Genomic DNA, 72089 nt, shown 5'->3' on the forward strand with positions numbered 1-72089 from the left:
GCAACTCAATTAAATCAATTAAATATGTCTGCAAATACATCAACAAGGGGTCAGATCAGGCAGTTTTTACTATTGAAGGACGGGATGAGGTGACTCAATACATGCATGGGAGATATTTGCAGCAGTGAGGCTGCGTGGAAAATATTTGGATTTCCCATACATGATAGATATCCTTTGGTAATGCATTTAGAGGTACATTTGGAAAATGGACAAAGAGTTTACTTCAATGAAGAAAATGTACAAGACCAAATACAAAACCCAAGGAATTCTACACTAATGGCTTTTTTTGAACTTTGTACATTAGACACATTTGCAAAAACATTATTATATTGTGAAATTCCAAGATACTACAGGTGGGAAACTACCGGTAAGAAATTCAAACGAAGGATAAGAGGAGAACCAGTGAATGGACATCCAGGAATTGTAAGTAGTGATGCATTGGGCAGGGTGTACACAGTTCACCCTAATAATGCCGAATGTTATTGTGTTAGGTTACTTCTGCATAACATCCGAGGACCGACATTTTTTACCGATTTAAAGACAGTTGATGGAGTAATCTGCGCAACATTTAGAGAAGCCTGTTTTAAATTGGGACTTTTAGAGGATGATAAAAGCTGGGACGACGCATTGACCGAAGCTGGGATTTTCAATATGCCATCAAAGATTAGATATTTATTACATTGATGTTGGCATATTGTAATATATCAAATCCTCTACAACTGTGGGAGAAGCATAAAGAAATAATGTGTGAAGATATATTAAAGAGGGATGCAAAATCAGGTTTTGACGAGGACATTTTTAATGAAGGATTACTAATTATTAATAGATCACTCGAATCAGTCATTGGGAAAAATATATGTGAGTACGGGTTTAGCGTTAACAGTCAAAATATTACAAATAATTTGGAATATGACAAATATAATTTAGAAGAACTACAAAAAATACTTAATGAAAGGGAACCGAATTTATTGGAAGGTCAATTAAGAATCTACAATGAAATAAACAGAAAGATTGAAGAAAATGATGGTAAAATATTCTTCATAGATGCACCGGGAGGTACAGGTAAAACATATCTATTAAATTTATTATTGGCAAAGGCGAGATGCAATAATAAAATAGCTATAGCAGTTGCTTCTACAGGTATTGCGGCTACGCTTTTAGATGGTGGACGAACAGCACATTCAATGTTCAAACTACCATTAAATCTAGCAAAGGATATGGAGCCAGTTTGTAATATTAAAGGAAATTCACTTATTGGGACTATTATACGTGATTGTAATCTAATAGTATGGGATGAGTGTACAATGGTAAGTAAAAGAGCATTTGAAGCAGTTGACAGAACTTTTCGCGACATCAAACATTCAGATTCACCTTTTGGTGGATCGGTGTTAGTATTAGCAGGTGATTTTAGACAGACACTGCCTATTATTCAAAGAGGAACACCAGCAGATGAACTTAATGCATGTTTGAAATCATCGTATTTGTGGACCTTGGTAAAAAAAATAAGTCTAAATGTAAATATTCGTGCACAAAAGTCAGAAACAAATTCATTCGCTAAGGTACTTTTAAATGTAGGGAATGGAACACTCGAAACAAATTCAGAAGATTTTAAGGTATCACTACCTCCAGAGTTATGCATAAATGTAAACAGACCAGAAGAATTATTAACCTCAGTTTATCCAAATCTAGAGGAAAATTACACATGCTTTGACTGGCTTAGGGAAAGAGCAATACTAGCACCACTAAATGACGAAGTACATAATATTAATTTAGATTTGCTCATTAAATTACCAGGAATGGAACGTATTTATAAATCTGTAGATGTAATTATGGATCAAGAAACAGCATGTGAATATCCTGTGGAATTTCTAAATTCTTTAGAACCGTCAGGGATGCCTCATCATACTTTAAAATTAAAGGTAGGAGCGCCAGTTGTTCTATTACGAAATCTAGAATCTCCAAGGTTATGTAATGGTACAAGATTAGTAATAACAAATTTAATGTCTAATATTATAGAAGCAACGATATTAACGGGGAAAAATAAAGGAGAAGATGTTTATATTCCAAAAATTCCAATAATTTCGGATGAATTACCATTTAGATTTAAGAGACTACAATTTCCATTGAAGTTGAGTTTCGCAATGACAATCAACAAATCACAGGGACAAACCCTTAAGTAGTAGGTTTATTTTTAGCAAGTGAATGTTTTTCACATGGACAATTGTATGTAGGTTGTTCTAGGGTAGGTGAACGAGAAAACCTATTCATATACACCAAAGATTGTCGTACAAGCAATATAGTGTATCAACAAGCATTACAATAATAAGATCTATATAATATTTGATAATTTTATACTATAACAATCAATTTTTATTATATAGACGAGTGCTTTTCACATGGCCAGCTGTATGTGGGATGCTCAAGGGTAGGTAGAAGAGAAAATTTATATTGCCAAGGATGGACGGACTGCAAACATCGTTTATCCACAGGCCTTAGAATAAGGTTATATCAAAGCAGGTCGCATTTATATATCTAAATAAATTTATAGTTATTTAAGGAAACTGCGAGCGTAGCGAGCAGGGCCTCCGCAGGAGCTAGCTCGCAGTGAGCAAAGCGAACTGCTGAGCTAGTTTATACATAAATTTGTTTTAATTTCATTAGGTTCCAAAACAAATTTTATAGCTTTCCAAACGATAGCTAGAGTCTTATTAACATGGTCTCGTAGGGCAGGGGTTGTCTCATCAACTCATTCTCCGCGGCCGGATTACAAAAAATTTTAGGATACGCGGGCCAGCTATTATTGTGATGTTTTAACAAAATTTTTACTACGATTTTTAATTTATAATTTTAATTAAAAATCAATTTAACCACACATTTATTAATTTTTATAAATTAAATATCTTCCAGAAACTAATTTTAAAATTATTAACAACACATTTATAATTTTTATAATTAAAATATGGTTCCAGAAACTTGACATCTTTTTTTCTTCATAATAGCGTCAATATCTGGAGTGAAATCCTGAGTTACCGTCAATCTTAGAATCTCATTTAGATAAGTGTGGGTGAGCCTTGATCGAAATTTTGTTTTGTTTATTGTTCATTAAAGAGAAAAGTCGTAACATAGATATGTACTCCAAACATTGACAAGATTTTCGCAGCTAAGGCTGTTAAGTTGGGATACTTCCGCAAGAGATGTTTATAAAAGGTGTCCAAGCCCACCATGGTATATTTATTCTTCAGATCTGAGTCACATTTCTAATCAATTTCTTCTCTTTTCTAATTTTTCTCATCAAATTATTGTATTCATGAGCATGGTGGGTTTGGTAATGTCGTCGAAAGTTATATTCTTTGACAACTGAAATTTCTTGTCTACAGACCAAACAAGTAGGTTTCCGATTTAAATCGGCAAAGAAATATTCCAGTTTCCACTTTTTTGAAAAGTGCATTCTGTATCAACTTTGCGTTTTGTTGGAAAAGGCATCAGCACAAAACAAGAAAAACAATTAGAATAATAGTACGCTCTAATTCTTTCTCGATCGCGTCGGCTTCCCGCACTTGAAGCTTTTAATTAATTAACTTGTAGTTATTGGTTGGTTTTCAAAAAAAAAATTAGAATAATATAAATCCAAAAAACAATTAATTATTTTTTAAGTACTAATTTTTTTATCTTTATTTATATTCTAGAATCTAGATTCTTGTATTTTTATTTGGTGTTAAATAATAATTTTAGATTTTAAATACATTTTTAAACTTTTACCGCGGGCCATTTGAGATCGTCCGCGGGCCGTATCTTTGACACCCCCGTCGTAGGGGATATCATTATTGATTTTCATAACTGTTGAACTAATTTGGACTTTGTCATGTTGTAACCATTTTCACTACTATTCTGATCACTGTAATATCTTAGGCGCACAAGAAACTTGCAATAATTGGAGTAATTTGTCTCCTATTGTCACCGTACGACGAGCTACGCAAGTCGTACTCACACGTAGAACATGATTCACACGTTCTATGCTAATTCCATATGCCAAGCTCTTCATATGATTGAATAATTTATCCCGGCGTGGATGGCCCGTATCCAGGTAACACATCCGAACATAATCAACCAGGCCCCTATGGGCAGCCTGTCCGTTACGTATTACTATAGCATGTTATTTTTTTTAACGAGACATCAGCACCGATTTTTTCTCACTATTTGAAAATTCGGTTTAAACGTGAATTTCACATACGATTCCTAAGATTACTTAACTTAAGATTATTTAACTTCTCGCAGAGAACCCGAATGTCGGTATTTTGAATTCTGACCCATTGCCAGACTGTAGAATCTGACAGAGAACCTGCGGATTATTGAATTTTCGAATCATTGAATCAAATTTGGCAAGAAAAAGTTTGAAAATTTATGATTTCAATTAAAAAAATTCGGATTATTGAAGTTTTTCCGATTATTGAAATTCGGATTAACGAGGGTTGACTGTAATATCATCCACAGTATAAACCAGTAGTTCTCAACCTTTAGAGAGCGCAGCAACCTAACGACATTTTATTTGGCTTACGGAACCCATTATAGTTTTTACCAATTGTCAGTATTTTATGTCACGGGTTGGATAATGCCACGTGTTAGAATCATCTCCTAGTTTTAAATCTTCAAATTCCCATTTCAGCCTCCTTTTCATTTTTTCTCCGGCATTAACATAGCTTTCATACACACTTTGTTAATTCAAACAATCGTCATTGTTTCAAAATAATTGGATCCAATTGGTTCCGATTGACTTAATTCCTCCACTTCATTTTCGTGAAATAGTAATAACGCTGATCTTATTTCTTCCCGGATTAGATTACTTCCCAGAATAAAAATTTCAAAAGGTGTCCTCTTGGTCGTTTCATTCTTTACTGTGTTATATTTATAAATGATTTCTTGATAAGAATTTTTATAGCTTCAAAAAACCCATTTGACGCACTAGTGGAACTAATCCATCTTTTGATCGATTGATTGAATCGAAGGCAACTTCTCTCTTCCAAAATGTTCCTTATATGTTCAATCTAAAATAATTATCTAACAATCACCTCAATAGGTTTTAGTTTAAGTTTTTTTTTCTTGGGAAAAAGGCGTAACCTCTGGTTTTTGTATTTTATGAAACTATCCCTCCGTTTTCAAAAATTAACTGTTGTGATAATTTTCTGTATTTTTTTAGATTTTTCAAATCGGTCGATAAAAAATACATTTGATTTCGGCAAGTTCATTTTTGATAGTTTTGCTTTTGATAGGTCAACTCTTAAATGTGCATTGTTTTCCTGTACTTCTGGCATATGGCCGTAAACCACCGATGACTCCATACTATGTCAGCGGTTGATCTTTCCAGTCTGAATCCGCTTTGACTTTGGACAATTATTGATCAATTGATTTTGATATACGATTCAATGTTATAATCGACAGGATTTTTCGCAACGTGGTCAAAAGCACGATTGGCCTGAGGTTTTCAATTGGACCTGCAAGTTTGCTAGATTTTTAAAGAGGAAGTAGAACTCCCATCGCGAGTTCAATTAGACAATGAGTACTGAATATCTCACTGATTATAAACGTTATCCTTTTTACAAGCTTGGTCAGTGCGTATTTCAAAAAATCTGCAAATATTATGTCGCGAGCGCAGCGAGCACGCGAGCGCGACGCGCACATTTATTATATTTAAAATGGACTTAGTTTTTTTCAAAAAGAAAAAAAGCCATCGAAGCGCTGATTTTTACGGGCGCTGGAGTCCGAAAGATTTGGAAAGGTAACAAAATATTTATGTCACACTAAATATGTAAAAACTTGTTTTATAAAGTTTTCTTTAAATTTTATAAATTAAAAAAATACACTGCCAAATAAATTTAATGGAAATTCTGATAATTTGATAAATATTTTAAATGATAGAAATTCGGAAAATCGTTAAAATAGCTTGACATGTATGAGTATATGGCTGACGTCTTATAAATCCAATAGTTTATCTAATCACCGAATAGTTAGACAAAAAATAATTAGACATGTTTTTATTTTTTTAAATACAAAAAAAATTTTTAGCCAACAAAAAAATCATATAATCTTTTTAAGTCTTTTGAGTGTATCTTTTTATGCATTCCTTCCCTGGTGCATATCATGACAAAATTATTAGATAACTTTTCAATTATTAGCCCGTTGGCTGAAGACTAAGCTATGATAATGGATTTGGACAGTCGTGAGTTCGATTCCGAAGGAGGACAGTTTTCATCCTGGGGCTAATTCTCGTTATTGTTCCCCTGCCCGTGAGGCAACGAGTACTTCTGGCACGACACAGTTGGAAATGGGGATCTCTTACCTTTCGGGCTTAGCGTGGCGTTATGGGGTCCACCATGTCAGTTGGAGAATTTCACTCGGATATGGCAACGCTCAGGAGGCACTTAATGCCTACCGAAAAAGGACCTTTAGCTCTCAGACCCTGGGACATCGTCGTCTCAGGCCGATCATGCGGGCAGGATCGAACCTTTCAGAAGGATCTCCCTCGTTTGGATCGGCGATCACGGGAATAACTATAATTAACTGGCTTTGCCCGTGTTTGGTCTTAAAAAAAAAAAAAAAATGATTTTTACAGGTGAAGAATATGGGCTCTCAAATTTTTCTAATCTGAGAGATGGATTTGTCCCATAATCTTTTTGAATTCTTGCCTTTGAAATAACAAAAAATAACGTATACAGTATCTCCTGCTTTCAAATCGTACTTAGAACGATGAACACCCATTCTTTTGTTCATTCGTTTGAAATAACGCGAGTCCAAATTAACCGGAACAAAATTAAAATCGAATGATTTTCTGGCTCTTCATTAGTAGTTACAACATCTAAAAATATTTTCTATCTTGAATCAAACTATCGTCTTCGTTGTCATCAACTTGAGCATCATGGACAACCGGATTAAAACCAAATATTCCATGATATCGCACATCTATATTATAGTTTTTATTTATAGCACCTGTCGAAGATGCGTTTTAAAATCATTGTGCCGACTTCTGGCTCATCATTAGTAGTTATAAAATCTAAAAAAAATTTTTTTGAATTAAACTATCGTCTCTGTTGTCATCAACTTGTGCATCATAGACAATTGGATTAAACCAGGTATTCCACGATATCGCATAAATGGTGTTTCATCTATATTATAGTTTTTATTTATAGCACCTGTCGAAGAATGTTTTGTCAGATTATACACATAAACCGCTTTCCTGATATGCTTAATCCAAGTTTTGTTCTGGTCTTCAAACACATCATTTTTGACAAAGATCTCGAAATTGTCTGATTAAACCGTTCTAAAAATCTCGAAATCGTCTGACTAAACCTATAATCCCCTGACTTTTAGGGTGATTAGGTCGTCCATGGATTTGTTTAACGTTATATTCCGCAAAAAGATTCGAAATGTGGGAATTTTTAAATTCCTTTCCATTGTCGGACTGAAAAAAATTCACAAGGTCCGTAGTCCATAAAAATTTCTTCAAGATTTTTCGCTACTTCTACACCTGATTTGTTTTTTAAATTGCGTGTAATAGCATATTTGCTATATACATCAATGACTGTTAATAGCCACGTATATGAGTCACTAGCTCGGCAGCTCGCTTCGCTCACCGCGACCTAGCTCCTGCGGAGGGCCTGTTTCATCAAACAACTATAAGTTTATGTAGATGTATAAAACTACCTGGTTTAATGTAACCCTATTCTATCGCCTGTTGATAAACGATGTTTGTCGTCCGTCCTTCCTTGGCATATATGAATAAATTTTCTCTTCTGCCTACCTCGAGCATCCCACATACAGCTGTCCATGTGAAAAGCACTCACTCTCTAAAAATAACCCAACTACCTTTAATGACTGTCCCTGGGCCTTGTTTATTGTCATTGCAAACTTTTTTTTTCATTTTTTGTGGTCTATTTTTTTTATATTTAATTTTTTCATTTTCCTTTGTAATTTCCTTTTTTTTCTTTTTTTATTTTTTTGTTTTTTACTGGCGGGAATGGGGCAGGGGGAGATGCGGCAGGCAGAAAGCGACACACAAAAAAGATTTAATTAATTACCTTATTAAGCTGACCGTTTTTTCTTCAGCTTCGTTTTTCCTCCTTCGGTTATCTATTTAAAAAATTATTTTTGAATAATAAAAAAGTTTAGGAAAAGAGGCATACCGAAAATAAATTCTATCTTTACGAAAAACTCAAGTAAATAGTTAATATTTTTACGCAAATTCTTCTGATTGCGCTGTCAATTGGTGGTAAATTGTGTTAATGGTTGTGCTAATGTGGTTTCAACTATCAAAGTGTTTTTCAAAATCTGTTAATTGCACACTCTATCAAGGTCGTGCGTCAATTGGTGGTAAATTGTGTTAATGATTGTGCTAATGTGGTTTCAACTATCAAAGTGGTTTTTCAAAATCTGTTAATTGCACACTCTATTCAAAGTCGTGCAATCTGTGATTGCACATTTGTCAAAGTCAAATATGATAATAGCTTTAATTTGATTCATGGTCGATAATGATATATGCATTTAATTTTAAAGAGAAAAACATAGGATGAATTGAATTTCTTTATTGCGAATAATTGGGAGTTCATCATTGTTAATATTCTCGCTGTCGTTTTCATCAAGGATATTCTTAATACGTGAGATTTTTGCCTTGAAGGTTTTAATGGACCTCATCATGAATGTCGAGGACATTCGCGTTGTTCATTTAACCAAAATGCAGAAAATTTTTTTTTAATTTTTTTGGGGGGAAGGTTTTAAGGACTTCATCATGTAAGTCGAGGACATTGTAGTTGTTCATTTTAACCAAAATGCAGAAAATTTTTTTTAATTTTTTTTGGGGGGAAGGTTTTAAGGACTTCATCATGTAAGTCGAGGACATTGTAGTTGTTCATTTTAACCAAAATGAAGAAAATTTTTTTTTAATTTTTTTGGGGGGGAAGGTTTTAAGGACTTCATCATGTAAGTCGAGGACATTGTAGTTGTTCATTTTAAACCCAAAATGCAGAATTTTTTTTTTTTTTTTTTTGGGGAAGGTTTTAAGGACTTCATCATGTAAGTCGAGGACATTGTAGTTGTTCATTTTAACCAAAATGAAGAAAATTTTTTTTTAATTTTTTTGGGGGGGAGGTTTTAAGGACTTCATCATGTAAGTCGAGGACATTGTAGTTGTTCATTTTAACCAAAATGCAGAAAATTTTTTTTTAATTTTTTTTTGGGGGGGAAGGTTTTAAGGACTTCATCATGTAAGTCGAGGACATTGTAGTTGTTCATTTTAACCAAAATGCAGAAAATTTTTTTTTAATTTTTTTTGGGGAGGAAGGTTTTAAGGACTTCATCATGTAAGTCGAGGACATTGTAGTTGTTCATTTTAACCAAAATGCAGAAAATTTTTTTTTAATTTTTTTTGGGGGGAAGGTTTTAAGGACTTCATCATGTAAGTCGAGGACATTGTAGTTGTTCATTTTAACCAAAATGCAGAAAATTTTTTTTTAATTTTTTTGGGGGGGAAGGTTTTAAGGACTTCATCATGTAAGTCGAGGACATTGTAGTTGTTCATTTTAACCAAAATGCAAAATGCAGAAAATTTTTTTTTAATTTTTTTTGGGGGGGAAGGTTTTAAGGACTTCATCATGTAAGTCGAGGACATTGTAGTTGTTCATTTTAACCAAAATGCAGAAAATTTTTTTTTTATTTTTTTGGGGGGAAGGTTTTAAGGACCTCATCATGTAAGTCGAGGACATCGTATTGCCAATTTGAAGTTGGTGTGCACACACAGACAGACAGACAGACAGACACACAGACAGACACACAGACAGACAGACAGACAGACAGACACACACCATACCATTTTATTATTAAGATTATTATTCTTAAATCTATTAAATAACTTCATTAAATGATGCCTTTTAAGATCTATTAAGTCCATTTGAAATCTTCTGTGGGGTCTGTCTGCAATAACATGAAATTCAGAATCCGATTGTTTAAGGGGTGTGGAAAAGCGGCAAACGTCACAGTTCGAAACAACTTCACGAATGATATCTCTTTTGATTATGAAAAATCGTTCTTGCATAGGTTCTCCAATGCGTTATGCCCACAATGATTGATTTTATGTAACTGTTCGGCAAGCATTCTCATTTGTTTAGTATCGTCCAACGAAATCACTAATTTGTTAATGTTTCCATGATTTGCTTACAAAATTCTGAAATCCTTCTCAGATATAGTCTGCTAACTACGATCTTCTGATTTCTGATTGCCAGGCCTCCTCCAAACGAATGGGAGTCAACCAATAGTCTCTTCTGCGATTGCTTGCACAAAATATAATCAACTAGCTCGGCAGCTCGCTTCGCTCACCGCGACCTAGCTCCTGCGGAGGGCCTGTTTCATCAAAACACTATAAGTTTATGTAGATGTATAAAACTACCTGGTTTAATGTAACCCTATTCTATCGCCTGTTGATAAACGATGTTTGTCGTCCGTCCTTCCTTGGCATATATGAATAAATTTTCTCTTCTGCCTACCCTCGAGCATCCCACATACAGCTGTCCATGTGAAAAGCACTCACTCTCTAAAAATAACCCAACTACCTTTATGACTGTCCGGGCCTTGTTTATTGTCATTGCAAAACTCATCCTCAAAGGAAATTGCAGCCTTTTAAATCTAAATGGTAATTCATCAGAAATTATCGGAATTCGTGGAATATAAACATCCTCACCTCAATACTTACCTGTTAATATCGTCGCCTCTATTACGTTAGCCATCTTTCTTCAGCTTCATTTTTCCTCCTTCGGTTATCTATTTAAAAAATTATTTTTGAATAATAAAAAATATTAGGAAAAAAGAGGCATACAGAAAATAAATTCTATCTTTACGAAAAACTTCTTTTCTTAAGGTCAATAAAAAAATTTAGGAAAAGAGGCATACCGAAAATAAATTCTATCTTCACGAAAAACTTAACTAAATAGCTAATATTTTTACGCAAATTCTTCTGATTGCGCTGTCAATTGGTAAGTTAAATGTGTTAATGATTGTGCTAATGTGGTTTCAACTATCAAAGTGTTTTTCAAAATCAGTTAATTGCACACTCTATTCAAGGTCGTGCGTCAATTGGTGGTGGTAATTGTGTTAATGATTGTGCTAATCTGGTTTCAACTATCAAAGTGGGTTTTCAAAATCTGTTAATTGCACACTCTATTCAAAGTCGTGCAATCTGTGATTGCACATTCTGTCAAAGTCAAATATGATAATAGCTTTAATTTTGATTCATGGTCGATAATGATATATGCATTTAATTTAAAGAGAAAAACATAGGATGAATTGAATTTCTTTATCGCGAATAATTGGGAGTTCATCATTGTTAATATTCTCGCTGTCGTTTTCATCAAGGATATTCTTAATACGTGAGATTTTTGCCTTGCAGGTTTTAATGGACCTCATCATGAATGTCGAGGACATTCGCGTTGTTCATTTTAATCAAAATGCAGAAAATAATTTTTGATTTTTTGGGGGGGAAGGTTTTAAGGACTTCATCATGTAAGTCGAGGACATTGTAGTTGTTCATTTTAACCAAAATGCAGAAAATTTTTTTTTAATTTTTTTTGGGGGGAAGGTTTTAAGGACTTCATCATGTAAGTTGAGGACATTGTAGTTGTTCATTTTAACAAAATGCAAACAGAAAATTTTTTTTTAATTTTTTTGGGGGGGAAGGTTTTAAGGACTTCATCATGTAAGTCGAGGACATTGTAGTTGTTCATTTTAACCAAAATGCAGAAATTTTTTTTTAATTTTTTTGGGGGGGAAGGTTTTAAGGACTTCATCATGTAAGTCGAGGACATTGTAGTTGTTCATTTTAACCAAAATGCAGAAATTTTTTTTTAATTTTTTTTGGGGGGGAAGGTTTTAAGGACTTCATCATGTAAGTCGAGGACATTGTAGTTGTTCATTTTAACCAAAATGCAGAAAATTTTTTTTTAATTTTTTTGGGGGGAAGGTTTTAAGGACCTCATCATGTAAGTCGAGGACATTGTAGTTGTTCATTTTAACCAAAATGCAGAAAATTTTTTTTAATTATTTTTGGGGGGAAGGTTTTAAGGACTTCATCATGTAAGTCGAGGACATTGTAGTTGTTCATTTTAACCCAAATGGCAGAAAATTTTTTTTAATTTTTTTGGGGGGGAAGGTTTTAAGGACTTCATCATGTAAGTCGAGGACATTGTAGTTGTTCATTTTAACCAAATGCAGAGAAATTTTTTTGTAATTTTTTTGGGGGGGAAGGTTTTAAGGACTCATCATGTAAGTCGAGGACATTGTAGTTGTTCATTTTAACCAAAATGCAGAAATTTTTTTTTAATTATTTTTGGGGGGAAGGTTTTAAGGACTTCATCATGTAAGTCGAGGACATTGTAGTTGTTCATTTTAACCAAAATGCAGAAATTTTTTTTTAATTTTTTTGGGGGGGAAGGTTTTAAGGACTTCATCATGTAAGTCGAGGACATTGAGTTGTTGTCATTTTAACCAAAATGCCAGAAAATTTTTTTTAATTTTTTTGGGGGGGAAGGTTTTAAGGACCTCATCATGTAAGTCGAGGACATCGTATTGCCAATTTGAAGTTGGTGTGCACACACACAGACAGACAGACAGACAGACAGACACACAGACAGACAGACACACAGACGACACACACCATACCATTTTATTATTAAGATTTGATTATATATTTTTAGTTCTTCTCCTTGTTTGTTTGTTCTGCAACCTACCCAGGTCGTGTCGGGCGACGTGCTGAAAAGCCGTGTTGCGCAGAAACAAATTGTAGGTATTACAAAAGTCGATCATAAGATTTCCAGAGAAATTTCGATATCCCCTTACGTGATTATCAATGCAGCGTTCACCTTTAATTCACGACTTTGAGTTCCAGTCTCCCGCAATAAAAATTAGTACGGACGAACGGAGTTGGGAGTACACTTCCGATAAACTTTGTAGAAATCATCAGCTCATCCATACAAGCCAACAATCTTCCCATGTGAGGCGCATACACATTTATGCCAGTCATACAGTACCGGTCATATGTTTTAGACATTCTGAAAAAATCCCAGTGTTTGATTTTTCTAAAGAAAATCTTATTAAAAAAATGCTTTTCATTAAGCATTATCCATTTTTTTTAGTTATTTATTTTTTCCCAATCTCATCGTCACTGTATTTCGACATCTTGATCTTTTTATAGATTTTGTCGAAACTGGCCCAGTCATATGTTTTAGACATTTACGATGCACATCCATAATCTGGAATTTTTAAAAGTTAAAACGAGTTTTTATTAATTAAAACACAAGTTAGTATTTAGTTACATCTCCTTTTTTCGATATTACATCATGTATTCTATTTGGGATCGACAAATACAAGTTTTGAATATAATCATCTCCCATCTTGTTCCATTCATCTTTTGCCATCTCCCATAGTTGCTTAACGTTCTGAGGGTTTCTATTTCTGATTTTGCTCTTTAAATAATGCCAGCAATTTTCTATTATGTTAAGATCTGGCGATTGTGCAGGCCAATTGTTTAAAATATCACTCCTTTTTCAAGCAAATAATTTTTTGTAGACCGTGAAGTATGACATGATGCACCATCTTGTTGGAAAATAAAGTTATCATCATATATCTCAGAAAGCCCTTGTTCCAAGATTCGTTGATATTCTACGGAATCTACATTTCCTTCGCACAATATCAAGGCACTTTTTCCATCGTGTCTGATACCGCCCCAAACCATGATTGAAGGTGCGAATTTCTGAGTTTTCGTTGTGTAGTTCGAATTGAATCTATTTCCAGGAGGTCTCCTTACGAATTCTCGTGCTTTCGAAATTAATTCGATGCGGCACTCGTCAGTAAAATGACCTTATTCCAATCGAATGAAATGTTTCTAGTGCAGAATATTTTTCTCTTCTTGATATTATTAGTTGAAAGTCTAGGTTTTTTGGCTGCTATTCTTACGAAAAGTTCATTTTTGCGTAAGATTCTTCGTACAGTTTCGACACTGACGGTTTCCGTAATATTTAGGTCTTTTCTGATTTCATTCGCTGTTTTTTTGGGAAAACGTCGAGACTCACGTACAAGATTCCTTTGAGCACGTGCCGAAAGAATACAATTTCTTCCAGATTTTGGTCTGTCGTAAAACCCATTTCCATCCAAATACCGTTGGTAAGTGTGATTTACGGCGCATCTGGATATTCCAAGTAAAATCGATATTTCATGTACGGTATGACCATTTTCTCATCATAAAAACAATTCTATGACGCTGTTCAACAGAAAGTCGTGGCATACTGCTTTCAAATTAATTTAAAACACGTTTCCGATACGAAAAATAGAAAAAAAGTATAAATTTTATTGAAATATAATGAATTTAAATAAATGTCTAAAACATATGACTGGGCCAATTTCGACAAAATCCTTAAACATATGAAGAAGTCGAAGATAAAGCGAAGATAAGATATGAAAATGATAAATATATAAATAATATAGATATACTTACTAAAAAACTTTTATTTTATTGGTTTCTTTAGAAAAATAAAAACTGGGATTTTTTCAGAATGTCTAAAAATATGACCGGTACTGTAGTTGATTTCTTATTGCGATTCGATCTGTTACTCTCCATACTTTAAGTACCCGATCCACAAGTGAGACGTGTATAGCGAAGCCTATTCCATAGTGACGAAAGTCGGAAGGTAATAGTATTAACCGATAATTGTCATAACATACATCTTGTTCCACAGAGAGAATTCTCGCATAATCATCCCTTCGTTTCTTGGAGCTATGCCACACTGGTTTTGTATCTTTCCAAATCCCTACATAGAATGTTCTGTTTGATGTTTAAGGCAATTTCTCTGACATTGAAAAATGTAATGGAAAAAAGCGTAGAATGGACAGATCGATAGTACGATAAAGACATCAAAAACGACACCCTCTACAAATTATGTAAATGCAAGCCGATTAGCAATGAAGTTACTACCTCATGTGTTTCTTGATTCCATGAATAAATTTGCTAGAAAAAATTTGATTAATTTCCCTTTCGGAGTAATCATTATTTATGATTTCATTGGCAGAACCTCCAAACATCGATTTGAATAGAGGATTCAAGGTTGTCGAATGTTTATAAGAACTTGTAATTTCTTCCTTTCTCTTGCTGTATATGCTCTGACTGAGAACGACCATAATAACTTAATCTTTGCAAGATTCATAGACTAGATTCTTTAAAAGAGAAATAAGTAATTTTTATTTCGTCGGTTTTTTAATTCGTAGCTTTAAATTCAATTATCAAATATTTCTGACAATAAAACCTAAACCTGATACAGTAAACCAAATCTAATTGTAGTCTTAATAATAAAATGGTATGGTGTGTGTCTGTCTGTCTGTCTGTGTGTCTGTCTGTCTGTTGTGACACCCACATTCAAATGTTACAAACCAGATCAAATTGTCAAAACCTTCCCTTTTGTAGTTATTCGATAATGAGGCACAATAAAAGGTTGATATCCTCTAAGAACCTTCCTGTCAAAAAATTTAATAAGAAAGAATATCCTCGATGATGAGGTCCCCAAAACCTTCAAGTCAATTTTCTGCGTTTTTGTTAAAATGAACAACAAGAAAGTCCTCGACTCACATGATGTGGTCCCCCAAAACCTCAAGCCAAAAAATTAAAAAAAATTATTTTCTGCGTTTTTGTTAAATGAACAACAAGAAAGTCCTCGACTCACATGATGTGGTCCCCCAAAACCTTCAAGCCAAAAAATTAAAAAAAATTATTTTCTGCGTTTTTGTTAAAATGAACAACAAGAAAGTCCTCGACTCACATGATGTGGTCCCTCAAAACCTTCAAGCCAAAAAATTAAAAAAATTATTTTCTGCGTTTTTGTTAAAATGAACAACAAGAAAGTCCTCGACTCACATGATGTGGTCCCCCAAAACCTTCAAGCCAAAAAATTAAAAAAAATTATTTTCTGCGTTTTTGTTAAAATGAACAACAAGAAAGTCCTCGACTCACATGATGTGGTCCCCCAAAACCTTCAAGCCAAAAAATTAAAAAAAATTATTTTCTGCGTTTTTGTTAAAATGAACAACAAGAAAGTCCTCGACTCACATGATGTGGTCCCCCAAAACCTTCAAGCCAAAAAATTAAAAAAAATTATTTTCTGCGTTTTTGTAAAATGAACAACAAGAAAGTCCTCGACTCACATGATGTGGTCCCCAAAAAACCTTCAAGTGAACAACAAGAAAGTCCTCGACTCACATGATGTGGTCCCCCAAAACTTCAAGCCAAAAAAATTAAAAAAAATTATTTTCTGCGTTTTTGTTAAAATAAACAACAAGAAAGTCCTCGACTCACATGATGTGGTCCCCCAAAACCTTCAAGCCAAAAAATTAAAAAAAATTATTTTCTGCGTTTTTGTTAAAATGAACAACAAGAAAGTCCTCGACTCACATGATGTGGTCCCTCAAAACCTTCAAGCCAAAAAATTAAAAAAAATTATTTTCTGCGTTTTTGTTAAAATGAACAACAAGAAAGTCCTCGACTCACATGATGTGGTCCCTCAAAACCTTCAAGCCCAAAAATTAAAAAAAATTATTTTCTGCGTTTTTGTTAAATGAACAACAAGAAAGTCCTCGACTCACATGATGTGGTCCCCCAAAACCTTCAAGCCAAAAATTAAAAAAAAATATTTTCTGCGTTTTTGTTAAAATGAACGACAAGAAAGTCCTCGACTCACATGATGAGGTCCTCCACAACCTTCAAGCCTCGTGAGGCCATTAATTAGCTTAGCTATCTTTTTTCGATGACATAAATTCTTTTTTGTTAATTTTCGTTAAAAAAATAAAATAAAAGCTCTAATTGTTATCGACCATGAATAGACTGTGCAATTATCAGATTTTGAAAACCACTAAAAAGGAAAAAGCAAAAATTATTAGAGATTTACATAATTGATTCTTTTTAACTGCCGAAACTGACAAATTCGATTATGCTACTGTTTAGATTTCTTAAAAGATAGAGGCAAATAAAATTTAAATTAGTCATGTAAATTTCAATTTGCCTATATTTAAATCTCCTTGATTTAACAGGCTTTAATTTTTTTCCTTATAATACTACAAAGATGAAGCTGATTATCATTTTCTTTACCGAAACAGACAAGTTCGATTATGCTAAAGTTTCAATTCCTTTAAACATAGAGGCAATTAGTATAATGGCTTTGATTGGATAATACACTTTACATAAATTTCACTAAATAAATTTACGTAGAAAATTTAATATAAATACTGATTCGCGTTTACAAAATCATAAGAATGTCCTATAAAGAGAGATCTGAGAATGTTAACAAACAAGAGAATATGAACCATATAACAAAAAAAGAGAAACGAGGGAAGATGTGCTTAAATGGTGAGGGAACTTAGACAACAGCTGAACAAGGTCAGGACTGCTGTTAGACTCAACTAGGGTAATAGAATTATGCATTCTAGGTTAATGGTTTGGGATGAATGTACGATGGCTCATAAAGGCGCATTCAAGCAGTTGACCGAACATATAGAGATATCAAGAATTGTAGCGACCATTTGTTTGGGGGAGCATTAGTTGTATTGGCAGGTGATTTTAGACAGACGCTGCCAATTATTCAAAGAGGACGCCTGCGGATGAATTGAATGCCTGCCTCAAATCGTCATATTTTGGACACACGTGAAAAAGGTAAGCTTAGATGTAAATGTACATGCACATTTACAAGGCGTTAATAGCATATTCCCACAAATCCTTCTAGATATTGGAAATGGGGCAATCACTTCAGAATGCACGACCAGAAAATTAGGCTACCGGAAGAATTATGTATTTTCGTAGAAACAGCAGAAGAATTATTGAATGCCGTCTATTCCGAACTATCTGAACACTACGTGAATTTCGACTGGCTGCGTGAACGAGCTATATTAGCTCCACTTAATGATGAGGTACTTAATATAAATTTAGATTTATTAATGAAAATCCCTGGCAGAGAAAGAATATATAAATCGGTCGACGTTATTATGGACCATGAAAGGGCCTGCGATAGATTTAAGAGACTACAATTTCCGCTGAAGATAAGTTTTGCTATGACAATAAACAAGGCCCAGGGACAGTCTTTAAAGGTAGTAGGCTTATTTTTAGAGAACGAGTGCTTTTCACATGGCCAGCTGTATGTGGGGTGCTCAAGGGTAGGTAGAAGAGAAATTTATTTATATTTGCCAAAGATGGACGGACTGCAAACATCGTTTATCCACAGGCCTTAGAATAAGGTTATATCAAAGCAGGTCGCAGTTATATATTACATAAATTTATAGTTATTTAAGGAAACTGCGAGCGTTAGCGAGCAGGGCCTCCGCAGGAGCTAGCTCGCAGTGAGCGAAGCGAATGCTGAGCTAGTCTTATATAAAGCAGTATTTTGTAAAAGCATTTAATTCGCCTTTCAACTTTTTTGAAAAAAATACATATTACCTACTGATTTTAATTAATATTAGAAAAATAATATCCGACCATAGCATGCTTATAACGCGTTTTAATTGTGAATGTATTTTTAACATCTTCACTTTTTCTATAACTGGAAAATGCAACATTTTTTCACAAAATTAACTAAATTGCCTCATAAAATGCCTTTTCATATTGGGCACATGCCTGAAATTTTTTTAATATATATGAACTGATTTTTCCACAAATTTTACAAATAGTTAATTTAAGAATGATTGGGTAAATCAAGACTCATTAAAAATGCATCCTCTCCAATTTCTGAGTAGTACTTAGGGACTGTGCTGCTGACCACGAACCCGTGTTTCTTATAGAGACAGACTGCCGGCAGATTGTTCGTTTGGACATGACTAATGGCATTACACGGCACAGAAAACAGATTTATTCGACCGAATGAAGGGGAAACTGCGTTGATCAGCCAAATAAGCAAAAGGGAAGCTTAAATGACAGAATAGACTACCAATTCCTCGTCGTCGGAAAGGAGACACACAAAAAAGCGACTCAATGTAAATCTCGGTAGTTATAACCTTTGCAGAAATGGCTCCGACAAGGGTCTTCCCAAGAAAGGCTTAATGGGGTAGAGAAAGATACCTTGACGACAATAATCCCCGGAATAAGATATTTTTTGGAGACAAGTAAAAGGAAAATCAGGAGGGAGTGAAATTTGGTTCATCATCCGAACACAAGAAACGTCCTTTTCAGTTATTGGAAAAAGTCTGGTCAAATTATTTAATTTTTGCAATTCCATTCTATATCCACATGAATCTCCCGCCTATGTACCATTCTATTATTTTTATTAAAAACTAATTATTAAAATATAATTTAAGTAAAATAAAAACTAAAAAGTGCCCGAGAAAATACGAGCTCTATATGCGAGTACTATTCTATTGTTTGTAAATAAAGAAACGTTTTGTTGTATTAATAAATATATTGTTCTAAAAACGATCGAAAATAAATAAGTTTTTTTTAGTATTTAACACAACTGCTGCTGTAGAAATAAGAAAACATTTAATTATATATTGTTCTTTCTTTTTTATTGCGATCGATATACAAGATTAGAGAATAGATTTCATTTCATGTCGCCAATATGACCAATCAATCGACTTTAAAGGCAACAAACTATTATTTGCTATGTTTGAGGGTGTCTACGAACAGTCACAGGCAATGTTACAATCGGCACTACTTGATTAAATTTTAATACAAAATCGGTTTAATGAGCGCATTTCAATTGCTAATTTTAATCGCATTGCCGCTTTTATAAATTATAAATCTGAAACTGCGCCTTGAATTCCGTCGATTTTAGTGATGGATGTGATTTCCAAATGTCTCAAAAAACTGTCTCCAAATCGCCGTTCAAATCCCGAAGCAGAATTGATAAAAGCAATATTAGCCAGGAACTATGAAAAATCAAAAAACACAGTTTTTACTATTTCGAATGGTTTTTTCCTTGTTTTTAAGATCTGCCAGATTTATCCGATTCCAATGTACTGTCGACTAACCAAGAAAAAATTCTGAGGTTGTTGCTCGGATGTACTTTATACGATCGTGAAGTTTTAAAGATAGTCATATTCTGTTGTGGTCAAATTTAATCTCGTAGCACACCCTCAGCCAATAGTCCAGTTGGGAATTCGAATGTCTGAAATTGAAAAACGAAATTTAGTCAATAAAATATTAAAATGCAAATACGCTAATCCTGTCTGTCTAGAAAAACTACGAATTGAAATAACAGTCGGTGGAAGGGCAGGTAAAGTCATCAAATCACGTAGAGAAGGGAGAGTTAGAGTTTTGATTTTGAATTCCAATGTTTTTAAGAAGTTGGACTGTCGTGATTTTGAGACATACGAATTGGGCATAAAGTGGAATAAACTTTATATAGTCGACAACAAAACTGTATTTTTACATTCTAATATCCACAGATTTGTGAAAACGCGGAGTATTTGACCTTGAATAAAACTCAGGCCATAAAAAACGCCTTTTCTAAGTATAAAAAACAACATCGAGTCGATAAAAAATCATTCTTGTTGTCTCATTTGCCTCTTCCACGTTTGCCTTCGCTGACAGAAGGATTTAATGACGATTCACTAAATTGGTCAGAAGAGAACAATACTGTTAATGAACAAGATTTATCAATGGTTGGTTCAATTGGCCTGATTGAATGGCAGATCAAGGAAATTGCCGAGTGTAGAAAGCTAAAGAGTGAACTTGTCGATTTTTTTGAACATTCAAAAATGTCAATCAGCAGTGGTTACGAATCATTTTCAAAACAGACTGAAATTTAATATCTACAAATTTTTAATTAAAACTAATTTTTTATAATGTTTAAATTTGGATTTTTTATATTAATGAATGACACTATTTGACTGTTAATCAATTTTGATTGTACAATATCGCACATGGTGGTGTAGTGGTTGGTCTAATAAAATAGCAGAATATCCTCAAAATTGGAACTCATTCTGGCAAATTTCACTGTGATGATGTTTTGTCTTGTGTAATGCTTTTGAAACTAAAGAAATTCGAAAATGCACAGATAATAAGGTTTCTCTCCTTAGTACATATATAGGTCACGTGACAATTCAGTACTACAAACATGTGATATTGTCTTGGACGTGGGTGGTGTGTTTGACCACAGTAAAAAGAAGTATGATCACCACCAAAGAACATTTTCTGAGACAATGAGGAGTATTTCTGGAGGGAAGTACAACTACGACGTCAAACTCTCCAGTTCTGGTCTCATCTACTTTTTCTACGGACATGAAATGATTCGAGGACATCTCCCGTCAGTATCCGACGACCAATTGGAGTTGATCTACCGTCTGTTTTACCGAGATTTTATAATGCCTGTGGACGGGATAGACAACGGGGTCCTCCCTTGTGATTGTGGGACTCAAAAGTACTCGATTCACACAGACCTGTCCTCACGGGTGGCTCACTGTAACAGTCCCTGGTATTTTCCAGCAAATGATGCACAACAAGTTATTCCTTGACTGATGTTGTCAGATGGACTTGTTTTTTAAGGCTATGGAGGTTGTTCGAGGGGACTTGGATTCGACACTCCAATACTACTCCGACAGCATTTTGCGGGAGTACGATATTGTTTCTGCTGCTTTTTGTGGCCGATATTCTGTGGATGAGAGTGGGAGACTGCTCTATATTGAGGAGGGTTGTCCATTTGAAAATGTGCTGTCCGAGGTGGATTTATTGAAGGAGATTGTATTTGTGTTATGTCGCAGTTCACATGACAATTCTTACAGAGCTCAGGCTGTTTCGGACGGGTCTCGTTTTAATTTGAGGTTTGGTTAGTTTTGGAATTTCAGGTGTCGGTTCATGTCTGAGTTGCGAGGATTAACGGATGAGGAATTGGTGGCTAAGAGTGGCATTGAAGGACTCCGTTTTGTGCATTCGTCGGGGTTTATGGCATGTGGGAGTACATTCGATGCTGTGCTGCAACTAGCCAGGCTTACTCTTAAGACCTATAAGGCATAATTAAGCTGTCTCTTGATTTGTTGTCTGTTCAACCGATTTCAATGGGCTGATTTTTATTCTCGAGCTTGTTTTTCTTTTCGAACTTTTATTATTCTTATTGTAGAGAAAAAATTAAACATGAATTTATTAAATTAATTGGAAGATAACCTTAATAGTAATTCAGATTCTCTCACAATTGTGGGCGAGAATAAAAAACTTTGAAAAAAATCATTTTGTGAATTCTAAGCAAGCATAAAAGATGCTTAAAAATTAAAATCATTTTTTTATCAAAATAAAAATTTAGATATACATTCACGTCATAGGCCGTATTCCAGAATCAAAAAAATAACCATTAATATTTTTTAGTTAACATGGTCTCCAAAGCTCTTGAGCTTCTCGTAAATATCAAATTCAAACCTTCAGACATGCGACGGGTTAATTTACCTATTCGTTACGGGGGCATCGGCATTCGTTCTTGTGTTGATTTATCCCTCCCATGTTACCTTTCCTCGTTGTCTGCCTCTGCTAGTTCCTTCAACTCTGTTCTCTTCCCCTCCCCTGAACAGCCCGAGTTGTTGGAATATACGGCGGGTGTCAACATGTGGATTTCTCGTGGGCTTAAAATCCCGGACGTCCCTTCAGTTCAAAAGAACTGGGATGATATACATTGTTCCCATGTACTCGAAGATATCCGCCTACGTGCTGACCAATTTCAGTTGGCAAGCATTAATTGTGCCTGTCAACCCCACTCGGCCGATTGGCTTGACGCTTTGCCGATTTCCTCTGCTGGAATGTTCCTGGACGACGAAAACTGGAGATAGACTTAGCACCCTTCCGCTATAGGTTCGAGATCTTTTACAGATTTGTTGAGGCCAGATATGATCACCTGGCACCAGAAGCATAACCATTAGAGGACTCGACATATTATTTGTATATAGTGTTAAACCAGGGTTTTTGTATTCCCGTGCATGAACCCGTGCAAGAAAGGTCTTTAAAAAGTTTAATCTGTTCGATAGTTTATTTGTAAGAATGTAATATGCTTAGAGAATGAGAATTGGGTGTCCAAGGTCATATCAATTATTTCCTGAGCTTTATCTGCAGAAATCTTTTTCTATTCAAAACAACATTTATTTCGGAGTTGGATATTTTTCTATTAGTCGTGAATAGAATGGTCATGCATTTTTCGGAGCTTAGGTTCAGCTGGTTTGTGTATGTTTTTAATATTTTTCTCAAGTTTTTGGATTTCTGTGAGTAGATTTTAGTCCCGTGATCCTATGATGATGTCATTAGCATAGGAGAGTAAGATATAGTTCTGAAGAGTATGGATTGGAATGTCGCTTATATAAAGGTTGAAAAGAATTGGAGACAGTGGTGATCCTTGAGACTGTTTGGTAACAGATTAGAAACATAGTTTATTCGGCCACGATTCACAAAGTCTCGACGTCCACTCAAAAAGTTTGCTAGCTATAGTTAAAGGTTTGGTTGAATATTTGAGGTAAAAATTTTGCGGATAAAATGTTTTCTGGGACTGAATCGAACGCCTTTTGTATGTCTACTGAGCAGAGTTGTTTTTTGGATAGGCTTGGTTTTAAAGCTTAAGATTTTTACAGATAAAATTGGAGAGTTTTTTCAGATATGAGAATGTAGATAGTTCTTTCTTAAAACCATGTTGGAACTGTACGAGTAGGAGAGATAATTGGATCAGTTTTAATATTAGTTCCTCCAAAATTATATATCATTTTCAGTTCAATTTTGACAATTTCTATATCAATTTTGACAACGAAATAAGCAATATTGACATTTTTTTAATCAATTTTGACAAGTATTTTTATAGCGAACACGTACAAGGACTTTTTCTAGTCGGCTAACTCAAGATGAGAGTTAATAAAAACAATTTTATTAATCAAATTAATATCAATCGTACAATTTGCAATGTACAATTTGCAATGATTTTTTCTGCATTTCTGTAAAAATTCCGTATTTTCTCCCGAGTTTGATTTGTCATAGAATATTCTTACGCATTTTATAGATGGGAGATGGGTCTATGTGAGGCTTTAGGCTTCCAGGCCTTCAGAATTGGGTGACATTTTCCATGTGGTTAGGATTGTATTGTAGTTGATAAAATAGTTGTATATTTTTGTTAGCGTTATAATGGCCACAGGTCAAAGATGTTTCATTATAATGTGGGGATTTTGTCAGGTTAAATATTTAATATAATGTATAATATTTATTATCATCAAAAATAAGTGAAAGATATTATATCACAAAAGTAATCGTTGTGATGGGGATAGCTGATAAAAAAGAGAATGTGGCGGACCTCTTTGACTATGAAGGGCGAATGATTGGCCGTGGGACTTACGGAAACGTCTATAAGGCCAGATGCAAGTACACAACCATTGACAACCCACAGAAAGACTAAAATCGACTATGCCCTCAAACAAATCGACGGGAATTGTCTGTCCATATCGGCCTGTAGAGAAATCTCTGTAAACTGTTGTGTCGATCCCCCAGTTGCTGAGAGAAATCGACCACAGAAACGTCGTCAAGTTGCGGAAAGTGTTTCTGTCGAATATGGACAGGAAAATATACCTCCTGATGGACTATTCTGAGTACGACCTCTGGGTTGTGTCCCCTCGTCCATTCTCAGCACATCATCGGGTACCACCGCTCCAGGAAGGTCAACAAGAGAGCTCTCCCCCTTCATTTAACCATGCTCAAGTCCATGATGGCACAAATGTTGAAGGGAATCAAATATTTACACGAAAACTGGATAATGCACAGAGATTTAGTTGTATTTGCTTTGCATTTCAGAAACCTGCAAATATTTTGGTGATGGGGGAAGGACCTGAGAAGGGCACTGTCAAAATCGCTGACTTTGGTTTTGCCAGGCTCTTTGACTCTCCTATGAAGCCTTTGGCGGATGTGGACCCCGTGGTGGTGACCTATTGGTACCGAGCCCCCGAATTGTTGTTGGGAGCCCGACACTACACCAAGGCAATAGGTTGGTTGTCCTGTCCGATCAAGACATTTGGGCCATCGGCTGCATATTTGCTGAGTTGCTTACGTTTGATCCACTCTTCTTCTGCCAACAGGAGAATATCAAATCCAGCAATCCCTACCAGTTTGAACAGCTTAATAAAATATTTCTCTTGATGGGATATCCTGAGGGTATTCGGCAGTGGTCATTTTCAGAAAGAGACTGGCCTTTGGTTGTAAACATGCCTGAGTACCCCACTCTTCTCCGAGACTTCAAACGGTCTAGATTTGGGGGGTTTTCCCTTAATTCATATTTCAAGTCGTTTGAACATGTGTATTTAAGCAATCGGATGTTCAATTTGGTAGGAATGGAGTGAAGTATTAGATTGTGTCTATGCTCAAGATGGACCCCCTTCAGAGGGTGTCAGCTGAGGAGGCACTGACTGACCAGTGGTTTATGGAAGACCCTCGTCCGCTACAGAAGTATAGGGGTGTTATATTCCAGCATATTCGAGATGGTCGATGTGACATATCCAAAAAGAGACTATCTCGAAAGTGCTAGGAATACGGAGAAAGTGCAGGAAAGTGCTGCCAAGAGAGTGGCCAACCAGGTTGGACAGCTACGATATTTGTAGATACGAGCTAATCAATCTAGAAATTACTCTTTTAATAAAAAACTATGAATTTTTAATTACATTGTCAGTCAGTTATAGAGTGGCCAACCACTTTTAAGTTGGACAGCTACGATATCCCTGGTCAATAAAATGTCTTTTTGTCTCTTGCTTCTAATCGTTTGCCTAAACTGGGTTGTGCCTATTTTTTTAGGTCTCCAATGACCTTCCGGATTAGGTTTCAAATTCGTTAATAAGTTTACTCGGTGATGTATGAAAAAAAGCCAGTTTGATGGATATAATCGGCATTTATTTAGAATATAACTAACGCAGTCATCTGTTCACTTCCAGACCAAAAATAGCTGGAGAAGTCTGTTCAACTCCTTTAAAGTACGAACTCCGCAAAGCACTTCGAGCTGTCACTCTTTTCTGTGGATCGTACAAAAACATGCTCTCCAGCAACATAAATCCATCTCTTTCCAATAAAGCCATTTTCAGTTCGTGCTTGCAGGGAGGCCAATGAGGGAAGGATGCGTTGAAATGTGCAAGAGAACTGACCCCGGGAAAGCTCGTCTCATCAACGGTCCCTCAACATAAAACCTGACCAATAACCCAGAATTTCAAAAATCTTGAAAAGTTGGTCAATTTCTGACTCCCCTTTAAAAGTAATTTTCCCCGAGGCCTAAACATGGCGAACTTCCAGACAACCATTTCAGAAAATATGCAGCCAACACTCCACAAATCCACAGCAGGAGTGTAGCAGTGAGTCCCCAGAAACAATTCCGGTGCTCGATACCACAAGGAGATGACCTAAGGATCACATTTAGAAGACTACCCGATTAGTGTATGGCCGGACAGGAACATTGAATGCACGAGCCAGTCCAAAATCAGCAACTTTAATCGTGCCAAATTTATCAATGAGGAGATTCTGTGGCTTGAGATCTCGATGAGTGATCCTTCGGGAGTGACAGTACTCCAAGGCCTGCAGCATCTGCCAGGTATAACTCTATCATTACAGTGGAAGGAGTACTTGGACTACTTTAGGGGCGAGTTTGCCACTGACGAATTCAGTCATTAATGTGTGGAGGTTAAAGTTCATCAGTTCGAGGATCATAAAGATAGTCCCCTCTTCCTCGATTATGTCCAAAAATCTGATTAGTAGAGTGACCTCACTTTATTATGTTTGGGTGGTCGAGGGACTTCATTAAGGAGATCTCTCTAATGGCTGTGCTGGGAACTCCTTCGCCCACTCTACTCCACTCTCCTTACTGTACTTACACTTCTACTGACACAGACTTGATTGCCACTGATTTGGAGGTTGCTGTTTCTGTCGCCTTGAATACGACGCCGTAGGATCCTTCTCCCAGTTTTTCTACCATTCTATAACCAAAGGGGCATGGAAATTGTTCCATCAGCTATAGACAGTCAGCCACCACCAGGACTAGTTTACTATTGCCAGTCAAACCTAGAATTTAATTTACTAAATATTTATCCCTAAAAAGTATAATTAATTCAACAATTTCTGATTACTACACAAACTGGAGACTTGCCTTCTTTTGAATGTTTTGTGTCCTCTTTGTTATTTGAGTAATTTTTTCTATGCTAAGTGAAATTATAAATTGATTTTGAAAAGAGTAAGGATAATTAGTAAAATATGTTAATGTAATTCAATATGAAATTCATTATAAATCCATAAAATTGATTTCGCTTCTAATTCCGCTCGATTCCGTTACCAGTTTGACCAACTCAAAATAAGAATAAATGAAGGCCCGGCTAATCTCCAAGGAATACTTTCCACAAATGTTGAGATCCCTCATATTTGCCATCAGCAGACATCGGGCCATTCTGATCTGCTCCTGTTGCTTTCTCTCATTTTCCAATCGCTCGTTTTCTTCTCTCTCAATCCTCGACAACTCTTCGGCTGCCAGTCTAAGACTGAATCAATGAAGGAGACCTCTCTTCCTCCTCCTGTTTTCGGCGTCTTATTTCCTCCTGTTCCTTCTCGAACATGTACCGCAAGTACTCAGATTTCTCCATGCTCTCCAACATTAGCCTTTCTTTTTCTAGTCTGACATTTTCCTCAATGATTCGAATTCTTTCAAGTTCTAAAACTTTTCAAATCAAGTTCTAGAACCCATTTTTCGCCGTTCTTCTTCCTCTTGTTGCTCCCTAATCCTATTCATGCGCTCGTTATAGGCATTCCTCTCTCTCTCGAGGAGTTCCTTCGCCTTCCTCTTCTGTCTCTCACTGGCCAATTCGAGTTCACGCTGCCTTCTCTCTTCTCGCTCTTTTTCCTCTCGTTCCCTCCTATAGAGAGATATCCCACAAAGGAGTACGCAATTTCCTCTTCTTTGAGGCGAAGTTGCTCGTTCAGTTCGCTTTGAAGCACTTTTTCCATTTCATTTTCGAGTTGCTGCTTTTTTAGCATCTCCAAACGTTGTTCCTGTTTGGCAATGGATTGGTCTTGCCTCTTTTTCAAAGCCAATTCTCTTTTTTTGGCGTTGATCTCCTTGTTAATCGACTGTCTCCTGAACTCCTGTGGAATTTGCGTTTTGGAAAATACCTCTTCCTTTAAAATTTCTAGTTCTGATTTTTGGCGAAGTTTGTTGTAGAAAAGTTTAGTTTCTGGCTGAATGTAAGTCGATTCGACTTGGTACTCGTTGTCGGAAGTTTCCTCACTCTAAAGGTGCTAAAAACCATCCTGACCTCAATTCGAATGATGGACATTTCAGTTTCGTCCCTGACAAACGATTTGACTGTCAAGACACTTTCTGTTGTGGGCTGCACAATCTCGGATTTCTGTTCAGTACAAATCGATTGTTCGCGCGATTTAGATTTACTGGTCGCGGATTGGGTCTTGGCTATTTGTGGTGGTCCCGATTCCTGAGAACTGTATTTCGTACTGTTTTTGTTTTTTTCGGATAATTTATTTGTAGAAACTGACTTGCTTTCAGTCAACTCCTCCTTTTCGCTGTGCTTCTCTGAACCGGGCTTTTCCCCCTCGACCATGCTTTCTCTCCCTAAGTGAATTCGGCCTCGAATACAAAGGGGTGGTTAGATGCAGTTTAGGATAATTTTAACCTTTGGTTTTGACGACTTTTATGGCCTTCTTTACGATTTCCTTCGCCATTTTTTTACTTTTTTGAATTTTTCTTGAACCATCTTCTCTGCTTTCGACTTGTTCTTTCCGAACCGACTTGGGTTGAGCTGGTTTCTCTACAACACTTTTTACGCTCGATTTATCTTTCCCGCCTTCCTTGGCTTTTTTCTCTGTCAAGTTTAGATTGAATGTTCAATACTTGCGGGTGTGGAAAATATACTTTTAGGACTTTCTAACGAGTTAATGCTCTTTTGGTCCTTGCAAGGCTCCAAAACGTTGGTTTCTCCCTCCGAGATGACTGTGTGGGTGTCTTTAAGATGATCTATATGGGACGGGTCTTTAGAACTCTCTTTAGGTTCTTGGGGAGTTGTTGTCGATTGATGTGTAGATATAACCAGGGGACTGGGGGACTGTTCACTGCTTTCCAGTCTGATTATTTTGGTTGATTTTGAGTGTTCGGAGGGGGCAAGAGGCTCGCTTGTCTGATTTACACTTTCCTTTATAGAAGATTGGTCTTTTACGGGCTCAGTTGCGGATTCCATCAAAGTTTTTAAACTTTCGGATGACGACTTGGGTATAGATTTTGCATTTTCTAAAACTGTGCGATTACTCGATGTGTGGGAGTCCGGAATAATTTTATCACTCGTTTTCTGTGAAATTAGGACGACAGACTCAAACAGTCGAGTCAGTCTTTTTTGAAATGATTTCACAAAATTCTTCCAAATCTCGAGTCAATGTTTTTGCTTCGGACGATCCTATCATTTCAGAACTCTACAGAATAGCTGTTAATTTACTTACAATTGATTTAACTGTTTCTATCATGTCTTGAACCAATGTTTTTGCTTCTGACGACTCCATAAGTTCGGGACTCTACAGAATAGCTGTTAATTTACTTACAATTGATTTAACTGTTTCTATCATGTCTTGAACCAATGTTTTTGCTTCTGACGACTCCACAAGTTCGGGACTCTACAAAATGGCCGTTAGTTTACTTACTATTGATTTGACTGTTTTTATCATGTCTTGTATTTCACTCACAATGTCTCCTGTTTGTACCCAAACTATACAATACCGGAGCTCTCCCCAGAAATTCCCTTCGATAAAACACTTTTTATTTCCTCCAAAAGAGATTCGGAGATCGGAGACTGCCCTTTTGAAGTTTGGTCTTTTGATTTGCTTTCCTATACGACTATGTTGGCATTCCTACATTTTGGGGGGTCAAAGATTTCGAGGCTGTCTCTTCTGACTGTTCGAGGTGTTCTGATGCAAAATCATCGGTAGAAGTCTTGTTTTGAGTAGATATCACATTTGGAGCTGATTCTACAATTGTTATATAAAAACCGAATACCGTGCTGACTAGAAGTGGCTATGTCCACGAGGGATTTGCTCTTCACCACATCCGACTGACTTGATGTGAATAAAGTGGGCTTTGATGAACTTGTTCGTTGTTTTTTGGAGGATTTTGCTGAAATTAATTTGTAGTTATGAACAAGATTTAGACGACACAATTTGATCAATAATGCTGTTCCTGATCTGACTCATCGTTTTGGTGATTTCCTGCCTCAATGTGGTTAACTAAACGCATACACTCAAATCAGATTCCAGACTCTTTCCCGACTCTGATCTGCTCAAAATAGAACGACCGAGCTGCTCGATGGATTTGGTAAGATTGGTCATGATTATGTCTCCCTTTTCTTCTGGTGAATAAGATTAGGTCACCTTCGACTGAAAAACTGTCATTTGTGTACATTTCCTCCATATCTTCTTTACTCTCTGTGTATTCTGATTTGGTCACTGGTTTTTCGACTGTTCGACTAGAGGGTGTCTTGTCTGGGGACTGTTTGGCAGAACTGGAATATTTCTCAATTGATTCGGCCAATATGGACTTGACCTCCTAATTTGGTTAGTAAGTGTGGATACAAGAGCTTGCTCGATCACGTTCTTGGCAATTTCATCAGTAAGTCGTTCGTGTCGTTCTGCTTTGTTCATTTCCTCATATTTTTTGCTGGGTTCCACTCGACGTTTCTTCTTCAGTTCTGGAAGAGAAATTGTCGATTGTAAATTGAAGAACTTGGTATAAAGTGCACGTTTCCCAGTAACTGCCGTTAATTCCATAAATACATTTTTTGGCCCTCATGGACCTGTCCTCGCTCAGTATGGCCGTGAGGATGTTCTGTGGACTCGGCTGTCCCGCGTACATGGCCTTCTTAAGACAGTGATACTTCAACATGAAATTGTTGATAACGACCTTTTTTGCCCGCTCGGCTTCCACTGGAATTTTGTGGCTGAAACTTACTTTTAATGTTTTCTGAGTCGATCTTGGAGCTTTCCGTCCACTTTTCGAGATAGTCTTTGGCCGTGAATCGGACTGCTCTCCTCTTGGAATTCTTGAGGTTGATTTTTGAAAATCCCTTAGAGAAATCTGATATTTTGAGGAAGAAGAGATTCTTTTCTTTGTCCATCTTTACTTGGGACTCCTCCATTCCGTCAATCACGTTTTCAGAAAAGATGACCAGTGCCCCATATTTGGTCGAGTACGTTTTGGCCGCCTTGAAGTAAACAAGTTTATTTTTGTATTTCCCGTTTCTGTTGAAAAGTCCAACGCTGTAAATCTCCTTGTCCTTCATTATATTAACACATTTTAGACCCTGTGGCCAAGGATGACGTTTATCCGTTCCTGGTCGTCCTGTTTGACTATTTCACCTCGTCCAATGCTCAGATGGGAAAGATTGTAGGCCTTTCTTAAAGTCATACGCAAATTAACGCTTAATAAATGAAATAATAAATGAACTGGTTTTGCACTTTTAGCGATGGGGAGGTTAACCAACTAGATCCTTTCAATTGACGATAAAAGCGCAATTTGAGTTGCCATGCGCCGAGTGTATCTTACTTAGAACCACAATTTCGATTTCCACGTTACACCTAACCGGGTCGATTTATTGAGTTTCATTGTTTAATAATCATTCAAGATATATAACTACGTGCTCGTATTTATTTGCAGTATTTGGCTATGAGTACTCTTCAGTTGACATGTTATACTACAAACACACTTTTGGAAGGTTTTTCCAAAAAAATTAGTTTTAAAAACACTTACCAACATAATGGCTTAATTAGTGTTTTCAAAAGTAGATGTGCTGATCCAATACTGGTCTTATTAATTAGAAAGATTGATTGTCAACTTTCACTTTAGAAAGTAGAGTGGGCTACTTCTGAATTCAAGTCCTTATATATATTGTTCTCACATACACTTTTACTGACGATCTTTGGAAATTTAAAAACTAAAATTTTCCTTTCTATAAAACAAAAATGACAATTTATTTCAGAATAGATCATCATTGAAATTCACATCTTCCAGTAGTAAAACATTACCAAACAAATTATTTTAATGATATACAGGTTAGTCATTCTTTGACTTTTTTATTCCAACTTGAACTGTAACTGATTAGATATAATAGGCTAGTGATTAATAGTTAATTAAGGTTGGTTACCTCTGTATCTGGGAATTGCGGAAAAGGCTGTATTTAGATATCCATTTCTTGATTCAAAATTTATGTTGATTAAATAGTCCGGCCAGAATTTGCTGATTGAATGATTGTTAGAATAAAAAGACATTTTTATTTATATAACTTACAACTCGCAAGTAGCAAAGAATGGGTTTTGGAAATTTTGAAAATACCGAACAAGGTAGATCAAAGAATTCTGTAGATCACGATGACGTGATTACCACAATATTAATCAGAATTGATAGATTATAATGTGAATAAATTTAAATTTAACCACAAATAGGTGAGCTCTACTCACTCAGAAACAATGATGATAATATTAATTAATCAAATTATAAATTAATGACCGTTTTGAATCCTATTCCTGCAGACAAGTTATCAAATGCCTTTTGATATTGGTCGATGGAATATCGGTGGGTAATAAGAAACGAAACATCAATCTTTCCCGACTGAATAAGATCTATAGCCTTGGGGTAACTGCAGAATAAGTCACAACTTGATACCAATTGTAAGTATTTATGAATCCCTTGACTTCCAAATACTTCCAGACAATGTTTGAGGTGGAGATGGAATCCCCCCGAGACGATAACCCAACCAAAGTTAGAACACCTCCAGGAATAGTGGCCTGAATTGAAAAATGTAAAGAATACATTGACGAGGGTTTCAATGCTCGAACTAATGCCACAACAGTCAATCGAGACGTCCGCCATTCCTCCCAACTCCTGGACAACACGGTCACTAATTTGTGTTGGTGATTCGCCTCGACGAACGACCACTCCACAATCTGCCCCGTGTTTTTTGGCAAACTCGACCTTATCTTCGACAACGTCTAAAGTATGACACATCTGAGGTCCCACCAGTCACACAAATCTTGGAGGCTCCACAGACTTTGGCCACCATCATAGTCAGTATTCCAACCACGCCTAAAATAAGTTAAGACTGCCACCAATTCCGCCTATCAAAACTGTCTGGCCAATGGAAATTCCTGCACGTTTGCAGATCCCGACAGCGATCGAGAGAGGCTGGACAAGTGCCCCCTCTTCAAAGGTCATGGAGTCGGGGATTTTATAGCAGCACGACGCCTTTTGAATATGCAACTCCGTCAGTGCACCATCCTCGTTAGCGTCTCCCAAATAACTCATATTTTCGCAGATGTTTCCCCTGCCTTCTCTGCAGAATCGACACTCCTTGCACATCAGCAGTGGCTCGATTGCCACACGGTCTCCTGGTGTGTTGTGGGGATATGACACACCTGGTTTTACATTGGTGACCTTGGCTCCAACTTCTTGTACGACTCCAGCGGGCTCGTGGCCAAGTCGGAGTGGCCTATGATTGAGGCAATTGTTGAGGCCGCCGGAATTAATGCTGACAATGTCGCTGCCACACAGCCCCACCGACCGGATTTGTATTTTGGCATCTTTGAATAAATGTTAGACATTACCGTATTCACCAATGCTGGGAACTTGTTGAAATTCCTACAATTAATGAGGAATGATATTTTTACCAGTCGTAGGTCGTTGGGTCCGTACAAGACGACACTTTTGGACATTTCGCCGATTACGGCCATGTCGGCTTAAATACAAAACGTGTGATACCGGGAATGATAGAAAACGATAAGGGATTAATACTCCTAATGCTAATTTATCAAATCCGGATTTAGATATATCTGGGGAATTGGTATAAAACCACAGAGTAGATATAGATTTATTATTCCTCACGCAAATATTCTACTAATACTTAAAACGAATAATTCGCTAGTTATCAGTCGCAATGAGGAGGAGTTACTCTGCAGACGACGTTTCCAAATCTGTGGAGACCCAGCCCACCTCCAACGACCGAGATGTCCGCGGTTTGTCATTTCACCACCAACCTTGCAGATTTACAGACCAATTTCGATAATCTCAACATTAACTAACAACCCTCTAAACTCGCTAATACATTATTCGAATAAATTAGATCAGTTCTGAATTGACGTGTACAACAATTCGACTGCCTTCCTGTAGTTCTCCAAAGTAAGTGGACTCTCCCCATCGTTGTGGAGAGCAGTGACTGCACCAGAGTACATCTCCTCTACACTCTGATCCACTTTCTGCTGTAATAACAACGTAAACACCCTGTCCACGACTTGTTTATACTTGCCCATTTGTCGTGCTGACGGACTATCCGCCCATTCGAAGGTCTCTCTGTCCTCAAAGGCACACTCACTCTCCCATGTGTCCCTTTTCTGCCATAATGAGAGGACTCTCACCAGGGATTCCATGTAAAGCACAACCAGGACATATTTCAGATATTCGTAGTTCTGTTTCCGAGTTGGACACCTTCAAATATTATAAGAATTCGTCACTTGGCTGATTCTAGCACAATAACTCCCCTTTTCCTGTCATATCGACTCCCACACAACTTTTTTAGCTTAAAAAAGCCATGTTCATCGAGTTTGAGGGCGGAGACTGACACCTGAATGTAATCCCAAGACAAAAACCTCAAATCTGACTTTATTGGACCCATCATGTTTCACTGAGGGCGAATTATAGACCTCATCCTTATAGATTACACTCACTGGGAATTTGCTGCTACAAATTTTGTGGTTTTTTAGAGAGGGAGGAAAAATGGAACACAATTCTGGGCAAAATTTGACTATTTGACCGACCTTTGAGTTTCTCGCATTGTTTCTGTATATGTTTGGGTGTCAAATGGAAGAAATTTGGGATTTTTAGCATTTCTGTCGTTTCTCGATACGTGGGCAACGTTCGATCCCCGAGTTTGCTGGGAGCTCCCATTCTGAGACTTAAAGGAACTGCATCTGAGAATGTCTGGGCTGATGGCCAGTAGTTGGCCCATTCTTCATTACTGGATTCCCACTTCCCTGAATTAGGAAGTTCCTTTAAGTAAATTAGGAAATATACTCGTTTAATATTTCCTGGGCGTTCTAAAACTCTTAAAACAAGGCATTTTACTATGATGGATCAGTCGTTTAATGACTCCGGAATTGGAGACATTAAAGGAGACACAACGAAATACACTCATTTTAATAAATGACTTTTATTTTAATTAATTTTAAAATGTCAATTCCAATTAAAAAAGTAACTATATATGATAAAAATAATTTATTGATATCTTGTGAGTATTATTAGTTTGTTGTGTTATAATAGAGAGTTTCCTAATATTAATTCATGGACGCTTTATAGCATATTTTAAATATTTGAACTATTTTTAAAAATATACAAAATGCACTTTTAAGCTTTGGTTTAGACAAGTCAGCAACTCGAGACTACACGTGGAAATAATTTTCGTTATAGAAATTTGGTTACATTGACCGAAATTGTTTGTGGTTAATATTTGTCAGTTTAACCGCATTAGAATAATCATGTTAATCGTTTATTAACGCACTTGAATATCAATTGGCCCAGATTCACGAATTAGCTGGGTTATTACTACAAGAATAATCGGTTATATAATCGCGTTTGTTTATAAGATTAGGCAGCTTGAGAGATTAACTAACGCAGGTTCGAGCATGCGTTTAATAAACAATTTTTATCGCCTGTTGCTTGGATTCCAATTCGATAATCGACTGTACTTAGTTCTGTATCGACCTCGCTCCCACAGGCTACTATTGATTTATATTTAATGATTATATTTGAGTTGTTTCCTCGCTATTTATTCTTAATTTGGCGTCGTCGTGACGCTGCGTTTTGCGCTTTAAATCAAACTTGCGCTTTTTCGTCAGTTTGTTGTTCGCGTGCTGCTTTATATTCCTGTAGTCTTTTTCAACTCGTTTTAATGGCTCTTCCCAACCTACATAAACCTGAGGAATTCAGGTATTTATCATAGCTACGCCATTCCTTTCATTTTCTCTACTTTTGTTTGTAGATGTTCGAATGTGGACTGTGCCCGAGATTACACGCTCTGTCTCGACGGACTTGCCTTCTTAGACTCCCGTATGGTACTTTGACACCTCAATTATAGCGTCGGCAATTAAGAGAGAATTGTCTATTCAATTCGAACAATACGGCCAGATTGATCGTCTCAGATTGTTCCTTGATGGCCCCAGTTGTTTGAAGTGTGTCGTATCATTTTATGGGTCATTGTTTTGCGTCTATTGATTTAGACGCGACGACGTTGACAATGTTTTGAGAAATTCAGACAAGATTAGACTGTTTGGACAGCCCATTTCCTCCCGACCTTGTCCATCTGAAGGTATTTAATTACGCGACATTGATTTTACATTCGCGCAGTAATTAGCTCGTTAATTCATTTCCTACCTGCATTTCCTAGATCTTAACAGAGTCGATGAGGTCAAAGATGCTGTGTGTGATGATCAAAGCGACGCTTCCCGCACTCTCTACATCAGCAATTTGTCCGATTCGGCCACCAAGGACGACATTCGGACAGTTTTTGAGGAGTATGGGCATATCATTGTATGTGTACTTGGTCACGTTTAGAATGTTGATGCTGCCAGACTCCCACTCTTTGCCTTTGTCCAGTTCTATGACATTGCCTCAGTGGTCAGAGCAATCAATGCAGGGAGAAACAAAATCATTTTTGGGCGTCGACTGCGGGTTTTTTATCAGCATTAATGGGCTAGCTTAACTTTGGAAAGACGCTCAGGTGGAAGTCCCTGTGGATTAAAGTCAACCCCCTCAGTCACGCTAACTACAAGAATGCTCAGACAATCTCTCTGGTGAAGCGATATTCCAGCCCGGATAAGTTCTATGTCGACACCACATACAATGAGATGCTCATTTTCTACCGCAGAACAGACGATGCCGTGAGGGCCTTCAAGCAATTGAGGTCACGGAAGACCGATGATGGTTCTTATATAATGGTTTTCCTCTATTGTGATGTCGTAGTTGGACTATTCGAGTGATAAAATGGACGCCTATTTCTTCAATCGGAGCAATGACATTGACAGCATTTCATATTGGTCAGTTTTGTGGTTTAATTAATCAAGTTCTTCCTACAGCAGTTGTCCTCGCGTTTCATATAATGGAGTCCGCTCTGAGCGTGTGTCGTGTTCCACAAGCATTGATAGCAGTCCTATTAATCGTGTCGGTCCCTCACACCTCGATGGTTTGTTTTTTATTTGACGCATGTAGGCGACACTAAACAAACAGTCAAAGAGCCTGAGGATTTGTTTGTCATCGATTCCTCCGAAAAGGTGGTTGACCTGAATGTAGTCGAACGGGCACGTGTTCTTATGGATAAATTACGTTCCCGTCGTCCAAAGTTCATTTCGAGGGCATGTGATGTACTCCCCGTTGCATTGGTCAAGTCGTTGTATTCACGGGACAAATCTCCATCAGCAGATGTCCCAGCTGTGCATCAATCACAGATGCAACACTCCTCAGTCAGAGAAGATGACGTCCCAGTTAAGAATCAGCTTCCTCCGATTGTCGGGGCTTGGAATATCCCCTCTCTCGTGTCTAAAACTGTTTCAGAAGTCATTCCCAGGACTGTAAAGAAAGAATCAGTCAACGTGTCAAAAAATTCAAAGGGGAGTAGTCGTCTCTCTGGAATTTCCACTGGTTCCGAGGCCCTCTCGGAGATACAAAGTCCTCAAAATGTACGGAACACGGTTGTACTTCCCACTCTGAAGACGGAATCAACGAAAAGACCAATTTCGCAGATGGTTGAGGTGGAGGATGATTTGTTTACTCCTGACAATATAAGCAGACCATCTGTTCAGAAGTCGAAGGAATTAAAGACGGACTGTGCAACGGGCACTCCGAAAGTGTCAAAACAGAATGAACTGAACTTGGGCGAGGGCAAGGACGGTCCTCAAAAAAAGAAGAGAAGAAAGCATTCTGTTATTTATATCGACAGTGAGGAGGACAATTCCTCCATTGGCGGGAAAAAGTCAGAGGTTATCGACGATTTTGGAATTTCAATGTACGACTCGATAAAAATCCGACGCTATTTGAGTGACCCCAACAATACTGATGCTTGTCTCCCTCAAATGCAGGCCCCACTGCGAAAACAGTCCAGTGTTCCTAAAAAATCTAAAAAACGCAAATTTTCTGAGAAGACGAAATTATCTTGCGTGGATGAGGAGAAAGTGACCCCACATAATGGAGACACACCATCTACTCCCTGGCGATTGGATCTGCTTTTGAATGGGTCGGGAGATGTCTCTTCGCCTCATGTCAAGTTGGAGAGTGAAATTGATTGCCCACTTCCTGAGGAAGTATCGACGACTTTGGAAGAATGTCAATTATCAGTTCCTGTCATTCCAGAACGTGTTGATTCTTTTCCTTTTGTTGCTCCGTGTGCCAATATTCCTCCAAAAAAGAAGAAGAATGTCAAATCAAAACTTTCAACGGGGCTGTCTCGCGTAATCAAGAACAATGTCAAACTTCTTCGGAATACGAAAATGACCACGATTCCCCCAGATATTCCAGTTTCGACACCTGCAGTGTCCCAGTCGTCATATCCCTCCAAAGAAACATTGGGTTGTTTTTATTTTAACATTTTAGATGATAACCAAGTGACTCCTGCTGTACACTCCTCCTCCGAGTCTACAATATCCGTGGTCCATGCGGAGGATGTGGCCTGTTCTCCGGTCACTGAATCCGTGGATTATGTGGAGATTCCCCCGACGTCATCTCCAGTGGTTATCCCTGCTAGTTCGTGTCCTTCTGTGGTCACTACACCAAACAGGTGGGATGTGCCTATTGTGATTGTTAGTGTGTCAACTGAGAGACCTCAGAGCAATCCAGTCCGATATTCCGAACCTGTCTATATCAGGCGGACAGTCAATCCGATATGTGTTGATGTTAGTGTGTTGTAATTTATTATCTAGTTCCCGCGTTATTCCTTCGCAAACCAGCCCTTCATATACCAGCCATCCCAACAGGTACTTCCTTCCTCTCATTGTAGGGAGTCGTTGACTACTCAACAAGACCGCCAGTCTTTTATCCCGTGCAGTATGTTCCGTGTGGACCGTTTTTACAAATGAATGATTACCATCTAACAGTCCGGCCAGATGGGACATGTTTTGTGCCTATTTCCTCCGCTAATATGACCCCCGCAAATCGGATTCCTTCGACTCACTACATGACAATTCCGAGTGTGTATGCTCCACTCATTCGAACTATTCCCAATGTGGTTGACTCTCAACAAGCTCCTCGTTTCCATGTGGAGAATAACCCGAGGTCAGTCGTTCGCCCTCCACAGTCTGCCGGCCATAATATGTTTGAGGAAAAGGAGCGAGTTCCTCCGTTGAAGGGCAGTCTCAAAATGAAGAGTTCGACTGCGTCAGTGGAATATATTTATTTGGCGGGAATTGACTCTTTTGGCTACTCCCTTTTGTCGGCACGTGACCTGACAGTACCCACTTATCAGATAAGCAAGCGAATGCATCTAGTCCAGCCTCAGTTTGATGAACTCGAGAAAAAATAAAAGTTTGTGGTTGATTTGTTATGGTTAGACTCCCAATTGGTGTGGATATGCCGTCGTCCCTCAAAAAGTGGGAGACAACGAACTATCTTCAGAAAGTCCCTCATAGACTACCTGTCAAGTAAACTGACAGCCGGGATTGTGATTTTGAACGCAGTTGAATTGGTTATGTTATTCGTTAGGGGAATTTGTCGGGAATTATGTACTTGATTCCCCCATGTGCCTTCAGTCGGGAGTTGCTTTCTCGTTGGACTGGGCCGGAGAGTGCCTACACCCTCTTGAAGAATTTGTTTGTTACCATTGTTAGTGAAAACTGACTTTTATACTCATCGCCTCGTTTTATCATCTGAGGAGTTTCATCTCTGAAAGAACTTTATATTTTATATTCCTGTGAATAAATTAAGCATTATTCTTTTTTATCATTTTTGGTGGGTTAAAGTTATTTGGCTATCAAATTACGAGCTGATTTGAATTCCGACGTTTCTAACGTTATAAGTTACATTTCTTAGGTTGATTTGTCAATTAGGCTACTAGAGATATATTTCAGAAGGCAAAATGTGCACAGTAAAATCAGCTAATCTTCCGCATAGCAGAAACATCTAAGTGCCCAAACTACGCACGTGCCAGCCACCCAGTTTTTTAAGAGCAAGTTATTAATTCCAACGACTTTTTCAGCGAGTCTCGGTCGCTGTGCTCGGCGGAAACCATACGCAGCGCGAAGTCAAGGAGCCGACCCTTAGGCTCCTGACAGACATCTTTTAGTCGTAGTTAGTTGATTTGCTTCCTTATTTTTTAATCATTATAAAGTTTAAAGTGTCCATTAATCCGAATTGAGTAATGAATTTTTCTTATGTTTGGAGTTTCTTTTATTGGAGTGAGGCCGTCGCAGACTTTCTGGAACTGCTTATTTTAAATAAAACATCAAAGTCAATTATGCAGAGATGACGATTGCAGTAAATAACTATTTCAATTAATTTATTTGAATTAATGACAACGTTGGGTCTGATGCACTGTGTACAGAAATATTCCAATATGAATAAACTCTCTATATTATTCCTCGACATTCGACATTTAAACAAAAAAGTAAAAAAGAATAAACCAGGTTTTGGACTGCCCCTAACCCAACAGTCCACCGAAGGTTATATATAGACCCAGAAACTATGCATATTGTGGACTACACACAACTGCAAAACTCATTCGACCAGTGCATAGCCTCCCTTAAACGCAAATATTTTAAGCAACTCAGCCTCGGATACTCCCCAGGCAGTCTCTCAAAGTCATTTCAACAGGTCAATTCATCGACCTTCCGATTGCAGAGGAAAACAACGAGTCCATCAAATTGGGAGAAATCGCCCGAGTTTATATCAAATCCCCAAAACTCATTTCAATCGACTTTTCCGCTCCTCAGGTTGCACAAGTCTTAGCATTGGTCAGTATTTGAAAAAGTCTCTCTCCGCTCTGACTTCAGCGGGGTTCTCCATTAACCCACAAGAGCAGGAGGACCGAATATACATTCCCATCCCAAAGTAACAGTTTTCCACCACTTTAGACTGACGACGGCCAGACGACTAGAATTGGCTCAATCTGCCAAGGCTTTGTTCGAGAAAGCCAAATTGGAGATGAGGACGTTGCGGAATGAGGGCATCGAAAAGGTCAATCAAACTGACCATGAAAGTGAGGATTTGCTCAAGAGAGCACGAGACTGTGTTGGGCTCTTTCTATTATTTTAGATTCACTCTATGAACAAACACTACGAGGCAATTGGAAACGACATTTACAAAGCAAAAGAACTCGAATTGACTGGAAAATGATTTTTTGTGTATTTTTTAAAATAAATTTAACTGAATTCGGCAACCATGATTTCTTAACTTAGTTTATGTGTCTTATTTGACCAATTCAACCTCGAAACTAGTTCAGCCTATATTTTCAAACTTTATGCCATTCGTCTATCATATTTGTGGATTTTTCATTGGAGAAAACCTTTAAATCTGTCGTAGCTGATTTGCTCGAGTAATGGAAAATATTTTTCACTGATTTGGTCTCATTCTAATCTATCTTTCTACCAGGTCTATAGGCGTTTGAATTGATTAGTTTTGAATCTTTCAGTACACTAAAATACATTTTTCGAAATAAGATATGTTTGATAATTGAGAGAATTTTGGAGCGTTTAGTCTTTTTTAATGCGAAAAATGAGGCCTAATGTTCCCACAGTGTTAATATGATTATATGATGTAGATGAGCCTATTCACTGTTCGACAAAGCAAGGAATGTCTTAAATAATTTCATTATTGATTAATATAGTTTAATTGAATTTATTCTGAGTTAAAAATGTGGTATTTTGGGCATAAAAATAAAATTGCGGTTTTTAATAAAAATAAGCCAAAATATTTCATTTTATCTTTGAAGGCTCTTGACTTTTTATTAAAAAAGTAAATGTGTTAAAAAATTTAATTTTATTATTTAATATATATGTTCGTTATTATTTGAATCTAAAATTTTGAATAAACTATTATCTAAATATTAAAAAACAATTATGGAATGCAATGGTCAAAGTTAGTGCCATTCTAAATAATGTTAGACTGGAAACTAAGCGAATATCTCACAACTTTAGAATTCATCGAAAAAAAAATCAAAACCATTGAAATAAACAGTTTGTAGTAAACTACGTAAATTAGCCAATCTTCTCAAAAGCTATTGCGACACAAAACGACTGGACGTTGATGAAATAGACCAAATGTTAGAGTCAATAAACATTTTAGACTCGAACTCCAAAAAACTAACAAACTGGACATCATGTCCACTCATAACAACATATGTCGACTCAAAGCCAATCTCTGCTATGCTCCTGCTAATGAAAGGGTAATTCCCACTCCATTTTTGCAGATTAAAAGAAGTAAAGAGATCTTTGACTTGGTTGAAAAGTTCGAAGTCCACATGCACAAATTCCAGTCTTCTCAAAAGAAAATGTCTCTCGGCCGAAGGTCACTGTTGAAACGGTCTCTCAAAAAGGCTACAATGAGTTCGACGACAAGCGTATTACAAACAAATTAAAAATTGGCAGGTTCATGTGTTCGACTTGGAGTATTTTCACTTGTGGACCATTTAGGACTGAATTCGAAATCCTCGACATGGAGCCTCAGTCACAGAAGGATCATGACGTGATCATTCAGTTGGAGGTTGGTTGTTAGGATATTTTCAAAGAACGACGTTCGGGACATCAACGACATTTTTAATCAGCTTGATCGAATGGTAGAAACTCAGGCACCTCTCGTCGGTTGATTAATAAAATAATTTGGTAGACAGATTGGAGTCGGCCATACTCAATGACTGCTACAACAACGTCGAGGAAGGCGTCAACGCAGTGTACATGTCCAGACGTCACCGACAGGTCACTGTGCTGACATGATTTGTAGAAGAAGGTAAAAAGAGTGTGCTGCATTTCTGTCTTAGCGACTATTCTAGTTATTCTTTTAATTATATTTATTGTTCTCTTTAGTAAAAAACATTAATTTGTTATAAAATTAAATCAATGGTCTAGGTCAGGGGTCACCAAACTTTTTGCACTCGCGGGCCGGATTGACCCCAACACAATGAACGCGGGCCGGAGCACGTGTATAGGATTATAATTTTACTAGAAATTCATAAGTGTGTTTTTTACAATAAAAACTAATTTAAACAAAAATAAAGTAAACAAAAATTTTAATGAGAGTTATGGAACTGTGATCTTTTTTTGATAAGTTCATCAATATTTGGTTTTAAATTGCTGCATCCTATCATGAGAATTGATTTTAAGTGTCCGTCAGTCAATCTTGCACGATGGGCAGACTTAACATATTTCATCCTCGAAAACGTTTGCTCACATTGGTAAGTTGTGCCAAATATAGAAATCATCTTTATCGCAAAAAATATCAATCTCACTTCGGAGTTTATAAAATCTATTTAATACATTACCACAGCTAAGCCATCTAACTGCAGTGTAATATGGTAAGTCAAAATATTCAGATCCAAAATCGTCAAGTAAAACTTTAAACTGACGGTGATTAAGTGAGCTCCCTCGAACAAAGTTTATTATGCAAATAACTGGATTCAACACACATGAAATATTAAGAGCCTTCGCACATAGTGCGTGCTGATGAAGGATGCAATGAATGAACAAAGTGTTTGAAATATGTAATTCCTCCAATTTATTAGTTATTTGCCCAACTAGACCCTTTTTAGAACCAGCCATATTCTTTGCCCCGTCAATCGTAACACAACTCAGTTTCTCATATTCAAGGTTATAGTCACTTATAGTTTGTTCCAATTCATCAAAAATATCTTTTCCAGTGGTTGTTCCATGAATAGAACAAACAGATGCCAGTTCTTCAGTTATGGAAATACTCTCATCAACTCCACAAATAAAAATAAAAAGTTGCGATGTTCCCGAAATGTCAACTGACTCATCCAATGCAACAGAATAACACAACATATTATTTGGCTTTTCACAATTTGTAAATATATATTTTTTCCAAGCTCTTCAGTTCTCCGTGATACAGAACTCGCCGACAAACTTATTCCATCAAATAAGGAAGAATTTAGTGGGCACAAACAATTAACTGCTTCAATAATGCAATTTTTGATATACATCCCATCACTAAAGGGTTTCCCGTGTTGTGAAATAATTTTCGTTATCTCGTATCCAGCTCTTGTTACATGTTCATTATTTTCAAAATTTTTTTTTATAAGGCCTTGTTGAATTTGTAAAGTGCGTTTCAGTGATTCAACTTTATCCTCACGTAGCTTTCCAGTGTACTTGGAATATATCGGAGCATGATTCGTTTCATAATGACGTCGAATGTTATACTCCTTCATAACAGAGAGATGTTCGTGGCATATTAAACAATAAGCTTTCTGCTTTAATTCATCTTTCGCAAAAAAATACTTCAATTCCCATAATTTATTGAATACACGGCATTCGCGGTCAACCTTTCTTTTCATATTAGACATAGCAACAAAGAAAAATTTAACGTTAATGCTGATAAGTTTTTTTTCGAATTAAATCTTGCAAAATAGTTTAATTTTTTAATTAAAGTTTTTATTTAAGTTAATTATTAAGGTATTAATTGAATATCTCGAAATAGTGCGCGGGCCGGATAAAATGTTGTCGCGGGCCGTAGTTTGGTGACGTCTGGTCTAGGTAATCGCGAAAAAAGAATAAAGCCACAGAATATATTCACAACAACGCAGTTATTAACACCCAAATAAAACCATTTTCTTATGTGTGCATGAATGTTGATCTCCTTTAAGTTCATCCAATAAAAAAGCCTCAGCAGTTTTTCTTATCGTTGAATACGAAACAGACATTGGAAATTTCTTTTGAGACACAAGTAAAAACAAAATTCATTTCGTTCCTCTTGTAATTAATCGTAGTGTTAATATTTTCTTATTTGAACTAGAATGTTGATGAAGAAACTCTTTTGAGTTTATCAAATATGACAGGCTCACGAGTCCCTCACATTTATTTCTCGTCGTTCAAGACCGCTTATCTACAAAATTTGATATTCGGAAATTCTTGAGGGCAGAAAAAAATTCAGTCAATTTAAAATGTTTAGGAGAGAGAAAAAGAACAGATTTGAAAAATTTTCTCAATGACGAACGCGAAGATAAGTAGCAAAAAAGAAAGATATCCATGCACGAGCGGATACCAATATTACCAAATTGCAAAGGTAACATTGCACGAATAAGTTGGTCTCTGGAGAAGTCGACATTGAGTAATTTTTCGACTGAGTTCAAATAATAAAATCTAGGTCAGGCAACAGATCGGGTTTTCAGAAATGAACAAAGCGAGTAGGTAAGAAGAGGGACACAAATAGTTTTTAATAAGAAATAGCCCCATATGTGCCCCGAGTTCAGAGAATCGTTCCAGAATCAGAACTAATTCATATTTCTTATCTCCAATAGCAGTTACAAACAGATCTTTCGGATCTGTCAATTACAGACCTACAACTTTCTCAGAAAGGGATTCGTTGATTTGAATCAATCAAAATTGGATATTTTTCTGAAGACATAAACTCCACATGCTGAAATTTGAATGTGAGGTCATTTTTTAGATTACTATTTATTTCAATTTTTCTTTTGGTGTGACTTTGTAACCAATTAAGTCGAGGAAAGTTTGCTCACAAGATTTTCAGACAATTTAACATAATCAAACAAGAAATGCGCCGCAATAGACTGATTGCCCACCCCTTTCCAAATAAATCCCCTTGCTGAACCCCATACGCTGAGATTAACAAATTCTCCCCAAATAAAAGATTCGGAGGACAACGGGCGTGAACAAATTCGAGGATATGATCCGTGCGAACACTGTTAAAAGTGTTGAGCACGTCCAGTTTAACAAGAAACTGGATGATCGAATTGCTTTTAGTGACTAATTCTTTGATCCCGTAGGCAGATTTTTTACAGGCACATCGGACACAAGCGCCAAACTGACGTGGCAACAACTGAGAGCTCAAATCAGAAAGAAAATCGCTAAGAATGATTTTCGCAACAGGCCTCTTAAATGTGTTACCCAAAGCGATGATTTTGATGCCACCGTCGCTTTTATTTAGAACTGTCAAGCTTGCCGAGAACAGTAAATTAGTAGGATTCGCCGGTGGACGCGGCGCAAATAGCAAAAGGGAACCTAGGAATATTTCTATATGTATTTTCTTATTACATCTCAGTTTCATCATTTCATTATCAATTTATTATTCTCGGCGGGATTTCCTTCGGTCCTCGAGCCATCGGGCCTCGACCGCGGCGACGGGAAACGTCCTGACGGGATGACCCTTTTCCCCTTCGAAGGCGGAAAAGGCCTCGTTTGGGACGCAACCTGCTGCGACACCTTTTCTGCTTCTCACTTAACTTCGTGTGCCCTGGAGGCCAAATCTGCAGCTAAGAAGGCTGAAGATTTAAAGCTTTTAAAATATTCTGCCCTCTCGGAGAAGTTTTCCGTGGTGCCGATCGCGGCTGAGACGTCGGGTGCTCTCGGTCCAAAAACTGAAAAGTTCCTTCGCAAGCTCGGAGCCAAAATCTCAATGCGCACCCATGATCCTCGGGAGGCGAACTGGCTAATGCAACGGCTCTCGATTGCCATTATCCGGGGAAACAGTTTGGCAATCCGCCAGGCTACATATCCACCATAAACATAATTCTATCTTTTCATTGATTATTATTGCAAAAAAAAAAAAAAAAAAAAAATTTATTATTCTTAAAAATAAAATCTATTACATGTCTCTCAGGTTGTTCCGTTCAAGATCTCTCGTAACTCAGCTTATGTTCACCAGAAATGGTAAGTGGTGAGTTATCCACTACTCCAGCATGGCATAAGGATTGGAAACCAGCACCATATCCCAAGACACACCAAGAACGCCTGAAATCCGCAGAAAAGTACGGCCTATTACCTTAGGACTATCAACTCTATTCAGACGACGGAATGGGTCATGTAGACTACCCAATGCTCCCGGCTGTGTCCTCCCCGGCTAAGGACCCCTACGAGGACGTTACCCCTTCCTGGAAACACACAACCTTAAAGTCCTCTCATCATATATCCCCCGAACTATCTCCAGTGCCCTGGCCAACCTGGAAGGAATGTTCCTGGGGGTCCCAAGTGGTACAGTTCCTGTGGATGTAATCCCGTTGGAGGAGGATTATCTACTGTTTTCACTGCATTGTAGACTACTTATTTCTCGGGGCACTGTCCGGCCTATTTCGCACTTTTGGAACGACTTTTCCCACTTTTTGTGGAATTGGACAGTCAAAACAGGGTATTGGGCCTCATTTATGTCAAGGACTTCATATCTCGGATATCCACGTTGGCAGGGTACGACTACCTGCCCCTTCCTTTATTCAACTCAATGTATGGAAATATAGTCTGCGATGTATTGTTGTCCTCTATTTGTCCCAGAAGGCCGAAAACTTGTCTTTCCAAACATGGTTCACTCACTCGGTGGAAGACAGGATGAAAGTGCTGATGAACCAGTACCAGAAACTCAAATATGGGTGTGAGGCAATGCTTCGATTTTATTCTTTAATTTGCCATTTCTCAAATTTGGTAACAAAATTGAAGGAACCAAACATGGCCAATTTGAGAGGGTTGAGTGTAATTTCATTATTGATTAATATAGTTCAATTGAATTTATACTGAGTTAAAATTGCGGTTTGTAATAAAAATTAGCTAAAATATTTCATTTTATCTTTGAAGGCTCTTGACTTTTTATTAAAAAGTGAATGTGTTAAAAAATTTCATTTTATTATTTAATATATATGTTCGTTATTATTTGAATCTAAAATTTTGAATAAACTATTATCTAAATATTAAAAAACAATTATGGATAGCAATGGTCAAAGTTACTGCCATTCTAATGTTAGACTGGAAACTAAGCGAATATCTCACAACTTTGGAATTCATCGAAAAAAAAATCAAAACCATTGAAATAAACAGTTTGCAGTAAACTACGTAAATTAGCCAATCTTCTCAAAAGCTATTGCGACACAAAACGACTGGACGTTGATGAAATAGACCAAATGTTAGAGTCAATAAACATTTTAGACTCGAACTCCAAAAAACTAACAAACTGGACATCATGTCCACTCATAACAACATATGTCGACTCAAAGCCAATCTCTGCTATGCTCCTGCTAATGAAAGGGTAATTCCCACTCCATTTTTGCAGACTAAAAGAAGTAAAGAGATCTTTGACTTGGTTGAAAAGTTCGAAGTCCACAAGCACAAGTTCCAGTCTTCTCAAAAGAAAATGTCTCTCGGCCGAAGGTCACTGTTGAAACGGTCTCTTGAAAAGGCTACAATGGGTTCGCCGACAAGCGTATTACAAACAAATTAAAAATTGGCAGGTTCATGTGTTCGACTTGGAGTATTTTCACTTGTGGACCATTTAGGACTGAATTCGAAATCATCGACATGGAGCCTCAGTCACAGAAGGATCATGACGTGATCATTCAGTTGGAGGTTGGTTGTTGGGATATTCTCCTAGAACGACATTCGGGACATCAACGACATTTTTCATCAGGTTGATCGAATGGTAGAAACTCAGGCACTTCTCGTCGGTTGATTGGTAAAATAATTTGGTAGACAGATTTGAGTCGGCCGTACTCAAAGATTGCTACAACAACGTCGAGGAAGGCGTCAACGCAGTGTACACGTCCAGACGTTACCGACAGGTCACTTTGCTGACATGATTTGTAGAAGAGAGTAAAGAGAGTGTGCTGCATTTCTATCTTAGCGACTATTCTAGTCATTCTTTTAGTCACATTTATTGTTCTCTTTAGTAAAAAACATTAATTTATTATAAAATTAAGTCAGTGGTCTAGGTAATTGAGAAAAAAGAATAAAGCCACAGAATATATTCACAACTACGCAGTTATTAACACCGAAATAAAACCATTTTCTTATTTGGACTAGAATGTTGATCTCCTTTAAGGTTTTCCAATAAAAAAACCTCAGCAGTCCTTCATGTCGTGTCATTTAAGACAGACATTGGAAATTCTTTTTGAGACACAAGTAAAAACAATTTATTTCGTTCCTCTTTTAATTAATCGTAGTGTTACTATGTCGCGACCCACGCTGGCGACCATCCCACGCTGGCGACCATCAGCTTGACAGGTTATGACCTTCAGTTTGACAGGTGATTTAATTTAAATTTGATATTTATTTAAACCGGAAAAAATTCATTTTAAGAAATGGTTTAGCGTCATTTTAGAAAAAAATTATGGTTTCTCTCAAAAGATGTTAGCATGAAAAAAGCGACTCAATTTATCATTATTAATGATCTGTATATTTGCAACTCCTAACTCATAGTCTCTATCTAAAGGACGAGAATAACCAAAAACACAAATTGGTCATTTATCTGGACAATGAAATGGAGATGAGGACACTAGCATTCGCCATTCACCACCAAGAATCCCACTGGGGAATACGAAAGCTTCAGAAAAAGTGCAGTGAATTCTATTTCACTGTAAAACGTCAAATCATCGAACAAATTATAAAATACTGCGAAATTTGTAAATTTGCCCTACCATTGAAACTATTTAAAAAAAATATACCTAGGTGTCGGATTCTAATTACCATGTAACTGCAGGAAACCCAATGAAAGATTCCAGGCGGATATTATTGATGTTAGAAGATATAAGGAGTTTAACGATGGATGTAATTGGATACTGACAATTATTGACATCCACAGCAAATTTGTTGTCTGCAAATCTCTAAAAAATAAAACTGCTTCTGGTAAGACTTAAAATTTAATTGAAGAAATGGTGAATAAATCCAAAAATTGTTTTATCAAAATTGGATATTGTCAGATCTTGCAAACGGACAACGGGTTGGAATTCAAAAAAACCAAAATACGTAAAAATTGGAAACAATTTTTAGACAAAGTAACTTTTTCCTATAATACGACACACCACTCGGCGATCAATGAGACCCCCTTCAAAAGTTTAAGGGTATTTCTGGAATTAACACTGTGATTCATAAATACCAGGTTATAATCTTATTTTAATTTATATGAAAATAACGAGGCATCGTTTGTCGAAGATGAACTTAATGGTAAATTTACGATGTATTTATTTTTAGAAACGAATAATAAAAGATTGTGGGGCGAATCCGTCATTGAAGCTGCACAGATTTGAATCCCCATATGAAGAAAAGGGAAAAGTAAAAAATATAATGTCTAAATACAGATTAATGGTTTGTTTGTCTTTACTAACAAACATTTAGTTCGAATACGAAATAGTTACTATGAATAGAGATAAAAAATGTAAGTTTTTTGATTTTTTAGCAATTATCTTTAGTCAGTAATTAATGTCAAACAACAGCCCAGCCAAACTTTACATCACCACATTCTGACCACATTCTCTTGAAGATCTCGAACCTCCGGAAAGCCAGGAAAATCCCAGTAAAAATCCCAAAAGGAGCACGTATTGCCGCAGCAACGTGCCTCTCAGACCTCATTGACAACGCACTGTCCTCTGACAGCTGGGAATCCTGGCTAAAACTTATATGCTTCGCACCTTTGCACTCGGAACACCTACAACGGAATCTGATAACCAGAGTAAAGAACAAACCCCGGCTAAACTTAACCGGGAAACTGAAAGGAAGAATATTGAATTACGGCAGTCATAGCATACACGCAATACTTGAACAGCCACTTATTGCCAATGCGGTCAAAACCAGAGGAGCATTCACCAAAGATGCCCCCAACAAACTGAAGGAGCGAGTGAATCGGAAACTTCTGGAGGGCGATGTGCGGGCAGCCCTACGGGTTATCACGTCCGATGACACCGTGCTGTCTAGCACCCCCGAGGTCCTGAATACCTTAATTCAGAAGCACCCAAGTGCACCGAGTGATTATGTAAAGTTCTCGAATCCTGAAGGAACCCAAGAGATTATGATTACCGAATCAGAAGTGCGGCGCGGAATCACTTCCTTTGCCGCTAGCAGCAGCGGAGGCTTGGATGGGTTACGCCCCGGCCATATCAAGGACCTAACGTCCACCTACACCTCGGAAGCAGGACGCTGTCTTGTTAAATCGATCACGGACCTAATAAGGAAAATGGTGAATGGCGACATCCCGGAGTATGCCAGAGAATTGCTCTTCTCCGCAAGGCTACTCGCGTTCAAAAAACCCAACGGAGGAATCCGCCCCATTGCGGTCGGAAACTATTTCAGAGACTCGCAGCGAAGATTGCTTCGACCCTCGTGAGCCGCCCACTCGGTGCGGAGTTCTTCCCAGAACAAATGGGTGTTAGTATCCAGAACGGATGTGAGGCAGCGGTTCATGCGGCAAGGCGTTTCTTCTTCACACAGAAGAATACTGCAAACGAATGCATTGGAATCAAATTGGACATAACCAATGCATTCAATTCTCTCAGAAGAGACTCCATTATGGAAACGTGTTGGAAGAGGGCTCCCATGCTTTTCCCTCTTGTTAAATTGTCATACGGAGAAGATACGTCTCTGGTTTTTGATGATGAATCATCAAATCAAAAACTGGTGTCCAGCAGGGAGATCCGCTCGGACCCCTCTTATTTGCCCTGACAATTGATGATGTTGTGAGATCAATTGACGCACAACTAAATCTCTGGTATCTCGACGATGCCACAATTGGAGGATCATTCGAGGAAACATACAATTCTTTACGTCAAGCACTTCCCGCATTAAAACACTTGGGATTGGACATCAATATTAACAAATCAGAGTTAATAAATGTCTCATACTCAAACACCGACTTTCTCTCTATCAAGGAGTTTTTCAACGAACTGCTTCCCGGGATCCCGACTGTGCCAGTTGATAAACTATATTTCCTTGGATGTCCACTCAGTGAAGACGAACTCAGGAACCATCTACTTTCTAAAAATGAAGAATTGTCTCGCCTCGCAAAAAGATTGTCATGCCTCGACTCTCACACATCCTTCTTCCTGATGAGAAACAACATCGGACTACCCAAGCTTTTATACCTACTGCGAAGTTCACCCTGCCACGAACATTACGACAGTCTACTTTCGATAGACAAATCTCTCAAACAAACTGTTGAGTCACTAATCAACGTCCGCTTCGACGAACTCGGTTGGAAGCAATGTAAGCTTCCCTCTGGATTTGGGGGTGTCGGTCTAAGATCGGCGCTGGAGGTCGCGTACCCGGCATATCTTTCGTCTCTCTCAAGCTGCAACCATTTGACACGGCAAGTCCTTCGTCACACTATTGGACTTCGCTGGAATGAGTCATTTGATGAAGCTTGCCGGGATTGGATCGGGTCAGGACTCAAAATCCCCGAAGACACAACGAAACAAAGGAACTGGGATAACATTGTCTGCTCCAAAATTTCAGAAGGGCTTAAAAAAGAAGCAAATCAACATCGCCTTGCTTGCCTGGTGTCAGCCTCAAGTGGAGGGAGCGGAGCATGGCTTGGTGCAATCCCTTGCCCAAATCTCGGGACTTTTTTGGACGACGATTCTTTGAGGATTGGAATCGGACAAAGACTTGGACTAGACGTTTGCCAGGAGCACCGATGCCGCTGCGGGAAAAACGGTCGATGCGAAGGATTGCACCCGCTATCCTGCAGGAGATCCGCCGGAAGAGGACCACGTCACGCCGCTCTGAACGACATGATCGTCAGAGCTCTGAAGCTGCAGGCTTCCCAGCACAGCTTGAACCAGTGGGTCTCGATCGAGGTGATGGAAAGAGACCTGACGGGATGACTCTTTTCCCTTTCAACTCCGGACGATCTTTGGTCTGGGACGCAACTTGCGTCGATACTTACTCAAGCACGAATCTCCTTAAATCGGTTCAGACACCTGGAGCAGCTGCCTCAATCGCGGAAAACCTTAAAACCAAAAAATATTCCTTCCTCGGGGACCGCTACAGATTCACCCCTGTTGCGGCTGAGTCATCAGGAGCTGTTGGCCCAGCGACTGCCGAGTTCTTGCGCGAACTCGGAAGAATGCTCGCCACAAAGAAAAATGATCCTCGTGAAGGAGTATGGCTAAGACAAAGGATCGGAATAGCCATACTCCGAGGGAACTCGCTTTCCATACAGGCAGCGGGCTTCCTCAATTGACTTCTCAAATCAATCTCTTCTCTGAATTTATTAACTGACATTATTAATAATGAAAATATTTCATAAAAAAAAAAAAAAAAAAAAAAAATTAATGTCAAACTATGTAGGTCGCCCTGTCAATCTTGTCAACAATGAAGGTCGCTCTGGTCGCCAGCGTGGGTCGCGACATACTATTTTCTTATTTGAACTAAAATGTTGATTAAGGAGCTCCCTTGAATTTATCCAATATGACAGGGTCACGAGTCCCTCACATTTAGTTCTCGTCGTTCAAGACCGCTTATCTACAGAAATTGGTATTCAAAAATTCTTTTTGAGACACAAGTAAAAACAAAAACGATTCACTTTGTCGTTCTTTTAATTCATCGTTAGGTCAGCAGTCATGGGGATCCCGATGTACCAACCGTGGACAACTTCTTTGATTATGTCGTTCTTTGAGTCCCAAAATTGAACTAAGCTGAATCAAAAAAGGAAAAAAAATCTTTCTGAATCTCCTGGATGATCTTAGCTAATAAAACACATAACAAGATTAGTGAATTAATTCGTTGCATTCTTTGGCGACATTGACCGGGATCACAGAAGAGAGGACTGATTCGAATGTCTCGAGTTGACACATATCTCCACAGCCTTTGACAAGTAAAGGAACTAACCTTTAAGTTTGATAACTCGGATATCCGATTCGTCCTGTCTAAACACAATTCTGACACACGAATTCCCATCAATTTGATGCAACTCAATAAACAGACACGAAGCAAATCGAGGCTGCACAATCTCCTGAACATTGAAGGCACCCAGCAAGGACAAGATTGTGATGTCATGCTACTACTCATCTCAGACTACCAACAGCCGAGTATATCATCGCCTTCTGAGAATCGTCGTCCTCCCTCTTCATCGACCTGATGATTCGTTTCAAAAGTTGTCCTGAATATAAATATGAACTGTCGACCTCCGCGGAGACGGACCATTGCCTCACACCCATATTTGAGTTTCTGGTACTGGTTCATCAGCACTTTCATCCTGTCTTCCACCGAGTGAGTGAACCATGTGGGGAGAGACAAGTTTTCGGCCTTCTGGGACAAATAGAGGACATTAATACATCGCAGACTATATTTCCATATATTGAGTTGAACAGAGGAAGGGGCAGGTAGTCGTACCCCGCCAACGTGGATATCCGAGATATGAAGTCCTTGACATAAATGTGGACCAATACCCTGTTTTGACTGTCCAATTCCTCAAAAAGTGGGAAAAGTCGTTCCAAAAGTGCGAAATAGGCCGGACAGTGCCCCGAGAAATAAATAGTCTACAATGCAGTGAAAACAGTACATAATCCTCCTCCAACGGGATTACATCCACAGGAACTGTACCACTTGGGACCTCCGGGAACATTCCTTCCAGGTTGGCCATGGCACTGGAGATAGTTCGGGGGATATATGATGAGAGGACTTTAAGGTTGTGTGTTTCCAGGAAGGGGTAACGTCTTTTTATATATTTTCCGAGCTCGAAGTGACTATGGAGACCGACCTGAGGTGGGGTAAGCCCAGGGTACCTCTGTTAGTTCGCCTACTCCCTTCCAATGATTTTTGTGGTGATTGGTAGGAAAGATCCATAGAGGACTCCGTGCTCCGTGTCGGTATATCTTTCAATTAGGCGCACTTATTTTACTATGTTGACAAATCTCAAAGTGTGATTCACATATGACATGAATTCAATTTCAATATATTTTATTTAATATTAATAATACAAATAATATTAATTTCAGACACGGATTTATGTGGGGATATGATTTGTACAACATATAAATACAGTAAAGTTCTCAAATTGGCCTAAAATTGTTCTTGAACTATTTTTGACCAAAGTTATGTAAAAATAGTTATAGATCAGGTTGTTTGTCATTTATCATTGCTTCGTGTAATTTATGCATTCTAACTTGTTTTTGAATTTTCTAAAAAATCCTTTTGGATTTTTAAAATCGCTAATAGATAACTTTTCTGCAATTTTTTTGCTTTATTTGATATCATTACATCATTTAAAATATCACTTGGCATAAACTAATTAAAATACCCTTTTATTTCATAAAATCTATCCATTCTTCAAGCTTAGTATCAAGTTGATGAAATTTAAACGATTTGCATTTTATTGTTGAACGAATATAATTCTTGAATGTTTTTAATATGTCGCAGCTTTTATTAATGCCAATTCTTGTCAAAAATAAGATAATAAAATATTTTTTCAAAGAAAAGATTGACTAATTATTTTTAAGTATCTTTTTAAGGCGTTTAGAACGCACATTTTTCACTATTCCTCACTATCTTTAACATTGACAAATTTGTTGTTCCTGGTGAATGCATATTTTGAATATACGTCTTCTACAGACATTAACCAAAAAATGATCATTTTGATTCTTAAATCTGCAGTAATAAACAATAAACTATAAATCTTTTAAGATCAATTAAATCCACTGGAAATCAGCGACAAGAATGAAGAATAAAATTTTCAGTTTTATTTTTTAGTCGAAATTTTGTAACTTTTGAAATATCCACGTTTTGACATTAAAAAACGGATTTCAGTAGACTGTACTCTGCATCATCTTTACCAGACAGTCTAATTTAATCCATAAAGCTAGCATAATTATTTTAACGTGGTTATTATTTTATAGCGAGCTGTCAGTGTTTTTAATATAATATAAACTCTCGGCAGTTGTGAATTTTTTTTCAATTTTAAAATTAGCATTTGTCAAAATTAATGTGAATATTATTCATTTCTTTTCGTGAAATTCAAATATTAAATAAATCACAAAATCTGTGAACGATTTAGCATTATTTTCATTTTTATATGTCAAAATTTCAAATTTTTGGAAACAATTAAGTCTTGTACTTACAACAAGAACACGGGTAAAATTACATATTATAAAATAAATTTTGTGTTTTTAATAATGTTAGCCAAATTTGAGAAACTTTACTATACAGCTTTAGGATTAAATTTAATAAGTAAAATAAGTATTAATAAAACTAATTAACAATTTTGAAAGAATAGTGAGGACCGTCAGCGGGGTATTGGTTTGGCATCTGCAAATAAGAAAGAAACCTACCGCAGGAAAATAGGCAATATAGTTCATCTGGTAGTAATTCCAAAGACAGAAAGCAAAGGGAGGGAACACACAAAGGAGGAGGACGACAAGTCTACTAATGTCATTTAATACCCCACGCTGAGTAGGGCAGTTTGTCGGCCGAATTCCACCTGAATGGTACCATTGTGTCATGGAAGGCGTGCATCTGCATAGTCGACCTACTCATACTGGCTCGTTGAAGTCTCTCCGTTCGTCAGGGTAGTCCCAGTCCTCGTAGGGGTCCTTAGCCAGGGAGGACACAGCAGGGAGCATTGGGTAGTCTCCGTGGCCCATTCCGTCGTCTGGATAGGGTTGGTAGTCCTGGGGTAATAGGCCGTACTTTTCTGCGGATTTCAGGCGTTCTTGGTGTGTCTTGGGATATGGTGCTGGTTTCCAATCTTTATGCCAGGCTGGAGTAGTGGATAACTCACCACTTACCATTTCTGGTAAACATAAGCTGAGTTACGAGAGATCTTGCACGGAACAACCTGAGAGACATGTAATAGATTTTATTTTTAATAATAATAAATTGATAATGAAATGATGAAACTGAGATGTAATAAGAAAATATCTATAGAAATATTCCGAGGTACTCTTTTGCTATTTGCGGCGCATACACTGGCGAATCCTACTAATTTACTGTTCTCGGCAAGCTTGACAGCTCTAAATAAAAGCGACGGGGGCATCGAAATCATCGCTTTGAGTAACACATTTAAGAGGCCTGTTGCGAAAATCATTCTTAGCGATTTTCTTACTGATATGAGCTCTCAGTTGTTGCCACGTTAGTTTGGCGCTTGTGTCCGATGTGCCTGTAAAAAATCTGCCTACGGGAACAAAGAATTAGTCACTAAAAGCAATTTGATCATTCAGTTTCTTGTTAAACTGGATGTGCTCAACACTTTTAACAGTGTTCGCAGGGACCATATCCTGGAAGTTGTTCACGCCCGTTGTCCCCTGAATCTTTTATTTAGGGAAAATTTGTTAATTTCAAAGTCTGGGGTTCACCAAAGAAATTTATTAGGGAAGGGATGGCCAACCAGCCGATTGCGGCGCATTTCTTGGTAGATTGTATTCGAATAATTTGTATTTATTTCGCATTATCTCAATGAATTTGCAATGATACTGGCAACCTATCCTCTATCTAACCAAGAAAATCTTGTAAGCAAACTTTCCTACGACCTAATTGGTTACAAAGTCACACCAAAAGAAAAATTGAAATAAAAACTATTAATCTAAAAAATGACCTTACATTCAAATTTCAGCATGTGGAGTTTATGTCTCTAGAAAAATATCCAATTTTGATTGATTCGAATCAACCAATTTTTTCATGCTTTGAAAAACATATTTATTCGAAACATCATTTTTTAAGCATGAAAATTATAAAATTTTAATACACGGATAATCATTTTTGGGATTGCATGAGAATAGCAATAAGCTCATACGAACCATAATTCGAAATAATCACAAGAGAATTACAATGATAAAAATCCCATTAACCTTTAATTATAAAATAAAAATTTGGTTATCAAAATATATAAGTCGATCGCCAAAAAATTAGAAATGAAAATACCTCGCCGGTGAAAATGGTTGACCACCCCTGCATTAGGGCCTCTCCTATTTGCTCTTGCAGTTGACCATATTCCCCAAAGGCTGTCAAATTTGCTCCATTTTGGTATCTTGATGATATCATCTTAGGTGGCTCGATTGAATCCATACGTAACGATGTTATTGATATTATTTCAGGCTTTGGCCAAATCGGTGTATCCCTCAATGGTTCAAAGTCGGAGTTCACTCTCCTTTCTCCCGACTATTCTCTATTTGATCAGGCCTTTGCATCCCTTTCTGAAAAGGTTGTTGGTCTCAGATTGACAGATCCGAAAGATCTGTTTGTAACTGCTATTGGGGATAAGAAATATGACTTAATTCTGATCCTGGAACGAATCTTTGAACTCGGGGCACATATGGGGCTATTTCTTATTAAAAACTATTTTTATCCCTCGTCTCACCTACTTGCTTCGTTCATTTCTAAAAACCCGATTTGTTCCCTGACCTGGATTTTATTATTTGAAAGTCAGTCGAAAAATTACTCAATGTTGACTTCTCCAGAGACCAACTTATTCGTGCAATGTTACCTTTGCAATTTGGTAATATTGGTATACGCTCGTGCATGGATATCTCTCTTCTTTGCTACTTATCTTCGCTTTCGTCATTGAGAAAATTTTTCAAATCTGTTCTTTTTCTCTCTCCTAACATTTTGAATTGACTGAATTTTTTTCTGCCCTCAAAGTTTGGACTGCATCTTGTCTTGTGATCCCAAAGCTGGATCGTTTTTAGAAAAGCTGGAATTCCATTTTCTGTAAAAAAATTTAGAAATTCCTGAAAAAAGCCCCGATCAAATCAAACTCGCCTCAATAAACACATCTGTGTAACCAACTCAGAAGACTGGTTAAATGCCGTCCTGCTATCCTCAGCCGGTTTACTCTTGGATGATGAGTCAATTTAATTCGGTATATTTTTGTTATTTTCTACCAAAGGATAACACATTTAATGTTAATGACTCATAAAGAGCGTTTTACAACAAAGTCCTAAATATATTCAGAATCACAGGCAAATGATGTCTAGAGATATTGCCCAGTAATATGATTGGGTTATTTGGAAAAGACCCATTATTTAGGTACCTATCGACGCGGACATGTTTTTAGCAAATAGCATGCTCCGAAGTCAAAATGTGAGAAATATTACTAAACCAGAATATATAGTTATTGATCTAAACTACAGTGAAAATTGTTTAAAATAAACGTTCAAAATAAAAAAATAAATTGATTTAATAAAGTTCAGTGATAGAAAATTCAGACAAAAAATACGCAAAGATTTTTATCAGAAAATTTCTACATATCATTAGGTGGCCTCAATTCCATTAGAAAAGCAATGTTTGACATATCATTGATCTCACTGCGGAACCGGATGTCTTCTTTAGCCACACCATAAAAGAAAGACAAGAGGGAGCAGTGACACATGACTTCGTTTGGATTAGTTAGTTTCTTGGTGACATGTTCTCTTTCTGTCCTGATATTGTGTGGTTGGCCCGAGCGAGATCTCATTTTGCAGCAGGGCATTAATAATAATTATTACTAAAAAATGGCCCTAAATCCCCTTAATGTTGAGTTTTTCACATATAGAATCGTTTTTACCAAAAACACGTCAAAATTATCTGGATATGCTGATATTTTATTTATTTATTATTTTATTAAAAAATCAAGACCACAGTAAAAACCGAACAAACTCAACTAGGGACCTCATCCTTGTTAGGTGATCTTCCCACGAGCCCACACAAGATTGCACCTGGCGGCTGGAGAAACGAAAAATATATCGATAATTTGTTGAAAATGAAAATTATGAAATTAATCGTGAAATAGACATTCAGGATTATAAAGATAGTTCACGATTAGCTAAAAAAAATAACATTATTTGGTGTGTTTCTTCGAAAAGTCTGATAACTTTGATTTGATAAGAATACGATTATTAAAAAGAAAAAATAGAAAATTAGATTTTGAAAAAGCGGGCTTCCTCAATTGATTTCTCAAATCAATCTCTTCTCTGAATTTATAATGACTGACATTATTAATAATGAAAATTTTATTTCAAAAAAAAACACCGACTTTCTCCTATCAAGGATTTTTTCAACGAACTGCTTCCCGGGATCCCGACTGTGCCAGTTGATAACTATATTTCCTTGGATGTCCCTCAGTGAAGACGAACTCAGGAAGCATCTACTTTCTAAAATGAAGAATTATCTCGCTCGCAAAAAGATTGTCATGCCTCGACTCTCACACATCCTTCTTCCTGATGAGAAACAACATCGGACTACCCAAGCTTTTATACCTACTGCGAAGTTCACCCTGCCACGAACATTACGACAGTCTACTTTCGATAGACAATCTCTCAAACAAACTGTTGAGTCACTAATCAACGTCCGCTTCGACGAACTCGTTTGAAGCAATGTAAGCTTCCTCTGGATTTGGGGGTGTCGGTCTAAGATCGGCGCTGGAGGTCGCGTACCCGGCATATCTTTCGTCTCTCTCAAGCTGCAACCATTTGCACGGCAAGTCCTTCGTCACACTATTGGACTTCGCTGGAATGAGTCATTTGATGAAGCTTGCCGGGATTGGAACGGGTCAGGACTCAAAATCCCCGAAGACACAACGAAACAAGGAACTGGGATAACATTGTCTGCTCCAAAATTCAGAAGGGCTTAAAAAGAAGCAAATCAACATCGTCTTGCTTGCCTGGTGTCAGCCTCAAGTGGAGGGAGCGGAGCATGGCTTGGTGCAATCCCTTGCCCAAATCTCGGGACTTTTTTGGACGACGATTCTTTGAGGATTGGAATCGGACAAAGACTTGGACTAGACGTTTGCCAGGAGCACCGATGCCGCTGCGGGAAAACGGTCGATGCGAAGGGATTGCACCCGCTATCCTGCAGGAGATCCGCCGGAAGAGGACCACGTCACGCCGCTCTGAACGACGTGATCGTCAGAGCTCTGAAGGCTGCAGGCTTCCCAGCACAGCTTGAACCAGTGGGTCTCGATCGAGGTGATGGAAAGAGACCTGACGGGATGACTCTTTTCCCTTTCAACTCCGGACGATCTTTGGTCTGGGACGCAACTTGCGTCGATACTTACTCAAGCACGAATCTCCTTAAATCGGTTCAGACACCTGGAGCAGCTGCCTCAATCGCGGAAAACCTTAAAACCAAAAATATTCCTTCCTCGGGGACCGCTACAGATTCACCCCTGTTGCGGCTGAGTCATCAGGAGCAGTTGGCCCAGCGACTGCCGAGTTCTTGCGCGAACTCGGAAGAATGCTCGCCACAAAGAAGAATGATCCTCGTGAAGGAGTATGGCTAAGACAAAGGATCGGAATAGCCATACTCCGAGGGAACTCGCTTTCCATACAGGCAGCGGGCTTCCTCAATTGATTTCTCAAATCAATCTCTTCTCTGAATTTATTAACTGATATTTTTTTAATAAAGATCATAAAAAAAAAGATTTTGAAAATAAAGCAAAAACAAAAAATATACATTATCATTTTCTTAATAATAAAGGTATGGTGTGTGTCTGTCTGTCTGTCTGTCTGTGTGTGCACACCAACTTCAAATGGCAATCAGATGTCCTCGACTTACATGATGAGGTCCTTAAAACCTTCCCCCCCAAAAAAATTAAAAAAAAATTTCTGCATTTTGGTTAATGAACAACTACAATGTCCTCGACTTACATGATGGTCCTTAAAACCTCCCCCCCAAACAATTAAAAAAAATTTTCTGCATTTTGGTTAAAATGAACAACTACAATGTCCTCGACTTACATGATGAAGTCCTTAAAACCTTCCCCACAAAAAAAATTAAAAAAAATTTTCTGCATTTTGGTTAAAATGAACAACTACAATGTCCTCGACTTACATGATGAAGTCCTTAAAAAACTTCCCCCCAAAAAAATAAAAAAAAATTTTCTGCATTTTTGTTAAAATGAACAACTACAATGTCCTCGACTTACATGATGAAGTCCTAAAACCTTCCCCCCCAAAAAAATTAAAAAAAAATTTCTGCATTGTGGTTAAAATGAACAACTACAATGTCCTCGACTTACATGATGAGGTCCTTAAAACCTTCCCCCCCAAAAAAATTAAAAAAAATTTTCTGCATTTTGGTTAAAATGAACAACTACAATGTCCTCGACTTACATGATGAAGTCCTTAAAACCTTCCCCCCAAAAAAATTAAAAAAAAATTTTCTGCATTTTGGTTAAAATGAACAACTACAATGTCCTCGACTTACATGATGAAGTCCTTAAAACCTTCCCCCCAAAAAAATAAAAAAAAATTTTCTGCATTTTGGTTAAAATGAACAACTACAATGTCCTCGACTTACATGATGAAGTCTTAAAACCTTCCCCCCCAAAAAAATTAAAAAAAAATTTCTGCATTTTGGTTAAAATGAACAACTACAATGTCCTCGACTTACATGATGAAGTCCTAAAACCTTCCCCCCCAAAAAAATTAAAAAAAAATTTTCTGCATTTTGGTTAAAATGAACAACTACAATGTCCTCGACTTACATGATGAAGTCCTTAAAACCTTCCCCCCAAAAAAATTAAAAAAAATTTTTCTGCATTTTGGTTAAAATGAACAACTACAATGTCCTCGACTTACATGATGAAGTCCTTAAAACCTTCCCCACAAAAAAAATTAAAAAAAATTTTCTGCATTTTGGTTAAAATGAACAACTACAATGTCCTCGACTTACATGATGAAGTCCTTAAAACCTCCCCCCCAAAAAAATAAAAAAAAAATTCTGCATTTTGGTTAAAATGAACAACTACAATGTCCTCGACTTACATGATGAAGTCCTTAAAACCTTTCCCCCAAAATTCAACAATTATTTTCTGCATTTTGATTAAAATGAACAACGCGAATGTCCTCGACATTCATGATGAGGTCCATTAAAACCTTCAAGGCAAAAATCTCACGTATTAAGAATATCCTTGATGAAAACGACAGCGAGAATATTAACAATGATGAACTCCCAATTATTCGCGATAAAGAAATTCAATTCATCCTATGTTTTTTCTCTTTAAAATTAAATGCATATCATTATCGACCATGAATCAAAATTAAAGCTATTATCATATTTGACTTTGACAGAATGTGCAATCACAGATTGCACGACTTTGAATAGAGTGTGCAATTAACAGATTTTGAAAAACCACTTTGATAGTTGAAACCACATTAGCACAATCATTAACACAATTTACCACCAATTGACGCACGACCTTGAATAGAGTGTGCAATTAACAGATTTTGAAAACACTTTGATAGTTGAAACCACATTAGGACAATCATTAACACATTGACAGCGCAATCAGAAGAATTTGCGTAAAATATTAACTATTAGTTAAGTTTTTCGTAAAGATAGAATTTATTTTCGGTATGCCTCTTTTCCTAAACTTTTTTATTATTCAAAAATAATTTTTCAATAGATAACCGAAGGAGGGAAGACGACCTTAAGAAAAGAAGTTTTTCGTAAAGATAGAATTTATTTTCGGTATGCCTCTTATCCTAAACTTTTTTTTTATTCAAAAATAATTTTTTTAATAGATAACCGAAGGAGGAAAAACGAAGCTGAAGAAAAACGGTCAGCTTAATAAGGTAATTAATCAAATCTTTTTTGTGTGTCGCTTTTTGTGTGTCGCTTTCTTGCCTGCCGCATTTCCGCCTGCCGCATCTCCCCCTGCCCCATTTCTGCCAGTAAAAAACAAAAAAAAAAAAAAAGGAAATTACAAAGGAAAAATGAAAAATTAAATATAAAAAAATAAACCACAAAAAATGAAAAAAAAGTGTGCAATGACAATAAACAAGGCCCAGGGACAGTCATTAAAGGTAGTTGGGTTATTTTTAGAGAGTGAGTGCTTTTCACATGGACAGCTGTATGTGGGATGCTCGAGGGTAGGCAGAAGAGAAAATTTATTCATATATGCCAAGGAAGGACGGACGACAAACATCGTTTATCACAGGCGATAGAATAGGGTTACATTTAACCAGGTAGTTTTATACATCTACATAAACTTATAGTTGTTTGATGAAACAGGCCCTCCGCAGGAGCTAGGTCGCGGTGAGCGAAGCGAGCTGCCGAGCTAGTTTGTTATAAAACAAAATTTTAAATATTCATAATGAAAAGCTCTTTTTTTAATTTATGCGCAAAATTATGCCTAGACTAATTTAGTGAACTACCCAAATGAATGGCTCAGAGATTCTTGACTAGCCACATCTCGGTCGTAACCAACAAGAACTCCCTTTACCACAAAAACAGACTAAATGTGAATATATTCTAGAATAATCAACATATTTATTTAAGCCGATAAAAAACAGAATTATTGAATAAAACTAGGCACTAAAGGAACGCGGAACACCACTCGGAAAGACATTCATAAGTCCTCTTAGACCAGTAAGACGTTGATCCCATCTCGCTTTGCATCCATTCCATAAATAAGTCCTTCTGCTTGTTCAAAAGAAGGAATTGTCCAAGAACATGAAAGCACTTTATATTTTAGGATTTACTATACTTTAGAATAGCCTTTTTGATCGAGCCTTTCTCCTATCGCCTTGCCTACTCCGGGTAGCTGGTAAATATCCTTATCTCCCATGGGCTCTATTACGAAGTCTTGATGCTTTTGAGAGGTGTTAGAAGTGGACATTGATATCACCACAGTGGTTTGAATTATTAAACATTTATTCAATTTAAATTAGAATTAAAACTTATTTAAATTCAAAACTAAAAAAAGGATATTAGAAAAATTCTAAGAAAAAATTTAATTCTTATATCACCAGTAGCCCTCTTTGACTACATCAAAACCAGTAAAAAATAAAAACCCGCCATGTAAAAAATAGACTAGATGATCATTTAGTTTTAAATTATATTTATATCAAACTAACTGAAAATTAAATATTAATAAATTAATTTATTATACACTCGGTTGTTCTGGTGTGTTTAATGACCTCTCGCCTTCAATAGTACTTTTCTTATTATTTTTAACCAGCTACCAAATTTATGCCTGGGTCTTTACATACCTGTGCTATGTTATCCTTCATTGTTCACGGAAGCCTCTCACTGTCGTCAAGGTCAGTCCCCCTAACATCCCCAGAACGTGCTTTACGTGGAGAACTGTCATAACTGTGGATGGGCCCCCTTCAGTCTGAGAGTAATTAATTAATCTATAGCCTCCTCAAATGCCAAGACTCTCCTGGGGGGTCTCGACTATGCTTTCCTTCTCCCCTACGCCATTGGAATGATTCTTTGGTAGTCTCCCTGTCCTAATAATCAGCGGGACTGTTCAGAAGAGGATCAAGACAACTCGCCTACTGGGGATAATCACCTTCCTGAGTGGATTCTTCACTCTTCTATTCGGAATGGGCTTTTTCTACGACATTCACTCATACTTGTACTACTTTGTGATACAAGTACTGTCTCCCTTTACTCAGCTTCTCTGTGGGTCGGCAATGTCAGCGGGGTGGCCATGTGTGATTGAAATTATCACCAACTGGCTGGGACACTCCCAGTAACGTGTTTTGGTGTGTTTTAGGCGTGGTTTTATTCTGGGACTGTGGAATTCTCACTCACATATTGGGAATGCGTTGGGGACACTTCTTGCAGGTGTTTATGTCGATTCGAATTGGGGAATGTCCTTTGCAGTCCCTGGAATACTCACGGCTGTGTTTGGTGTCCTTATTTGGTATTATATGATCGAAAGTACTCCGAATGTCTTATTTAAGGACCACAGGATGTCGGACTGTCCATTGGGGATTCTCCCTCTCTTGTCGAAGAGAGTGATATTTCTATCAAGGATGCCTTCGAACTTCCGGTTGATGGTCCATGTGACTTTAGTGTTTTTCCGGATATGCTGCTTGTTGTTTTTTTGTCAAAATGGATGCGTATATTCTGCTTTACTGGCTGCCCAACTATTTGTTTGTGTCCTCAGTGGGTGTCCTGACTTCTACGAGGCGGGGAATATGTCTACTGCTTATGATATTGGGAGTATGTTCGGATGTGTCCTTTCCGGGTGGCTTCTCGATAAGTACGGGAGGGGTCCCTTGGTGTGTCTTCTCCAACTGTTACTGTGTTGTCCATTCCTGCTTTTGTGTAATGTCATCCCTGTGAATTACTACTTGACTACTACATGTGATTTGTCATGTTTTATTTGTAGTTCTCTTCTTTTTGATTGGATTGCTCGTTAATGGCACATTTGGACTGTTGGTGACTTCCATTGCTGCGGATTTGGGGTCTCATCCTTCTATTGTCAAGAAACCTGGGGCAATCTCGATGGTTTCTTCCATAATTGACGGTGTTGGCTCACTGGGGGCTGCTTTTGGACCTTTCTTGGCAGGAATTGCCGCCTCATACTCTTGGAATTATGTTTTTGGGCTGATGGTCTTCACTCTGCTGCTGTCTGCAATGGTTGTCCCTTTCCCCTCAATTTTAGCTGCTAGTCAAACCCAGTCTTTACAGTCTTAGGAGAAGAACTGAGCGAGTTTTGACATTCTAACTTATATTTAATGTTTAATTTATTTTTCGAGTCTTTGTTCTGATTCAATGATTAAAACAGGGCTCTTTAGCCTATTTAGCAGCGGGATTATGCATTTTTGTCATTTTTGAGTTTATAATATGAATATACATTGAGAGAGCATTAGAAATGGTGGCATGTTTTTTCTCAGTCATTAGAATCAGGAATTGTTTTTGAAAAGTGACTTCAGTGCTCGGGTACAGAGTGAGTTCAACACTTTGCTTGAGGACTTTGACACTCTTTTGAGTCACTGCCTTATCAATCAGAAAATGTTCACAGAAGCCATCTACAACAACCGCAATGAAACAGAGTTTCTTAGGTTGGCCCATCAACTTATTGCACAGAAATGAACTGGTCGCCCTTCAAAAGACGTCCGACAATAAAACTGCCTTAACCTTCCCAACTATGGATTCGAGGACAGACGTGGATTTGGAGACCGAGTTAGTCAACTATAAGAAACAGTGTTTGGAACAAGAGAAACAAGTAATTGCCACGTGTCTGATTGAACAAGATCGAAAAATTGAAAATAGAATTGATGAAATGTCAAAACTCTGAAGAGCAGACCACTAAAGTTATCAAAAAACTGTCTTCAACAACTGAGGAGGTTGCCTTTAGACAATTTCTGATGACAGAAATACAAGCTGTGGTTTTCAGAGCACAAGTGTAGGTCATTTCGAATCGAAAATGAATTCCTCAACGAATGCTTGAACGAGATTTCTTGCTTCTGGTCACAACCAAAGTCGATCCAAACAAAGACTCTCATCAACCTGTTTATCAAAAACTCGATTTTAACCGAGAAACTTGAAATATTCAACAAGCACGTAGCTAATTTCGACTGTTTGCTGACTAATGAATAAAAACTAGTTTTGTATTCGTCTCGAAACAAAGAAGAACTTGATCGCGTGATTCAAAAAAAGAAATCGGTAATCACCACCACTTTGAACATCCGCGAGTTTTATAATTTCGAAAAAGTGATGACAGCCATCTTCAATTTGGTGGGGTTTTCCGTGATTTCTTCAGACTGAGACACCCATCTCACCCACGGATGATATTGTCCACAAGTATGAGTCCCTGCTGATTGAGGTCGACCTCCTTAGACAACTCAATTCAGTTCTTTGGGAGAATGTTGACTTGACTGAATCACATTGTAGGTGGAAATATGTGCCATGGACGTCCACTACTGCGATCAGTGCAGAGATCTGGTCTTCACTACTCAACTGACATTTAGAAATACAAACTGCAAGATCAACTGATCAAGTACAAAGGCTGTTGGAACCAAGTTACTCCATTTGTGTAACACACATAGGACCTACTGGAAAAAGAAGATCTTCTGTCTCTCATTTTGGCCAAGGACAAACTGATACTGGCGATGGGAGATGTCTGTAAGATTGGGTACGTCACTGTCCAGTCACCGAGGGACGATATTCCGTACGAGGGGATATACAAGACGACAAACTCATAGATCTGCTCAACGAAATCTGTCTGGTCCTCAACAATAACCTGGTTAGTCATCACCTCGTCATTTTCAGAAAATACAGCAAAAAACACCCAAAATCGAGGCAAATGAAAATCTGTAATTTACGTAGACTGAACTGACTGCACTGACAACTTCTCTGTGCAGGCTTGAGCACAAACTGGCACTTTCCTTTCTAGTCCATCAGTTGGAAGAGAAAGATTTGAGTAATCAGAGAAAAGTGGACTGTACTCCTTGTTGTAATTATATTTAGTTGACCTGGATAGAACAACTGGTTAATATTGGCAATATTTTTTAGTTATAAAAGAACAAAACGGAAAAGCATTCGAATTGACTGTACAGTTTCACGTGTTGTCATCATTTAGTGCTCTTCGGAGGATAGAGATCACGTAGAACCAAAAAATCACATCTTTGTAAAAACAAATCATCATTTTAGCCATTCCAGAGAGATCCCGAGAGTGATCATTTTTACTCCGAAAAAGACATCAAAATAATACTAGAATTTAGTGATCCAGATTTGAAAGACAGATGGGAGGTTTGGCTTACTTTGTGAAATGTTCAGTGTGACGACAAAGCAGACCAAAATGATGAAATTGTGTCCAGCAGTGAAAGTGAGTGGGAAATTGGAGAAATGATCATCGAAGAAAGTAAGAGTGTCCCAAATACATTCAATAGAGAATCCGCCTACCCGATCAAGATTGAGAACGACAATTTCAGAATATTCAAGCATGGTTGTCAGATCTTTCCCCTTTGTGGTGATATCTGGCCACATAAACATGCTAAAATTGACAAAATGATTCACAACTCAATAAACGACATGAGAAACAGACTTTCAGCACTCAACATAGCCCACGTGCATGACTACCGTAGGGGTTGATAAGTAAGTGTAGAAATATCCGTAAACAACTTATTCGAGGAGGCCAATTTTACAGGAATAAACATAAATGCGAGCGAAGGTTGTGGATTTCTGATGATTTTCAAGATTTCGTGGTCAGTCCATCCAGAGAAGACAGAAATGAGGACTCAAGTGATACAGGTTTGTAAGGAAGTTTGCAATGGTCAAGATTCGTCAAACTCCGATTCAAGTAAACTGAAATTGGAAAGCACGAGGTCAACTTCTGTTGTGTCGGCGGTCTCAGTTTAACCTAACTAAGAACTCTAACTAATCTACATAATACTGTTTGGGTTTAGGCAGTTAACTTTGATTAATCAACTAACATTTGCTCTAATAGTGCTCAGTTATAAGATATATTTTTTATGTACCATGAAAGTTTATTTTATTGCGTAAATTATATTTTAATGAAACATTTAAAGTTAAAACTCGTCGTATTTTGTGAATTTGTCGGGGATAAAAATTTGATGCAAGAATGGAAGGGACCCATTATAGATCATGAGAGAAGAGGGAATGGCAGCAAGTAAATATATGGGCCATCTCCTGACCTTTCTCCCTCGAAATGGGTTCTTCTCCAAAATTTTCCGAGAATACTAAATACACTCCAAAAAACCCACCTCAACCATACAACAATAAATTAATAAATAAAGAACATTACAATAATAAGAACAAGTAAGAAAAGAAAGAGGAAATTAAATATATTGAAGCCTATCAATCCCAAGAATGTCGAAGAGAGTACCCAAGACTTGCGAGACCGAATGAACTATGAGCAACCGTCCTTGGTGAATGACCTTCCCCTCCTCTACAAGCGTGACACAACCGACCCACCTCGTGTGTCTATGCAATGACACTTTTCATAGAAATCAGAAAAAGACGTGCAGAGAGAATAGGCATACTCACACAACACATGCAATGCCAGCTCGTCCAAAGCACGATTAATGACTGTCGGGAACTGCAAAATGGAGAGACAGAGGTTCCTTTCTGACACATGAGATAACTCGTGGTCCCCCAAAGCAAAGCTAAGCAAATCGCTCTCGGAAAGTCCGGCCTGACGAATGATGGACTTAGTTCTGACGAATGAGTAGAGTAGATAGACTGCTGTGTTGCCTCGATCGTCCAACATCTAGAATAGAGAAGACAAACAACACCCGATCAAACGAGAAAACATAATCGTTCACTCTGTTGTGCATCAAATCAGAATATTTAATACATCCATAAGCCACCGCCTGGATGGCCTGTCCAAACTGCTCCTCAGTCAACACTTGGTCCCTTCCCTTCTCCAAAAGCTTGTCACGTGCCCTTCGTTCCCCTTCATCAAAGAGTTCTGCCAATCTGACGACCTGCCCTGACCTCGTCTTTAAACGTTTTCTGTCACACGTAACCAAACAGACAAACCGATCCTCTCCCTGGACGACTCCGAACTTTACATGAACAACTGTGTGGTCGGAGGTCAACCACCCAGCACTGCGGGCCACGTCATATATCCCCTCCAAATGCTCAGACTGCCCAGAGTCGATCACATAGTATATCGAGGACACCTTCTGTTCAACCAGCCTGTATCTGATGGCTGCCAAATCGCTCGTGGCATAGGCAAATCCGCCATCAGACTTGACCACCGTGAGTGGGTAGGAAGTCCCACAATTCACGTAAATCAGCTTCCGACCCTCCTCCACTTTCACCAGCCCTCAAAATAGACCAACCACTACAACCAAGTCTCTCCAGTTCTTCAACAGTGGCAGGCATCATGTCATTGTAGAAGGACTCTCCTCGGTTGATCAAATCGTCTATTTGTAGACGGACGTATATTTTTGAGAACTCTAACACTGAGTGGGGGACACACACCGGCGAAGGAAGCCTTGCAGATGGTCTCCCATGCGAGAATGTGGTCTCCGTCGTATTTCTGGAGATTCACTACAGCCTGATAGGCACGTTTTTTGAACTCCTCGTCCTTCCCAAACCTCTCTTTGGCTTCACGTAAAAAATTTGCAAATTCCCAATTGATGGGGTTTCCTCTCGAAAACGAGGAAAATTATCGGTTAAATGAGCAATAAGCATGCCAAATTGAGTCCCCCAGTCACCAATGTGAGATATTTTGATAGTTTCTCTCCCCCAAGCGAATTTTATTAGCCGAGACAGACTTTCCCCAATGATAGTGGAACGGAGATGCCCGACGTGCATTTCCTTGGCAATGTTAGGCGAGGACATGTCGAGAAGGACAGGGCCAGTGGACACCTCCGTCCGTAGAACAGGAGGACGAATTCCCAGAGACACAACTCGCTTGATTTGGTCGACAATAAAACTGTCCTCCACAAAAATGTTAATAAAGCCCTTTCCTGACACGGAGAGCTATAGAACTAGGAGGAATGTCTATACCTGCTTGATTATGCTGCTTTTGGGTGTTCTGGACACGATTGCCTCGGCCACTTTGAGGGGATCCCCAATTAGTCCTTGGGATTTTAGTTTTTTGACGATTTTGAAAGCAATGCTGGTCTGGTAGTCAGCGAATGTGGTCAATTCCACTGAAAAGTCTGGCTCCAATTGAGGGAACAATGTATCTGAGGCAAACATGAGTATTTGATGGAGGGATAGTGATATATCGACCATGTGGGAGTCGTAGAATGACTTTTCTTGAGAGTAGGACTGGAATAGATTGGTGGGGATACTTTTTGTAGATGTTCCAGTCGAATTTTTAATTTAGTATATTCTTCAGAGTCTGTTTCGTTGATACCATTTTGGGTTTGAGAAATCTCCATAAGACAACTAAATTAAACGAGTTTAACTAAATAATTTATTAACGTAAATAAAAATAATATCTTAAAAATAATGACAAATATATACAGTCAAATTTTTCTAAACCGACTCTTTAGTATACCAGAACTCCTTTAAAACCAGACAAACTTCTGGTCCCGATTCATCACATAGGCCATCACTGCTATTTCATCCTTCTCTATTTCAAATAGCGGCTGTATTCTGTGGTCTCAACTTGATTTTCTGTTATAATAAACCGGCCTTCTGCCATCAATCTATGTTCTAATCCTATTAATAGTTCTTAACCTCTACACAACACATTCAACACATTCTATTTCTTCGTCGTCGACGATGACACTAATTTTTCCAGACAGTGAAGTTGTCATTATTTTGGTTTTTTCACATTTATGAATAAGCCAAAAGAGGTACTGTTGTCTTTGACTCTCGTAATTAATTGCCTCAAGCCATCCTCTGTTTCAGACAGCAAAGTAGTATCGTCTGCATAACGGAGATTATTTATGTTAAGGCCACCAATCATGATTCTGATGTCATTTTTGCAATTTAACTCCTCCATGACTTTTTCCGTGTAAATATTAAACAGTAG

The 72089-nt window shown here is 37.7% G+C and overlaps 3 protein-coding genes and 1 pseudogene across 3 annotated transcripts; 2 read left to right on the forward strand and 2 right to left on the reverse strand.

Annotated features, from left to right (window-relative positions):
• The first annotated feature begins 683 nt into the window (after positions 1-683).
• On the forward strand, positions 684-2180 carry LOC115229792 (ATP-dependent DNA helicase pif1-like). Its single transcript, XM_029800085.1, has one exon. It carries the CDS (start codon positions 684-686, stop codon positions 2178-2180), a length of 1497 nt encoding a protein of 498 aa, XP_029655945.1.
• A 22127-nt stretch (positions 2181-24307) lies between these two features.
• Positions 24308-25526, forward strand: LOC115229793 (annotated as a pseudogene).
• A 6984-nt stretch (positions 25527-32510) lies between these two features.
• Positions 32511-33023, reverse strand: LOC115229794 (sorbitol dehydrogenase-like). The gene has a single exon (XM_029800086.1). The coding sequence runs from the start codon at positions 33021-33023 to the stop codon at positions 32511-32513; it is 513 nt and encodes a 170-aa protein (XP_029655946.1).
• Positions 33024-34135: 1112 nt separating this feature from the next.
• Positions 34136-35155, reverse strand: LOC118761451 (28S ribosomal protein S35, mitochondrial-like). The gene is made up of 2 exons (XM_036499342.1): positions 34822-35155; positions 34136-34496 (listed from the first exon to the last, which is right to left on the reverse strand). Exons 1-2 carry the CDS (start codon positions 34953-34955, stop codon positions 34136-34138), a joined length of 495 nt encoding a protein of 164 aa, XP_036355235.1. The 5' UTR covers positions 34956-35155.
• Between the last annotated feature and the right edge of the window lie 36934 nt (positions 35156-72089).

This window comes from Octopus sinensis, unplaced genomic scaffold (genome assembly GCF_006345805.1).
Source record: "Octopus sinensis unplaced genomic scaffold, ASM634580v1 Contig13674, whole genome shotgun sequence".
Lineage (NCBI taxonomy): Eukaryota > Metazoa > Mollusca > Cephalopoda > Octopoda > Octopodidae > Octopus > Octopus sinensis.

Coding starts and splice junctions, on each gene's coding strand:
- LOC115229792 (XM_029800085.1), top strand. CDS start 684: ATGTTGGCATATTGTAATATATCAAATCCTCTACAACTGTGGGAGAAG.
- LOC115229794 (XM_029800086.1), bottom strand. CDS start 33,023: ATGTGTCATACTTTAGACGTTGTCGAAGATAAGGTCGAGTTTGCCAAA.
- LOC118761451 (XM_036499342.1), bottom strand. CDS start 34,955: ATGGGAGCTCCCAGCAAACTCGGGGATCGAACGTTGCCCACGTATCGA. Junction 34,497..34,821: donor TGCGAGAAACTCAAAGGTCG/GTCAAATAGTCA, acceptor TAATATTTGAAG/GTGTCCAACTCGGAAACAGA.